The following is a 69,329-nucleotide window of genomic DNA, read 5'->3' on the forward strand; positions in this document are numbered from 1 at the left end:
GTTGGAAAGGACTGTATGTCCTGGCAGTAGGAAGTGTTTACAGGTAGAAAGGACTGTATGTCCTGACAGTAGGAAGTGTTTACCGGTAAAAAGGACTGTATGTCCTGGCAGTAGGAAGTGTTTACTGGTAGAAAGGACTGTATGTCCTGGCAGTAGGAAGTGTTTACTGGTAGAAAGGACTGTATGTCCTGACAGTAGGAAGTGTTTACCGGTAGAAAGGACTGTATGTCCTGGCAGTAGGACGTGTTTACTGGTAGAAAGGACTGTATGCCCTGGCAGTAGGAAGTGTTTACAGGTAGAAAGGACTGTATGTCCTGGCAGTAGGAAGTGTTTACTGGTAGAAAGGACTGTATGTCCTGGCAGTAGGAAGTGTTTACTGGTAGAAAGGACTGTATGTCCTGATAGTAGGAAGTGTTTACCGGTAGAAAGGACTGTATGCCCTGGCAGTAGGAAGTGTTTACTGGTAGAAAGGACTGTATGTCCTGACAGTAGGAAGTGTTTACTGGTAGAAAGGACTGTATGTCCTGACAGTAGGAAGTGTTTACTGGTAGAAAGGACTGTATGTCCTGACAGTAGGAAGTGTTTACTGGTAGAAAGGACTGTATGTCCTGACAGTAGGAAGTGTTTACCGGTAGAAAGGACTGTATGTCCTGGCAGTAGGAAGTGTTTACCGGTAGAAAGGACTGTATGTCCTGGCAGTAGGAAGTGTTTACAGGTAGAAAGGACTGTATGTCCTGGCAGTAGGAAGTGTTTACTGGTAGAAAGGACTGTATGTCCTGGCAGTAGGAAGTGTTTACTGGTAGAAAGGACTGTATGTCCTGACAGTAGGAAGTGTTTACTGGTAGAAAGGACTGGCATGTAGCCTTTGGTGAGAGATGGTTCTTTCTAATGGTCTTTTGACTTTGTTATCTATTGACATGGTGTGTTTACATGATTGTGAATATCCTCAAAATGTTGTCAGTCATGAGCAGTTGGCAGGGAATCTTATCATGTGTATCTGTCAGGATTTGTTTTGTAGGTGGACGATTGGAGCTGGTTGTTGATACTGGTATTAATCTGATGATAGGAGCTATTTGTTGATGCTGGTATTAATCTGATGATTGGAGCTGGTTGTTGATGCTGGTATTAATCTGATGATTGGAGCTAGTTGTTGATGCTGGTATTAATCTGATGATTGGAGCTGGTTGTTGATGCTGGTATTAATCTGATGATAGGAGCTAGTTGTTGATGCTGGTATTAATCTGATGATTGTAGCTGATTGTTGGAGCTGGGATTAATCCAATTGAATCCAATTTTATTGGTCACGTACACATGGTTAGCATATGACCGCCTCCCTGCTGCTCTCTATTTGTCCCCAAGGCAGACAGACAGCTGGATGTTCACAGACAGGCTGTCACCTACCCCCGAGAGGTTTACCCCATAGGATTACAAAGCTTCAGATTTGGGGCACTGTTCTCAGTCTACCACAGTCACATACTCACTGGTGGAGGTTGGTGCACGTTTAAGATGAGGGAGGACAGTGTTCTTTTGTCATGAGCATGGTCTTATGTTACAGCATATTGGATGACTGTCATTCATATTCCATTCACCCAGTTCAATGTAACATCGATAGGTTTAGGCTACTACATGATACTCTAATTTTCCTTTACTCATCATGACGTTGCTACAACCTATCAATGAACGTTTACAACGTAGGTGCACACAGGTTGAGAGAAAAATTTGAGGTCAAAATCAGCGACAGATGGACAGAGTGACACATTCAATACCGCCTTGCACACTCTTGCCTGCATCTAGCTGATCTAGGGTATAATCATTAGTCCAGTCTTACCTGCATCTAGCTGATCTAGGGTATAATCATTAGTCCAACAGTATCACCTCTTACCTGCATCTAGCTGATCTAGGGTATAATCATTAGTCCAACAGTATCACCTCTTACCTGCATCTAGCTGATCTAGGGTGTAATCATTATTCTAGTCTTACCTGCATCTAGCTGACCTAGGGTGTAATCATTAGTCTAGTCTTACCTGTATCTAGCTGATCTAGGGTATAATCATTAGTCCAACAGTATCACCTCTTGCCTGCATCTAGCTGATCTAGGGTGTAATCATTAGGCCAACGGTATCACCTCTTACCTGCATCTAGCTGATCTAGGGTGTGATCATTAGTCCAACAGTATCACCTCTTGCCTGCATCTAGCTGATCTAGGGTATAATCATTAGTCCAACAGTATCACCTCTTACCTGCATCTAGCTGATCTAGGGTATAATCATTAGTCCAACAGTATCACCTCTTACCTGCATCTAGCTGATCTAGGGTATAATCATTGGTCCAACAGTATCACCTCTTGCCTGCATCTAGCTGATCTAGGGTGTAGTCATTAGTCCAACAGTATCACCTCTTACCTGCATCTAGCTGATCTAGGATGTAGTCATTAGTCTAGTCTTACCTGCATCTAGCTGATCTAGGGTATAATCATTAGTCCAACAGTATCACCTCTTACCTGCATCTAGCTGATCTAGGGTGTAGTCATTAGTCCAACAGTATCACCTCTTACCTGCATCTAGCTGATCTAGGGTGTAATCATTATTCTAGTCTTACCTGCATCTAGCTGACCTAGGGTGTAGTCATTAGTCTAGTCTTACCTGTATCTAGCTGATCTAGGGTGTAATCATTAGTCCAACAGTATCATCTCTTGCCTGCATCTAGCTGACCTAGGGTGTAATCATTAGTCCAACAGTATCACCTCTTACCTGCATCTAGCTGATCTAGGGTATAATCATTAGTCCAACAGTATCACCTCTTACCTGCATCTAGCTGACCTAGGGTATAATCATTAGTCCAACAGTATCACCTCTTACCTGCATCTAGCTGATCTAGGGTATAATCATTAGTCCAACAGTATCACCTCTTACCTGCATCTAGCTGATCTAGGATGTAGTCATTAGTCTAGTCTTGCCTGCATCTAGCTGACCTAGGGTGTAGTCATTAGTCTAGTCTTACCTGCATCTAGCTGACCTAGGGTGTAGTCATTAGTCTAGTCTTACCTGCATCTAGCTGACCTAGGGTGTAGTCATTAGTCTAGTCTTACCTGCATCTAGCTGACCTAGGGTGTAGTCATTAGTCTAGTCTTACCTGCATCTAGCTGACCTAGGGTGTAGTCATTAGTCTAGTCTTACCTGCATCTAGCTGACCTAGGTTATAATCATTAGTCCAACGGTTGCAAACGCGAGTTTCTCTCCCTCTGTTTGAGCAGGGTGTGTCAGTAGGCTAAATTAGCTAGCTGCATTTGCTAGCTCAGTAAGTGAAACTGAAAGGGAAATCTCTCTCTCTGTACGGTGCCTTCGGAAAGTATTCAGACCCCTTGACTTTTTCCACCTTTTGTTATGTTCCAGCCTTATTTCTAAAATTGATTAAATCGTTTTTTTCCCCCCCCACTCGTCAATCTACACACAATACCCCATAATGACTACGCAAAAACAAGTTTTTAGACATTTTTGCTAATAAAAATAAAAAAATGAAATATTATATTTGCGTAAGTATTCAGACCCTTTACTCAGTACTTTGTTGAAGTACCATTGGCAGTGATTACAGCCTTGAGTCTTCTTGGGGATGACGCTACAAGCTTGGCACACCTGTATTTGGGGAGTTTCTCTCATTCTTCTCTGCAGATCCTCTCAAGTTCTGTCAGGTTGAATGGGGAGCATCGCTGCACAGCTATTTTCAGGTCTCTCCAGAGATGTTCGATTGGGTTCATGTTCAGGCTCTGGCTGGGCCACTCAAGGACATTCCAAGACTCCTGCGTTGTCTTGGAGGTGTGCTTAGGGTCGTGGTCCTGTTGGAAGGTGAACCTTCACCCCAGTCTGAGGTCCTGAGTGCTCTGGAGCAGGTTTTCATCAAGGATTTCTCTTTACTTTGGTCTGTTCTTCTTTCCCTCCATCCTGACTAGACTCCCAGTCCCTGCCGCTGAAAAACATCCCCACAGCATGATGCTGCCACCACCGTGCTTCACCATCGGGATGGAGCCAGGTTTCCTCCAGAGGTGACGCTTGGTATTCAGGCCAAAGAGTTCAATCTTCGTTTCATCAGACCAGAAAATATTTTTTTCATTAGGTGCCTTTTGGCAAACTCCAAGAGGGCTGTCATGTGCCTTTTACTGAGGAGTGGCGTAGGTCTGTCCACTCTACCATAAAGACCTGATTGGTGGAGTGCTGCAGAGATGGTTGTCCTTCTGGAAAAAAGGTTCTCCCATCTCCAAAGAGGAACTCTGGAGCTCTGTCAGAGTGACCATCGGGTTCTTGGTCACCTCCTTGATCAAGGCTCTTCTCCCCTGATTGGTCAGTTTGGCCAGGCGGCCAGCTCTAGGAAGAGTCTAGGTGGTTCTAAACTTGTTCCATTTAAGAATGATGGAGGCCACTGTGTTCTTGGGAACCTTCAATGCTGTAGAAATGTTTTGGTACCCTTCCCTAGATCTGCGCATCGATACAATCCAGTCTCGGAGCTCTACAGACAATTCCTTCGACCTCATTGTTTGGTATTTGCTCTGTCAACTGTGGGACCTTATATAGAAAGGTGTGTGCCTTTTCAAATCATGTCCAATCAATTGAATTTACCACAGGTGGACTCCAATCAAGTTGTAGAAACATCTCAAGGATGATAAATGGGAAACAGGATGCACCTGAGCTCACTTTCGAATTTCATAGCAAAGGGTTTGAATACTTATGTAAATAAGGTATTTCTGTTTTTTATTTGTAATAAATTTGCAAACATTTCTAAAAACCTGGTTTTTGCTTTGTCATTATGGGGTATTGTGATGTCATTATGGGATATTGTGATGTCATTATGGGGTATTGTGATGTCATTATGGGGTATTGTGATGTCATTATGGGGTATTGTGATGTCATTATAGGGTATTGTGTGTGGATTGCTGAGGATTATTTGTTGTTATATCCATTTTAGAATAAGGCTGTAACATAAAAAAAAATGTGGGAAAAAGTAAAGGGGTCTGACTACTTTCCGTAGGCGTATTTCTCTCTCTCTCTTTCTTTCTTCTCCTTCATTTCCGTTGTCTTTCTACCTATGAGTCAGCTACTCATTTCATGCACTGCAGCGCTAGCTAGCTGTAGCTTCTGCTTTCAGTACTAGATTCACGATCCGATCCTTTGATTGGTGGGAACGACATGTCAGTTCATGCTGCAAGAGCTCTGATAGGTTCGAGGACGTCCTCCGGAACTTTACCATTTTAATTTTTTTAAATGAAATTCATTGATGATAGTCCTCCCCTGAGGAGCCTCCACTGATACGCACACGCACGCTAACCACTCTGAGATAGACTTAACACAATTTATAGTTCATGTTTTTGTAGACACACACCAGAAGATTGACTTTCCCCTTGTTGTACCACCTGTTTCCAGTTAGATACAGTTCTGCCCCCCCCCTGCCCCCGCCCCTTAAGTTACTTGAGTCATGGTACGACAAGTGGGTGGTATGACCTCACTAAAATAGTGAAGTCACCGAGGGAGGATGAGGTCAGGTGACTGCCGGACAGGGTTAGCCGATTGGTGCAGAATGTGACCGGGCAGGTGTTGAATTTATTCAACGTGACGTAATGCATCCCAGTGACGATAGCCTGCTTAACCAGACTGAACTGCAGGTGAAACCAGGGGAGAGTAGAGAGTTTATTGATCCCTACTTGGGAAATTGATTTATCACTCAGCATCATCAATAACTTACAAGGACAGGACACGTATCAATGACAAACACATGCTATTAACCACATGAAGACAAATGAAGGCACCTGCACCTCAGTAGCCATAAAAGAAAGATGCAGATTTAAAGGAGGTAAGGAATGTTGTCCGAGCAACAACATTCATTTAGTATACAGCAGACAGTATACAGTATACAGCAGACAGCAGACAATAACATTCATTCAGTATACAGCAGACAGTATACAGTATACAGCAGACAATAACATTCATTTAGTATACAGCAGACAGTATACAGCAGACAGTATACAACAACATTCATTTAGTATACAGCAGACAGTATACAGCAGACAGTATACAACAACATTCATTTAGTATACAGCAGACAGTATACAGTATACAGCAGACAGCAGACAGTATACAGTATACAGTATACAGCAGACAGTATACAGTATACAGTATACAGCAGACAGTATACAGTATACAGCAGACAGCAGACAGTATACAGTATACAGCAGACAGTATACAGTATACAGCAGACAGTATACAGTATACAGCAGACAGCAGACAGTATACAGCAGACAGTATACAGTATACAGCAGACAGTATACAGTATACAGCAGACAGTATACAGTATACAGCAGACAGTATACAGTATACAGTATACAGCAGACAGTATACAGTATACAGCAGACAGCAGACAGTATACAGTATACAGCAGACAGTATACAGTATACAGTATACAGTATACAGCAGACAGTATACAGTATACAGTATACAGCAGACAGTATACAGTATACAGCAGACAGTATACAGTATACAGTATACAGCAGACAGTATACAGTATACAGCAGACAGCAGACAGTATACAGTATACAGCAGACAGTATACAGTATACAGTATACAGCAGACAGTATACAGTATATAGTATACAGCAGACAGTATACAGTATACAGTATATAGCAGACAATAACATTCATTCAGTATACAGTATACAGCAGACAGTATACAGTATACAGTATACAGCAGACAGTATACAGTATACAGCAGACAGCAGACAGTATACAGTATACAGCAGACAGTATACAGTATACAGTATACAGTATACAGTATACAGCAGACAGTATACAGTATACAGCAGACAGTATACAGTATACAGTATACAGCAGACAGTATACAGTATACAGTATACAGCAGACAGATTACAGTATACAGCAGACAGCAGACAGTATACAGTATACAGCAGACAATAACATTCATTCAGTATACAGTATACAGTATACAACAACATTCATTCAGTATACAGTATACAGCATACAATAACATTCATTCTGGTTAAACCAGGCAATAACATTTAGTATACAGCAGACAATAACATTCATTTAGTATACAGCAGACAGTATACAGTATACAGCAGACAGTATACAGTATACAGCAGACAGTATACAGTATACAGCAGACAGCAGACAATAACATTCATACAGTATACAGTATACAGTATACAGCAGACAATAACATTCATTCAGTATACAGTATACAGTATACAGCAGACAATAACATTCATACAGTATACAGTATACAGTATACAGCAGACAATAACATTCATTCAGTATACAGTATACAGTATACAGCAGACAATAACATTCATTTTGGTTAAACCAGATCACAGTATAAACCAGGCTACAGTTTAACCAGACCACAGTATAAACCAGACCACAGTATAAACCAGTCCACAGTATAAACCAGACTACAGTATAAACCAGGCTACAGTTTAACCAGATCACAGTATAAACCAGTCCACAGTATAAACCAGATCACAGTATAAACCAGACTACAGTATAAACCAGACCACAGTATAAACCAGTCCACAGTATAAACCAGACTACAGTATAAACCAGTCCACAGTATAAACCAGACTACAGTATAAACCAGACTACAGTATAAACCAGGCCACAGTGATGATTCAGTGTTCAAGGAAGTATAGCCACCACTGTGATGTCAGAATGCGTCGAAGTAATGGTTTTCCTCGTTCCCGATCTGATTTATTTGAGTCATTTAGCAGATACTTATCCAGAATGACTTACAGGAGGCAATTAGGGTTAAGTGCTTTGCTCAAGGACACATTGACAGATTTTTCACCTAGTCTGTTCGGGGATTCGAACCAGCGACCGCTCAGTTACTGGCCCAACACTCTTAACTGCTAGACTAGCTGACACCCTATGTTTGTGCTGTCTTGGCTGTCAACTCCATGGTTATTTTCAGATCTGGGATCAGGCCATCCGCTGGTGTTGTAATACTCAAAGTTGAGTAAAGACCACAGACTACAGACCACAGACTACAGACCACAGACTACAGACCACAGACTACAGACTACAGACTACAGACCACAGACTATAGACCACAGACTACAGACTACAGACCGTGGCCTGTGGTCTGTGGACTACAGACTACAGATCACAGACCACAGACCATAGACTACAGACCACAGACTACATATCACAGACCACATATTACAGACCACAGATCACAGACCACAGACTACAGACCACAGACCACAGATCATAGACTACAGACCACATACTACAGACTATAGACCACAGACCACAGACTACAGATCACAGACCGTGGCCTGTGGTCTGTGGACTACAGACTACAGATCACAGACCACAGACCACAGACTACAGATCACAGACCACAGACCACAGACTACATATCACAGACCACAGATTACAGACCACAGACCACAGATCACAGACTACAGACCACAGACCACAGATCATAGACTACAGACCACATACTACAGACCACAGACCACAGACTACAGATCACAGACCACAGATCGCAGACTACAGACCACAGACCACAGACTACAGACTACAGATCACAGGCCACAGACCACAGACTACAGATCACAAACCACAGACCACAGACCACAGACTACAGATCACAGACTACAGACTACAGACTACAGACCACAGCGTCCCTTCAATCTCTCCATCTCTCTTCTGCTACTGCCATTGACCTATTCATTCTGCTACTGTGCTGGTGACAGTGTGAGAGTTTAGCCAATAGACTTTATAACAGATTACTGCTACCCTTCAGCCAATAGACCTTATTACAGATTACTGCTACCCTTCAGCCAATAGACCTTATTACAGATTACTGCTACCCTTCAGCCAATAGACCTTATTACAGATTACTGCTACCCTTCAGCCAATAGACTTAATTACAGATGACTGCTACCCTTCAGCCAATAGACTTAATTAGTGATTACAGTTACCCCTTAGTGATCTGTGGTCAGGCTGAAGGTAGTGTTATGTGGTCATAATGAAGGTAGTGATCAGTTAGTGATCTGTGGCCATAATGAAGGTAGTGATCAGTTAGTGATCTGTGGTCATAATGAAGGTACTGATCTGTGATCATAATGAAGGTAGTGATCTGTTAGTGATCTGTGGTCATAATGAAGGTAGTGATCTGTTAGTGATTTGTGGTCATAATGAAGGTAGTGATCTGTGGTCATAATGAATGTAGTGATCTGTTAGTGATCTGTGGTCATAATGAAGGTAGTGATCTGTGGTCATAATGAAGGTAGTGATCTGTGGTCATAATGAAGGGAGTGATCTGTGGTCATAATGAAGGGAGTGATCTGTGGTCATAATGAAGGTAGTGATCTGTGGTCATAATGAATGTAGTGATCTGTTAGTGATCTGTGGTCATAATGGAGGTAGTGATCTGTGGTCATAATGAAGGTAGTGATCTGTTAGTGATCTGTGGTCATAATGAAGGTAGTGATCTGTGGTCATAATGAAGGTAGTGATCTGTGGTCATAATGAATGTAGTGATCTGTTAGTGATCTGTGGCCATAATGAAGGTAGTAATCTGTGGTCATAATGAAGGTAGTGATCTGTGGTCATAATGAAGGGAGTGATCTGTGGTCATAATGAAGGTAGTGATCTGTGGTCATAATGAATGTAGTGATCTGTGGTCATAATGAATGTAGTGATCTGTTAGTGATCTGTGGTCATAATGGAGGTAGTGATCTGTGGTCATAATGAAGGTAGTGATCTGTTAGTGATCTGTGGTCATAATGAAGGTAGTGATCTGTGGTCATAATGAATGTAGTGATCTGTTAGTGATCTGTGGCCATAATGAAGGTAGTGATCTGTGGTCATAATGAAGGTAGTGATCTGTGGTCATAATGAAGGGAGTGATCTGTGGTCATAATGAAGGTAGTGATCTGTGGTCATAATGAATGTAGTGATCTGTTAGTGATCTGTTAGTGAGCTATGGTCATCATGAAGGTAGTGATCTGTTAGTGATCTGTGGTCATAATGAAGGTAGTGATCCGTTAGTGATCTGTCAGGCCGAAGGTAGTGATCTGTTAGTGATCCGTGGTTATAATGAAGGTAGTGACCTGTTCGTGATCTGTGGTCATAATGAAGGTAGTGATCTGTTAGTGATCTGTGGTCATAATGAATGTAGTGATCATTTAGTGATCTGTGGCCATAATGAAGGTAGCGATCTGTTAGTGAGCTGCGGTCATAATGAAGGTAGTGATCTGTTAGTGATCTGTGGTCATAATGAAGGTAGTGATCTGTTAGTGATCTGTCAGGCTGAATGTAGTGATCCGTTGGTGATCTGTCAGGCTGAAGGTAGTGATCTGTTAGTGATCTGTGGTCATAATGAAGGTAATGATCTGTGGTCATAATGAATGATCTGTCAGGCTGAAGGTAGTGATCTGTTAGTGATCTGTGGTCGGGTTTGAAGGTGCTGCTGTGTTGCTGTGTTTCAGCCAGCTCCAGCTGATGTGACAGTGCTTTGGTTTGGGCACCACAGTCCTGCCTTCCTGCCCTGAAGCCCTCTGATCCACCATGGGGAATGAGAACAGCGTCATCGAGACTGAAGCACCGGTAAGACCAGGGATGGCAGAGACCGACTGATTGGCTGGTTAGCATAGGCTGCTACTACCAGCTATAATCTGTGCTGTTAGATGCTGATATCTTGTAGTCTGGTCCCAGGTCTGTTTCTGCCGTGTAAGTGTTTGTGTGTATGGTATTTTGCTAATGCATTTTGGATAGAAAAACCTGTTGTTTTGGACATTTAATTTCTCCAACCCTGCACTAACCCATCTGAAAATCAACACATCCAGTGATTTCCCTGGAGGAGGGGGGGGGGGGGGGTATTACAGTCTGTCTGTAGACTAGTATCAGGGTCTGTCTGTAGAGAGGATTGATGATGGGTGGTAGACTAGTATCAGGGTCTGTCTGTAGAGAGGATTGGTGATGGGTGGTAGACTAGTATCAGGGTCTGTCTGTAGAGAGGATTGATGATGGGTGGTAGACTAGTATCAGGGTCTGTCTGTAGAGAGGATTGGTGATGGGTGGTAGACTAGTATCAGGGGCTGTCTGTAGAGAGGATTGGTGATGGGTGGTAGACTAGTATCAGGGGCTGTCTGTAGAGAGGATTGGTGATGGGTGGTAGACTAGTATCAGGGTCTGTCTGTAGAGAGGATTGGTGATGGGTGGTAGACTAGTATCAGGGGCTGTCTGTAGAGAGGATTGGTGATGGGTGGTAGACTAGTATCAGGGGCGGTCTGTAGAGAGGATTGGTGATGGGTGGTAGACTAGTATCAGGGTCTGTCTGTAGAATAGTATTGGGGTCTGTCTGTAGAATAGTATCAGGGTCTGTCTGTAGAGAGGATTGGTGATGGGTGGTAGACTAGTATCAGGGTCTGTCTGTAGAGAGGATTGGTGATGGGTGGTAGACTAGTATCAGGGTCTGTCTGTAGAGAGGATTGGTGATGGGTGGTAGACTAGTATCAAGGTCTGTCTGTAGAGAGGATTGATGATGGGTGGTAGACTAGTATCAGGGTCTGTCTGTAGAGAGGATTGGTGATGGGTGGTAGACTAGTATCAGGGTCTGTCTGTAGAGAGGATTGATGATGGGTGGTAGACTAGTATCAGGGTCTGTCTATAGAGAGGATTGGTGATGGGTGGTAGACTAGTATCAGGGTCTGTCTGTAGAGAGGATTGATGATGGGTGGTAGACTAGTATCAGGGTCTGTCTGTAGAGAGGATTGGTGATGGGTGGTAGACTAGTATCAGGGGCTGTCTGTAGAGAGGATTGGTGATGGGTGGTAGACTAGTATCAGGGTCTGTCTGTAGAGAGGATTGGTGATGGGTGGTAGACTAGTATCGGGGTCTGTCTGTAGAATAGTATCAGGGTCTGTAGAGAGGATTGGTGATGGGTGGTAGACTAGTATCAGGGTCTGTCTGTAGAGAGGATTGGTGATGGGTGGTAGACTAGTATCAGGGTCTGTCTGTAGAGAGGATTGGTGATGGGTGGTAGACTAGTATCAGGGGCTGTCTGTAGAGAGGATTGGTGATGGGTGGTAGACTAGTATCAGGGGCTGTCTGTAGAGAGGATTGGTGATGGGGGTAGACTAGTATCAGGGGCTGTCTGTAGAGAGGATTGGTGATGGGTGGTAGACTAGTATCAGGGTCTGTCTGTAGAGAGGATTGGTGATGGGTGGTAGACTAGTATCAGGGGCTGTCTGTAGAGAGGATTGGTGATGGGTGGTAGACTAGTATCAGGGTCTAGTATCAGGGGCTGTCTGTAGAGAGGATTGGTGATGGGGGGTAGACTAGTATCAGGGTCTAGTATCAGGGGCTGTCTGTTGAGAGGATTGGTGATGGGTGGTAGACTAGTATCAGGGGCTGTCTGTAGAGAGGATTGGTGATGGGGGGTAGAATAGTATCAGGGGCTGTCTGTAGAGAGGATTGGTGATGGGTGGTAGACTAGTATCAGGGGCTGTCTGTAGAAAGGATTGGTGATGGGTGGTAGACTAGTATCAGGGTCAATTATCAGGGGCTGTTTGTAGAGAGGATTGGTGATGGGGGTTAGACTAGTATCAGGGTCTAGTATCAGGGGCTGTCTGTAGAGAGGATTGGTGATGGGTGGTAGACTAGTATCAGGGGCTGTCTGTAGAGAGGATTGGTGATGGGGGGTAGAATAGTATCAGGGGCTGTCTGTAGAGAGGATTGGTGATGGGTGGTAGACTAGTATCAGGGGCTGTCTGTAGAGAGGATTGGTGATGGGTGGTAGACTAGTATCAGGGTCTAGTATCAGGGTCTGTCTGTAGAGAGGATTGATGATGGGTGGTAGACTAGTATCAGGGGCTGTCTGTAGAAAGGATTGGTGATGGGTGGTAGACTAGTATCAGGGGCTGTCTGTAGAGAGGATTGGTGATGGGTGGTAGACTAGTATCAGGGGCTGTCTGTAGAAAGGATTGGTGATGGGTGGTAGACTAGTATCAGGGGCTGTCTGTAGAGATGATTGGTGATGGGTGGTAGACTAGTATCAGGGTCTAGTATCAGGGGCTGTCTGTAGAGAGGATTGGTGATGGGGGGTAGACTAGTATCAGGGTCTGTCTGTAGAGAGGATTGGTGATGGGTGGTAGACTAGTATCAGGGGCTGTCTGTAGAGAGGATTGGTGATGGGTGGTAGACTAGTATCAGGGGCTGTCTGTAGAGAGGATTGGTGATGGGTGGTAGACTAGTATCAGGGGCTGTCTGTAGAGAGGATTGGTGATGGGTGGTAGACTAGTATCAGGGGCTGTCTGTAGAGAGGATTGGTGATGGGTGGTAGACTAGTATCAGGGGCTGTCTGTAGAAAGGATTGGTGATGGGTGGTAGACTAGTATCAGGGTCTAGTATCAGGGGCTGTCTGTAGAGAGGATTGGTGATGGGTGGTAGACTAGTATCAGGGGCTGTCTGTAGAAAGGATTGGTGATGGGTGGTAGACTAGTATCAGGGGCTGTCTGTAGAGAGGATTGGTGATGGGTGGTAGACTAGTATCAGGGTCTAGTATCAGGGGCTGTCTGTAGAGAGGATTGGTGATGGGGGGTAGACTAGTATCAGGGTCTGTCTGTAGAGAGGATTGATGATGGGTGGTAGACTAGTATCAGGGGCTGTCTGGCGAAAGGATTGGCGATGGGTGGTAGACTAGTATCAGGGGCTGTCTGTAGAGAGGATTGGTGATGGGTGGTAGACTAGTATCAGGGGCTGTCTGTAGAAAGGATTGGTGATGGGTGGTAGACTAGTATCAGGGGCTGTCTGTAGAGAGGATTGGTGATGGGTGGTAGACTAGTATCAGGGGCTGTCTGTAGAGAGGATTGGTGATGGGTGGTAGACTAGTATCAGGGGCTGTCTGTAGAGAAGATTGGTGATGGGTGGTAGACTAGTATCAGGGGCTGTCTGTAGAGAGGATTGGTGATGGGTGGTAGACTAGTATCAGGGGCTGTCTGTAGAGAAGATTGGTGATGGGTGGTAGACTAGTATCCTACACAATGAAGAAAAAGCCCAGCAGAGGTCAGTGTGGGATGGTGTGTGTGTCAGTGTGTGTGTACGGGGGGATGGTGTGTGTGTCAATGTGTGTGTACGGGGGATGGTGTGTGTGTCAGTGTGTGTGTACGGGGGATGGTGTGTGTGTCAGTGTGTGTGTACGGGGGATGGTGTGTGTGTCAGTGTGTGTGTACGGGGGATGGTGTGTGTGTGTGAGTGAGTGTGACTTACTGACTTTGTGTGTATATGTGTTTATTTATGCGTGTCTCTGTGTGTATTTATGTGTGTGTGTATTTATGTATGCTTGCGTGTGTGTGTGTGTGTGTTTGTATTTCTACGTGTGTGTGTGTGTCTGAGTGTGTATTTGTGCGACTGACTGAGTGTGTCTGTCTCAGAGCCAAAGCCTCATCGTGTGTAACCCGAAACCCTCTTAGGGGGTGACTCTGTGGTTGACTCTTGGCCCATTTCCCATCATTCACCTGCAGAGTGTGTATATGTGTGTGTGTATATGTGTGCGCGTGCGTGTGTGTTATTGTGCGTGCTGCCCTCAAGTCCCTCAACAGCAGGAAGACACACAGCCGAGGAGAGCGAGGTAGGGAGGGAGGGAGGGAGGTAGGGAGGGAGGGAGGGAGGTAGGTAGGGAGGGAGGGAGGGAGGGAGGGAGGTAGGGAGGGAGGGAATGGGGAGGGAGGGAGGGAGAATGGGGAGGGAGGGAGGGAATGGGGAGGGAGGGAGGGAATGGGGAGGGAGGGAGGGAATGGGGAGGGAGGGAATGGGGAGGGAGGGAGGGAATGGGGAGGAGATACAGTTTAAGTAGAAGGAGAGGGGAATTCACAGGACTTCCTTCTTAGCCAATCAGACACTCTCTAACCAGTAGTGTGTTACCCAGTCAGTGTCTATCTTGCTGTTAGGTAGCCTGCTGTTACACTGGACTGTTCTACTGTAGAACCTCTTCTGGTTGTTAGGTAGCCTGCTGTTACACTGGACTGTTCTACCGTAGAACCTCTTCTGGTTGTTAGGTAGCCTGCTGTTACACTGGACTGTTCTACCGTAGAACCTCTTCTGGTTGTTAGATAGCCTGCTGTTACACTGGACTGTTCTACTGTAGAACCTCTTCTGGTTGTTAGGTAGCCTGCTGTTACACTGGACTGTTCTACTGTAGAACCTCTTCTGGTTGTTAGGTAGCCTGCTGTTACACTGGACTGTTCTACTGTAGAACCTCTTCTGGTTGTTAGGTAGCCTGCTGTTACACTGAACTGTTCTACTATAGAACCTCTTCTGGTTGTTAGGTAGCCTGCTGTTACACTGGACTGTTCTACTATAGAACCTCTTCTGGTTGTTAGGTAGCCTGCTGTTACACTGGACTGTTCTACTATAGAACCTCTTCTGGTTGTTAGGTAGCCTGCTGTTACACTGGACTGTTCTACTATAGAACCTCTTCTGGTTGTTAGGTAGCCTGCTGTTACACTGGACTGTTCTACTATAGAACCTCTTCTGGTTGTTAAGTAGCCTGCTGTTATACTGGACTGTTCTACTATAGAACCTCTTCTGGTTGTTAGGTAGCCTGCTGTTACACTGGACTGTTCTACTGTAGAACCTCTTCTGGTTGTTAGGTAAGCCTGCTGTTACACTGGACTGTTCTACTGTAGAACCTCTTCTGGTTGTTAGGTAGCCTGCTGTTACACTGGACTGTTCTACTGTAGAACCTCTTCTGGTTGTTAGGTAGCCTGCTGTTACACTGGACTGTTCTACTGTAGAACCTCTTCTGGTTGTTAGGTAGCCTGCTGTTACACTGGACTGTTCTACTGTAGAACCTTTTCTGGTTGTTAGGTAGCCTGCTGTTACACTGGACTGTTCTACTGTAGAACCTCTTCTGGTCGTTAGGTAGCCTGCTGTTACACTGGACTGTTCTACCGTAGAACCTCTTCTGGTTGTTAGGTAGCCTGCTGTTACACTGGACTGTTCTACTATAGAACCTCTTCTGGTAGTTAGGTAGCCTGCTGTTACACTGGACCGTTCTACTATAGAACCTCTTCTGGTTGTTAGGTAGCCTGCTGTTACACTGGACTGTTCTACTATAGAAACTCTTCTGGTTGTTAGGTAGCCTGCTGTTACACTGGACCGTTCTACTATAGAACCTCTTCTGGTTGTTAGGTAGCCTGCTGTTACACTGGACTGTTCTACCGTAGAACCTCTTCTGGTTGTTAGGTAGCCTGCTGTTACACTGGACTGTTCTACCATAGAACCACTTCTGGTTGTTAGGTAGCCTGCTGTTACACTGGACTGTTCTACTGTAGAACCTCTTCTGGTCGTTAGGTAGTCTGCTGTTACACTGGACTGTTCTACTGTAGAACCTCTTCTGGTTGTTAGGTAGCCTGCTGTTACACTGGACTGTTCTACTGTAGAACCTTTTCTTGCCGTTCTCCTCTCTACAGTCTAGCTGGCTGGCTGCCTGCACAGATTAGCACGCACCGCAACACAACGACCCATGGAGGGTCATTGAAATCTAACAGGAGAGCGTCACAAAGGAGAAGAGGAGGGGGAGGAGAGGGAGGGAGTTAGCTGAGTCAGGGGAGGAGAGGCAGGGAGAACATCAGCAGCGACACACGGCATGTGTTGCAGCATGTCAGTGCCTCTGTTATCATCAGCCAGGATCATAGCACCCGGCCCTAACGTAAAGGGGAGGAGCCGGACCACTTCTACCACTGTGTGACTACAGCTGTACTGCAGACTACTGTGGACCGCGACCTTCACTATCTGTCTGTCTATCGGCTCACTGGGTAAGTCAGGGTAGAGATGGGCTAACATATCCTGGAGGGGTGTTTGTGTGTGAGTGAGTGAGTGATAGAAACAGATTGTGTGTGTGTGTGTGTGTGTGTGTGTGTGTGTGTGTGTGTGTGTGTGTGTGTGAGAGAAAATGTGTTTGCGTGTGTGTGTGAGTGAGTGATAGAAACAGATCATGTGTGTGTGTGTGTGTGTGTGTGTGTGTGTGTGTGTGTGTGTGAGTGTTTGTGCCTACGTGCTCTTGCTTACGCTTGTAGAGGCTTCCTCCAGAGTGAATATTTGAGAGATGTGCTGGTCACCGTACTATCAACAGTAGTCTAATGTATGGGACTTTATCAACAGTAGTCTAATGTATGGGACTTTATCAACAGTAGTCTAATGTATAGGACTTTATCAACAGTAGTCTAATGTATTGGACTTTATCAACAGTAGTCTAATGTATGGGACTTTATCAACAGTAGTCTAATGTATGGGACTTTATCACCAGTAGTCTAATGTATGGGACTTTATCAACAGTAGTCTAATGTATGGGACTTCAACAACAGTAGTCTAATGTATGGGACTTTATCACCAGTAGTCTAATGTATGGGACTTTATCAACAGTAGTCTAATGTATGGGACTTCAACAACAGTAGTCTAATGTATGGGACTTTATCAACAGTAGTCTAATGTATGGGACTTTATCAACAGTAGTCTAATGTATGGGACTTTAACAACAGTAGTCTAATGTATGGGACTTTAACAACAGTAGTCTTAGCAGCCAGTCTGTAATGTACGGGACTTCAGTGAACCTCTGAAGGGGGTTTAGTTAGTCCACTGTTCCACCCCAGTGAACCTCTAAGGGTCAGTAAGCAAGCAGCGAGCCGACAATCCTTTAAAGAGAACAACAATGGCTGCCAGATGGACGTACACTTAAAGGCGTCAATGCATCGTCACCTGCCCACGTTGCCCTCTCCAGACGTCTTGTTTCCATGGAGACGTGAGGAAGGAAAAAGGCTTTAACTTGGCAGGGGGAGGAGGGGGAAACTGATCTTTGAGCTTTCAAAACTTTCAAGTCAGTTGTTAGTGTGTAGAGCAGGAAGTGATCCATTGTGGTACTGGCATATCTGATTGGGGTTTTGAGGACAGGGTGACAGTTTAGGGACTATAAATAATTGTTAAATAAATCATTGTTAAAGAGATAAATAATTGTTTTAGTTTGAAGACTCCTGTCTGTTTTCCGTAGAGGTTTGTGAGGTTGAGGGAGGCTTTAACTTTGCGTTTGGACACTTTTAGGCCCTATATGTTTCGGCTTACTTTTCAGAGACATTTTGTTGTTGTCTGACTTCTTCTTCGTCTATTGTTCGTGTTCTTTATTTCTTTTTCTTTATGTCAAACCATTGAGACTGAGTCAGAAGAGGACACCCTGCCCTGTTAGTTAGCTGTGGGGAGCTATAGCTAGCTCGCTGTTGTCTATGGAATTAGATTGGTTGCTTTTGTGGTGTTTTTTTATTAGCATTAGCCTAGCATGGTTGGTTAGACAGAGATGCATTGGAATAGAATAAGAGTAGAATATAATTCGCCGGAGTTTAGCTAGCTTTACACCTGTTTTTTTGGATAGTGTTTTTTTTTTTTTACCTCACAAAACCACCTGAACAATAGTATTTTTCTCTTGCAGCCACCATCCCTAAGTGTCTGTGGGGTTGCAGGTAGAACACACCTGACCTCTGTGCTACCCTTGTTCATCATGAACCACCATCTAAAGGGAAGAATGCCTCTTCTAAACTACCGGCGCTCTAGTTAGGTCCTAACAGTGTGAGAAGACATTGGAGATGGAAGGTAACACTGCACTCTGACAGCACCTTCAGAAAGTATTCCACACCCCTGGACTTGTTCCACATTTTTTTGTTGTCGTGTTACAAACCTGAATTTAAAATGAATTAAATGTAGATTGTAGAATTGTAGAAATGTAGAATGTAGATTTTGGTCACACAATACCCCGTAATTGTCCACGCTGGTATGAATGATTCGGGAGACAGACGAAGGAATGCGTAATAGTTTTTATTTATTTTTTATTGTACCCAAATGATGTCGTGTCGTGTAAAGACACGGGGACGAAGACCAAACAAACACAGAACAAAAACACAGGGTTGAAACCCAAAACAAAAGAGCCGAGGAGAACCTCGAATAAATAACACACGCCGCACAATGATTAACACCACGGAACGAGACCCGTAATCATCTGCGCAATCCACAAGGGCACGAAAGCCCAAAAACACACAGCACAGGTACTCACACGCACCAACGGACATTGTAACAATAACAGACAAGACCAATGGAAACCAAAGGGCACATTTATACAAGTATTCATCCGTGGGAATTAGGGGACAGGTGTGCGTAATGGATGTTCCGGAGGGATCCGTGACAGTTACAAAGTGGAATTTTGTTTAATAGAACAGTTTATAAATGAAAAGCTGAAATGTCTTGAGTCAATAAATATTCAACCTATTTGTTAAGTTAAATAAAAATGTGCATAACTAATCGAATAATAAGTTACATGAACTCTGTGTTCCATATTAGGGGTTAATATGATTTTTGAATGGCTACCCCATCTTTGTACCCCACACATACAATTATCTGTAAGGCCCCTTAGTCAAGTAGGGAATTTAAAGTACAGATTCAACCACAAAGACCAGGGAGGTGTTTTCAATGCCTCGCAAATAAGGACACCGATTGGTACATGTGTAAAACACCGCTACCCGGGGCGGCAGGGTAGCCTAGTGGTTAGAGCGTTGGACTAGTAACCGGAAGGTTGCAAGTTCAAACCCCCGAGCTGACAAGGTACAAATCTGTCGTTCTGCCCCTGAACAGGCAGTTAACCCACTGTTCCTAGGCCGTCATTGAAAATAAGAATTTGTTCTTAACTGACTTGCCGAGTTAAATAAAGGTTAAATAAATATAAAAAATATAAAAAAATAATAATAATTCAAAAGCAGACGCTGAATATCCCTTTGAGTATGGTGAAGTTATTAATTACACTTTGGATGGTGCATCAACACACCCAGTCACTACAAAGGTACAGGCATCCTTCCTAACTCAGTTGTCGGAGAGGAAGGAAACCACTTCGGGATTTCACCATGAGGCTAACAGTGATTTTGAAATAGTTTAATGGCTGTGAGAAGAGGAAACTGAGGATGGATCAACAACATTGTAGTTACTCCACAATACTAACCTTAATGACGGAGTGAAAAGAAGGAAGCTTGTGCAGAGTGAAAATATTCCAAATCATGCATCCTGTTTACAACAAGGCACTAAAGTAATACTGAAAAACATCTGTCAAAGAAACACAACACATCACTGAGTACCGCTCTTCATATTTTCAAGCGTGGTGGTGGCTGCATCATGTTATGGGTATGCTTGGACTGTTGGATATAGTCACGCAAAGGACTGGTCTATATAGTTATATAAAGGACTGGTCTATGTAGTTATGTAAAGGACTGGTCTATGTAGTTATATAAAGGACTGGTCTATATAGTTATGTAAAGGACTGGTCTATATAGTTATATAAAGGACTGGTCTATGTAGTTATATAAAGGACTGGTCCATATAGTCACACCAAATCAGGCGAAGGGCTGGTGAGACAAGGCAGGGATCAGCAAAAGGTAGAGATAAGTGTTGTTGATTTTTTGTTGTTGTTGTTGGTATTGAACACATTTAGGCCGAGCCATCTCGTACTCATACTTTTCTATACGGCAATTGAATTCCATAGGTAGTACACATGACTGTATACCGTGTGGACTGTGACACAACGTTGACCTGTGAGGATAAGCGAAGAACAAGTTGACCTATGACCACATGTCACATGATCTGCTTGTTAGCTAGGATAGCTAGCACTAATGGGTTTTCTTCTGTGTGTACGGCTAACGTTACTGTGGCCTGACCTTTAGCCACGTGCTGTGGTGGTGTGTGTGTTTTGGTATGGCTCTCTCCTCTATCTCCGTCGTTCTGTCATTGTGCAAGAAACACAGCATGAGATGATATAGAGTCACATTCATACGGTATATAAACATACTACATACAGTATATAAACATACTACATACAGTATATAAACATACTACATACAGTATATAAACATACTACATACAGTATATAAACATACTACATACAGTATATAGTTGAAGTTGGAAGTTTACATACACTTTAGGAAAATACATTTAAACTCAGTTTTTCGCAATTCCTGACATTTAATCATTTAGTAAAAATTCCCTGTCTTAGGTCAGTTAGGATCACCACTTTTATTTTAAGAATGTGAAATGTCAGAATAATAGTAGAGAGAATCATTTATTTCAGCTTTTATTTCTTTCATCACATTCCCAGTGGGTCAGAAGTTTACATACACTCAATTACTATTTGAAAACATTACCTTTAAATTGTTTAACTTGGGTCAAACGTTTCGGGTAGCCTTCCACAAACTTCCCACAATAAGTTGGGTGAATTTTGGCCCATTCCTCCTGACAGAGCTGGTGTAACTGAATCAGGTTTGTAGGCCTCCTTGCTCGCACACGCTTTTTCAGTTCTGCCTACAAAATTTATATGGGATTGAGGTCAGGGCTTTATGATGACCACTCCAATACCTTGACTTTGATGTCCTTAAGCCATTTTGCCACAACTTTGGCGGTATTCTTGGGGTCATTGTCCATTTGGAAGTATTCTTGGGATCATTGTCCATTTGGAAGAGCCGTTTGCAACCAAGCTTTATTAACCTTCTAACTGATGTCTTGAGATGTTGCCTCAATATATCCACATAATTTTCCTTCCTCATGATGCCATCTATTTTGTGAAGTGCACCAGCCCCTCCTGCAGCAAAGCACCCCACAACATGATGCTGACACCCCCGTGCTTCAGGGTTGGAATGGTCATTATGGACAAACAGTTCTATTTTTGTTTCATCAGACCAGAGGACATTTCTCCATAAAGTGCGATCTCTGTCCCCATGTGCAGTTGCAAACCGCAGTCTGGCTTTTTTATGGCGGTTTTAGAGCAGTGGCTTCTTCCTTGCTGAGCGGCCTTTCAGGTTATGTCGTTACAGGACTCGTTTTACTGTAGATATAGATACTTTTGTACCTGTTTCCTCCAGCATCTTCACAAGGTCCTTTGCTGTTGTTCTGGGATTGATTTGCACTTTTCGCACCAAAGTACGTTCATCTCTAGGAGACAGAACACGTCTCATTCTTGAGCGGTATGATGGCTGTGTGGTCCCATGGTGTTTATACTTGAGTACTGTTGTTTGTACAGATGAACGTGGTACCTTCAGGCGTTTCAAAATTGCTCCCAAGGATGAACCAGACTTGTGGAGGTCTACACATTTTTTTCTGAGGTCTTGACTTATTTCTTTAGATTTCCCCATGATGTCAAGCAAAGAGGCACTGAGTGTGAAGGTAGGCCTTGAAATACAATATATCCACAGGTACACCTGCAATTGACTCAAATTATGTCAATTAGCCTATCAGAAGCTTCTAAAGCCATGACATAATTTTCTGGAATTTTCCAAGCTGTTTAAAGGCACAGTCAACTTAGTGTATGTAAACTTCTGACCCACTGCAATTGTGATAAAGCTAAATATTTGTGAAATAATCTGTCTGTAAACAATTGTTGGAAAAATTACCCATATAAGAGCTTTGCACACCTGGATTGTGCTATATTTGACCATTTTTCTTTTCAAATTCTTCATGCTCTGTCAAGGTGTTAGAGATCATGGCTAGACAGCCATTTTCATTCACCGTCTTCTTGGTAAGCATCTCGAGTGTAGATTTGGCCTACTCAGCTGGGGGATTTGAACTTGCAACCTTTTGATTGCTAGTCCAACACTCTCACCACTAGGCTACCCTGCCGCACCAACTCTGGTGGTTCCTTGGAGGGATCCATCGTTGCGGAGCTGGTCTGAGTCTGCTGGCTCAGCCATGGCCAGTTCGTCCTATCACGACTCAGGATGTGACGTAGATGCAGACACCGGAGGTGGATAGTTCGTGTTCTCAGAATATTTATTATAACAAAAAGAGCAGGCAAAGGGCAGGTCGAGGGCAGGCAGAGGTTCGTAATCCAAGGCAGAGTCAATCAGGGACAGAACGGCAGGCGGGCTCAGGGTCAGGTAGAACGGTCAGGAACCGGGAAGACTAGAAAACAAGAACTTGAGAAGAGGAGAAACAGGAAACACGCTGGTAAGACCTGAGAAAACAAGAAGAACTGGCAACAGCAGACAGAAAACGCAGGTATAAATACACAGGGGATAATGGGGAGAAATAGGAGACACCTGAGTGGGGGGGTGGAGACAAGCACAAGACAGGTGAAACAAGTAGAGTACAGGTAACCTAACTACAATAAAGACAGGTGAAACAAGTGGAGTACAGGTAACCTAACTACAATAAAGACAGGTGAAACAAGTAGAGTACAGGTAACCTAACTACAATAAAGACAGGTGAAACAAGTAGAGTACAGGTAACCTAACTACAATAAAGACAGGTGAAACAAGTCATTAGAGTAACCTAAGTAACCTAACTACAATAAAGACAGGTGAAACAAGTCATTAGAGTAACCTAGGTAACCTAACTACAATAAAGACAGGTGAAACAGGTCATTTGAGTAACCTAGGTAACCTAACTACAGTAAAGGATGATACTGTTTCATCAGGAAACCACAAAGATGAAGTAAACTAATGTATTTGCTGAATTCACGTAATGTTTGCTATTTCATGCAACCACAGAATATAAAGAAGCTTAACATAACATTTTGTATTCGCATTTCGCGAAAGAAAGTTAAGAGATATCATCGCCGCAAAGTAAAGAGACTGGGTGTGTAAGTATGATAATATACACACACACACACACACACACACACACACACACACACACACACACACACACACACACACACACACACACACACACACACACACACACACCGGCACATGTAACACCACTTGACATGAGTACTGCTTGGTATCCGACCACAAGGCGCTACAGAAGGTAGTTCGTACAGCCCAGTACATCACCGGGGCCAAGCTTCCTGCCATCCAGGACCTCTATACCAGGCGGTGTCAGAGGAAGGCCCAGTACGTCACCAGGGCCAAGCTTCCTGCCATCCAGGACCTCTATACCAGGCGGTGTCAGAGGAAGGCCCAGTACATCACCGGGGCCAAGCTTCCTGCCATCCAGGACCTCTATACCAGGCGGTGTCAGAGGAAGGCCCAGTACGTCACCGGGGCCAAGCTTCCTGCCATCCAGGACCTCTACACCAGGCGGTGTCAGAGGAAGGCCCAGTACGTCACCAGGGCCAAGCTTCCTACCATCCAGGACCTCTACACCAGGCGGTGTCAGAGGAAGGCCCAGTACGTCACCGGGGCCAAGCTTCCTGCCATCCAGGACCTCTATACCAGGCGGTGTCAGAGGAAGGCCCAGTACGTCACCAGGGCCAAGCTTCCTGCCATCCAGGACCTCTATACCAGGCGGTGTCAGAGGAAGGCCCTAAAAATTGTCAAAGACTCCAGCCACCCTAGTCATAGACTGTTTTCTCTGCTACAGCACGGCAAGCGGTACCGGAGCGCCAAGTCTAGGTCAGATTCTACCTCCAAGTCGTATGACTGCTGAACAATGAATCAAATGGCCACCCAGACGATTTACATTGACCCCTCCATTTTGTTGTTGTTGCTGCTACTCTCTGTTTATTATCTATGCATTAGTCACTTTAGCCCTACCTACATGTACTCTCTGTTTATTATCTATGCATAGTCACTTTAGCCCTACCTACATGTACATTTATTAATTATGATTTATTTAACCTTTATTTAACTAGGTACGTCAGTTAAGATGACGGACTACACCACGCTGGGCCAATTGTGCGTCTCCCTATGGGACTCCCGATCACGGTCGGATGTGATACAGCCTGGATTCGAACCAGGGACTGTAGTGACGCCTCTTGCGCTGAGATGCAGTGCCTTAGACCGATGCGTCACTCGGGAGCCCATTGGAGTACATAGTACGTCAATTACATCAAATAACCTGTACCCCCCCCGCACGTTGACTTGGTACCGGTATCCCCCGCACGTTAACTTGGTACCGGTACCAAGTTAACGTGCAGGGGGTACCGGTACCAAGTTAACGTGCGGGGGATACCGGTACCAAGTCAACCCCCCCGCACGTTGACTTGGTACCGGTACCCCCCTCACGTTAACTTGGTACCGGTACCCCCTGCACGTTGACTTGGTACCGGTACCCCCCGCGGCAGGTAGCTTAGTGGTTAGAGCGTTGGGCCAGTAACCGAAAGGTTGCTGGATGGAATCCCCTGAGCTGACAAGGGGTACAGTGGGGAAAAAAAGTATTTAAAATACTTATTTTCCACCATAATTTGCAAATAAATTCATTAAAAATCCTACAATGTGATTTTCTGTATTTTTTTTCTTCTCATTTTGTCTGTCATAGTTGAAGTGTACCTATGATGAAAATTACAGGCCTCTCTCATCTTTTTAAGTGGGAGAACTTGCACAATTGGTGGCTGACTAAATATACTTTTTTTTGCCCCACTGTATGTGGATTCCCTTGTTGCCATGGCAGTCAAACCGGATCAGCTGGTCTCGGTAATAATGATCCACAACTCAAAGCTGGACATTTGGCTTTAGCATTTACCTCATTGTTCATTAGCTCAGTGGTGTGTACAGTAAGACTTACATAGAATCCTATTATAATGACATGGCTCGGTCCCCTAATGACAGCCTATTCCCCATGGGCCCTGGTCAAAGGCAGTGCACTGTGTTGGGAATAGGCTGCTGTTTCGGGAAGCAGACATTGTTCTTCAGCTCAAAAGTGTTTCACAAAGAATCCTAATGACTTTAGCAGGGTGGGAGAGTGTAAAGATGTCAATATATAAGTCTGTGGTTAAGGTTGATCCTCGGGGGCCTCCGTAGTTCATGCTTCATGCTTACTTGGTTGTCAGTCATTACAGAGAGGATATCCTACAGATGATGCTGCTTTAGCCTCAGAGAATGAGGTAAAGTAGTGCACTATGTAGGGAATAGGGTGCTATTTGGGACTGGGTGTGAGAGGCACACTCCTGTCATTATCCTGTCGGTGTTGCTATTTTAGTTTCAGAGAACAAAAACATAAACAGCCTTATGGCAAATATACAATATATACAATATATGTACAATATCTATACAATACATACAACATTTATACAACATTTACACAATATTTACAATATCTATGCAATATCTGTACAGTATATACAATATCTATATAATATATACAACATGTATACAATATTTACAACATGTATTTTAAAAAGTATACAATATGTACAATATTTACAATATTTTTACTATATAATATATACAACATTTATACAATATTTAGAATAGTTATACAATATATACAATATCTACACAATATATATACAATATCTATACAATATATGCAATATCTATACAATATATGCAATATCTATACAATATATGCAATATTTATACTATACAATATATATAACATTTATACAATATTTAGAATAGTTATACAATATATACAAAATCTATACAATATGTATACTATACAATATATACACTATTTATACAATATACACAATAGTTATACTATATTTAAAATATCTATACAATAGTTATACTATACAATATATACAAAATCTATACAATATGTATACTATACAATATATACACTATTTATACAATATACACAATAGTTATACTATATTTACAATATCTATACAATAGTTATACTATACAATATATACAAAATCTATACAATATGTATACTATACAATATATACACTATTTATACAATACACACAATAGTTATACTATATTTACAATATCTATACAATAGTTATACTATATTTACAATATCTATACAATAGTTATACTATATTTACAATATCTATACAATAGTTATACTATATTTACAATATCTATACAATAGTTATACTATATTTACAATATCTATACAATAGTTATACTATACAATATATACAAAATCTATACAACATAAATACAAACTGTCAGAGGGATCAAGTGGACTTTATGTTGTGCGTGGATTGAGGCCATACACGAGACATACACTCTAATGTTGCCATGTTAGTTGTGTGATCGTCAGTTGTGTGTCCTCCATAAAACAACATGCGCAGCAGAACATTTAATTGTACGTCAATTTGTTATGTACATTAGGTTGTATATTGCTTGAAATCATAATATACAATGTTCCCATATGAATAACAATAAAACACACTACGTACAGGAGACATTGAGCTCTACGGTGTGTTCTTTGATCCCATTGGGTAATGTAATGTAATCAAAAGTTGGCTCATTGGCAAATGATAAGGTTTGACAGAGTGGATTGGCCAACCTCACATTAGTCAACGCAAACTCGGCATTCTTTATTGTGTTTTAATAAAGGGTGTGTTTCTGCACAAACAGGCGGTGCTCGGTTGGCTTTATACCTGGTTCTGTGAATGTCCGGGGGTGGAGGCAGAACACAAAGGACATGGATGTTAGTTGAAGCACCGATCACTAGACTCAGCATTGGGCCTTGTCGTGTTTTAGGAACTCCAGTTTTTTTTTGAAAGCATGTTGACGACAGCTTCATTAATATAACTTGTGTTGTTGTTGTTGTTGTTTCCTCCAGGCTGAAGTCCACGCCGATAGAATCGACCAGAACGGAGAAAACAACACAGCAGATAACATAGTGGTCTGTACCAAGCCTCCAGCCTCAACCACAGAACAAGGGGTCGACCCCTTACAGGACGTCCCAGGGAGGAACACTGAGGAAGAGGAGGAGAAGAGGAGGAGAGATGAAGACGAGGATCTAGAGTTCCCTCACGACTTCCTGCCCAGCACAGACCTCAGCCTTGAACTCCACTGGGGGACTTCACTTGGGTAGGTGGCTTTGGTTTCGACCTGTTTGCTTGTACGTTCGTGCGCACGTAAGGTAAGTTAGGGTACGGTTAGGTAAGATAAGGGATAGGTAAGATAGGGTAAGGAAGGGTAAGGTAAGGGATATGCTAGGTAAGGTAGGATAGGGTAAGGTAAGGGATAGGCTAGGGTAAGGTAAGGTAAGGGATAAGTAAGGTAAGGTAAGGGATAGGCTAGGTAAGGTAGGGTAAGGAAGGGTAATGTAAGGGATATGCTAGGTAAGGTAGGATAGGGTAAGGTAAGGGATAGGCTAGGTAAGGTAAGGGATAGGCTAGGGTAAGGTAGGATAGGGTAAGGTAAGGGATAGGCTAGGTAAGGGATAGGTAAGGTTAGGTAAGGTTGGGTAAGGTTAGGTAAGGGATAGGTAAGGTTAGGTAAGGGATAGGTTAGGTAAGGTAGGATAGGGTTAGGAAAGGGATAGGTAAGGTAAGGTAAGGGATAGGCTAGGTAAGGTAGGATAGGGTAAGGTAAGGGATAGGTAAGGTAAGGGATATGCTAGGTAAGGCAAGGGATAGGTAAGGTAAGGTAAGGGATAGGCTAGGTAAGGTAGGATAGGGTAAGGTAAGGGATAGGCTAGGTAAGGTAAGGGATAGGTAAGGTAAGGGATATGCTAGGTAAGGCAAGGGATAGGTTAGGTAAGGTAGGATAGGGTAAGGGTAGGGATAGGTAAGGTAAGGTAAGGTAAGGGATAGGCTAGGTAAGGTAAGGGATAGGTAAGGTTAGGTAAGGGATAGGTAAGGTAAGATACGGGATAGGCTAGGTAAGGTAAGGGATAGGTAAGGTAAGGTAAGGGATAGGCTAGGTAAGGTAAGGGATAGGTAAGGTTAGGTAAGGGATCGGTAAGGTAAGATAAGGGATAGGCTATGTAAGGTAAGGGATAGGTAAGGTTAGGTAAGGGATAGGTAAGGTAAGATAAGGGATAGGCTAGGTAAGGTAAGGGATAGGTAAGGTAAGGTAAGGGATAGGCTAGGTAAGGTAAGGGATAGGTAAGGTTAGGTAAGGGATAGGTAAGGTAAGATAAGGGATAGGCTAGGTAAGGTAAGGGATAGGTAAGGTTAGGTAAGGGATAGGTAAGGTTAGGTAAGGGATAGGCTAGGTAAGGTAAGGGATAGGTAAGGTTAGGTAAGGGATAGGCTAGGTAAGGTAAGGGATAGGTAAGGTTAGGTAAGACAAGGTGGGTAAGGTAAGGGTAAGAAAGGTAAGGTAAGGTTTAGCTAAGGTAAGGTCATGTAATGTAAGGTAAGGGATACTGCAGGTAAGGTAAGATAAGGGATGGGTAAGATAAGGGAAGGGATGGGTAAGATAAGGGATGGGTAAGATAAGGGAAGGGATGGGTAAGATAAGATAAGGGATGGGTAAGATAAGATAAGGGATGGGTAAGATAAGGGATGGGTAAGATAAGGGAAGGGTAAGATAAGGGAAGGGTAAGATAAGGGCTGGGTAAGATAAGGGAAGGGATGGGTAAGATAAGGGAAGGGATGGGTAAGAAAAGGGATGGGTAAGATAAGGGAAGGGATGGGTAAGATAAGGGAAGGGATGGGTAAGATAAGGAAAGGGTAAGATAAGGGAAGGGATGGGTAAGATAAGGGAAGGGATGGGTAAGATAAGATAAGGGATGGGTAAGATAAGATAAGGGATGGGTAAGATAAGGGATGGGTAAGATAAGGGAAGGGTAAGATAAGGGAAGGGTAAGATAAGGGCTGGGTACGATAAGGGAAGGGATGGGTAAGATAAGGGAAGGGATGGGTAAGATAAGGGAAGGGTAAGATAAGGGAAGGGATGGGTAAGAAAAGGGATGGGTAAGATAAGGGATGGGATGGGTAAGATAAGGGATGGGTAAGATAAGGGCTGGGTAAGATAAGGGAAGGGTAAGATAAGGGAAGGGATGGGTAAGATAAGGGAAGGGAATGGTAAGATAAGGGAAGGGATGGGTAAGATAAGGGATGGGTAAGATAAGGGATGGGTAAGATAAGGGATGGGTAAGATAAGGGATGGGTAAGATTAGGGACCGGTAAGATAAGGGATGGGATGGGTAAGATAAGGGATGGGTAAGATATGGGATGGGTAAGATTAGGGATGGGTAAGATAAGGGATGGTTAAGATTAGGGAAGGGATGGGTAAGATTAGGGAAGGGATGGGTAAGATAAGATAAGATAAGGGTTGGGTAAGATAAGGGATGGGTAAGATAAGGGATGGGTAAAATAAGATAAGGGATGGGTAAGATAAGGGAAGGGATGGGTAAGATAAGGGAAGGGATGGGTAAAATAAGATAAGGGTTGGGTAAGATTAGGTAGGGTAAGGTAGGGTAAGAAAAGAGATAGGAAAGGTTAGGTAAGGAATATATAAGGAATAGGTTAGGTATGATAAGGTAAAGTTAGGTAAAGCTGTTGTACTCAGCTCGTTGGCAGTACCAGTATACAGTTTCAGACATTGCTGTTTGGTTGTTGACTGTTCCTGTTACTATGAAATGAGATTTATATTCACGATGCAAATCACTACAGTATTTACATATTCTTCAGAGGCAGGAAATATAGATCACAGCTTTACCATGAAGTTGTTTACATTGTAAAGCGTTCCTGCATATAGTCTATGTCAATGGAGTGTTGTTCTTCAGCATTGATTTTACAGTAGCTTTATCCACCTGTATTGTAGTCTGTGACTGCTATGCTTGCGTGCTGCCCTTAGTCCTTACGACTGAATTTTTAAATGTTTTATTTACACTTCCTTCGTCTAAATTGTCCTGGTGTGCTTTCCGTCCCCGGTGTAAATTTTAGAACAGAGATTAAGAGTGATCAGGAGAGCCTGAGTGACTCAGTGAGCCCCCTGCTGGCTGGTCTGCAACATCACATGGACGGCAGCACACAACTGGTGGCTGTGCAGAAGAGGTATAACCCGTGTGTAGCCTATTAGTACTGTCCACAGCATGAGGGAGAGTGGGAGACAGAGGGCCTTCAGTGCTTCTTCTCGGTTTGCTGTGTTTGTTGTGAGACAGGGGTTGTGTTCACTAGGCACGGAACTCAAGAAAGACGTCCCGAAACAGAGTGAAACGGAGATTATTATGATGTATTATGATGTATACAGGGCTATATACATTTCCATAGACCAATTTTCTATATTTTATTTAACCTAGTCCTGCATGTTGGAGCTCGAATATATATAAACACTCTGAATCTGAAAGAACTATCTATCTGAACTTGTTCAATAAGAAAAACACTTGTTTTTTTCCACAACGTTTTGAACTGTTTTGCTACAGTGTGCCCTAATGAACACAACCCTGTGGTGGCCTTTCAGACACTGCATGTTTGCAGTGACTGTGAGGTGCTTCAGGGAATTATTTGAAGACGGACTTATTCGTATGTTAGCTCTGCTTTGAAGTTGGTTTGGAGTCTCTTTGTCCGCTGTTGTCTGAGCGGAGTGTGATTGCAGTAATGTGTCACTTCAGGAACATACTATAAGCTCTCTAATAATAATGCATTAAATTGTTCATACGTGTTTAAAACAAGTTATAAACAAGCATTTACATACCTGCAGGTTTAAGTCAAGTGTTAGTGAGGTAATGAGGGAAGCCGAGGTGAATTGTAACAAACTAAATTGGATTTTAGCACTGTAGTACAGACTTTGGTAACACAGACAGAACAGAACAGAACACGACAGAACAGAACACGACAGAACAGAACACGACAGACAGACAGACAGACAGACAGACAGACAGACAGACAGACAGACAGACAGACAGACAGACAGACAGACAGACAGACAGACAGACAGACAGACAGACAGACAGACAGACAGACAGACAGACAGACAGACGAACAGTACAGTACAGTACAGTACAGTCTAGAGAGATGTTGTGTGCATCCTGTTTGGGAAGGAAAGAAATTGAAAGATTTAGAGAAATGAAAGTGGAGGACCTCAGTGACATTTGTAACACAGAAGATCTGTCAAAACCATGACAAGCACTTGGGGTCTCCAGATGCTGCAATAAGTTAAGTTTCAGCTCCATGCGGAGTCTGCCCTACAGAGCTGTAAGGTCTATACTCTACAAGGCAAGCTGCAGCATGCAGTTGTAACATACTCCCTCCACAAACACATGCCTTTGTTGGAATCTGCAAGATTGGCAGCTTGGTAGGACACTTTTGCTGTGATTTCTTTCCTCTCCTCCCCTCATAAAAAAAAAGGGAGTGCCTACCAGGCTGTTGAAGGCATGTAAGGATTGGCCAGAGCAGGCAGGCAGGGCTAGCAGGGAGGTGAGTGGATGGCTTTGTCAAGGAAATGAGATTGAGAGCGCCCGGAGCTGGTCACATGGTTTTACCGTCAGCCAATCACAACGCAGCACCGTAATGATTTGACTTTCTTTGTTGACATTTGCACTTAGACTGATCAGAATGATGTCTTTGAGTTAAATTAATCTCATGACTGCTAAGAATGTTTAATAAAGGTAAAGACTTATTCTATTAAAGGTCGATATTTGTGTTCTTTGCTTCGGTAAAGCCTGTATGTTTTCAAAATGGAGGCTCAGTACAAGGATGAGTCAGTAGGAACATAAACCGGCTAGGATGACAGTACATAGTAAATTCCCCAGTGTTAAATGAACACTGAAAGTGTGGACCCGTATAGACACCGAACTGTGTTGAATTAACACAAACTCAGGCTACCAACTGGTTAGTGTAATGCTTTATTTGCATATTTCCCAGGGTGCCTTGAATTGGTTGGTGACAGAGTTGTTCCATCCATCCTATGGACTTCACCAAGTGAGATCCTAAGTTAATATGTTCTTATTACCAGTTTAATTATTAAACACAATACAATATGTATTTCATAACGCTTTCTTTTAAGGGCTTACAAAAAATATATATACTGAGTTATTTAGATGATCCAACTGCTGGGTCGCAGGTTTTGGGTCACTTCATTGTGTTTGTTTTTTAAAGGTCATGAACAGTCCAAATCCAGTTTTTCAATGAAATAGGGTGTTATTAGGACTGTTCTTAAGGAGATAGGGTGTTATTAGGACTGTTCTTAAGGAGATAGGGTGTTATTAGGACTGTTCTTAAGGAGATAGGGTGTTATTAGGACTGTTCTTAAGGAGATAGGGTGTTATTAGGACTGTTCTTAAGGAGATAGGGTGTTATTAGGACTGTTCTTAAGGAGATAGGGTGTTATTAGGACTGTTCTTAAGGAGATAGGGTGTTATTAGGACTGTTCTCAAGGAGATAGGGTGATATTAGGACTGTTCTTAAGGAGATAGGGTGTTATTAGGACTGTTCTTAAGGAGATAGGGTGTTATTAGGACTGTTCTCAATGAGATAGGGTGTTATTAGGACTGGTCTTAAGGAGATAGGGTGTTATCAAGACTGTTCTTAAGGAGATAGGGTGTTATCAGGACTGTTCTTAAGGAGATAGGGTGTTATTAGGACTGTTCTTAAGGAGATAGGGTGTTATTATGACTGTTCTTAAGGAGATAGGGTGTTATCAAGACTGTTCTTAAGGAGATAGGGTGTTATCAGGACTGTTCTTAAGGAGATAGGGTGTTATTAGGACTGTTCTTAAGGAGATAGGGTGTTATTAGGACTGTTCTTAAGGAGATAGGGTGTTATCAGGACTGTTCTTAAGGAGATAGGGTGTTATCAGGACTGTTCTTAAGGAGATAGGGTGTTATTAGGACTGTTATTAATGAGATAGGGTGTTATTAGGACTGCTCTCAATGAGATAGGGTGTTATTAGGACTGTTCTTAAGGAGATAGGGTGTTATTAGGACTGTTCTTAAGGAGATAGGGTGTTATCAGGAATGTTCCTAAGGAGATAGGGTGTTATTAGGACTGTTCTCAAGGAGATAGGGTGTTATTAGGACTGTTCTTAAGGAGATAGAGTGTTATCAGGACTGTTCTTAAGGAGATAGGGTGTTATTAGGACTGTTCTTAAGGAGATAGGGTGTTATTAGGACTGTTCTTAAGGAGATAGGGGGTTATTAGGACTGTTCTTAAGGAGATAGGGTGTTATTAGGGCTGTTAAGGAGATAGGGTGTTATTAGGACTGTTCTTAAGGAGATAGGGTGTTATTAGGACTGTTCTTAAGGAGATAGGGTGTTATTAGGACTGTTGTGGTGACCTTATTACTGCCACACCGGCGGCCATGAGTCATGACCGCAGTAAAATTAGACGTGAGTCACGGTAATCTCCTTTTATCCCACTTTGGACATGCTTTGGTAGTATCCGACTTGCTACCGACCATCAGGTCCTAATGGCCTGGTACTCAAGGCTCTATTGTCCCTCCATCAGGTTACCTTATGCTACCAGATGTCTTTGGTTATTGGTTACCTTATGCTACAAGAAGTCTTTGGTAATTGGTTATCTTATGCTACAATACGTTTTTGGTAATTTGTTATCTTATTCTACAAGAAGTCTTTGGTAATTGGTTATCTTATGCTACAAGATGTCTTTGGTAATTGGTTATCTTATGCTACAAGATGTCTTTGGTAATTGGTTATCTTATGCTACAAGAAGTCTTTGGTAATTGGTTATCTCATGCTACAAGAAGTCTTTGGTAATTGGTTATCTTATGCTACAAGAAGTCTTTGGTAATTGGTTATCTTATGCTACAAGAAGTCTTTGGTAATTGGTTATCTTATGCTACAAGAAGTCTTTGGTAATTGGTTATCTTATGCTACAAGAAGTCTTTGGTAATTGGTTATCTTATGCTACAAGAAGTCTTTGGTAATTGGTTATCTTATGCTACAAGAAGTCTTTGGTAATTGGTTATCTTATGCTACAAGAAGTATTTGGTAATTGGTTATCTTATGCTACAAGAAGTCTTTGGTAATTGGTTATCTTATGCTACAAGAAGTCTTTGGTAATTGGTTATCTTATGCTACAAGATGTCTTTGGTAATTGGTTATCTTATGCTACAAGAAGTCTTTGGTAATTGGTTACCTTATGCTACAAGAAGTCTTTGGTAATTGGTTACCTTATGCTACAAGAAGTCTTTGGTAATTGGTTACCTTATGCTACAAGAAGTCTTTGGTAATTGGTTACCTTATGCTACAAGAAGTCTTTGGTAATTGGTTACCTTATGCTACAAGAAGTCTTTGGTAATTGGTTACCTTATGCTACAAGAAGTCTTTGGTAATTGGTTACCTTATGCTACAAGAAGTCTTTGGTAATTGGTTACCTTATGCTACAAGAAGTCTTTGGTAATTGGTTACCTTATGCTACAACAAGTCTTTGGTAATTGGTTACCTTATGCTACAAGAAGTCTTTGGTAATTGGTTACCTTATGCTACAACAAGTCTTTGGTTATTGGTTACCTTATGCTACAAGAAGTCTTTGGTTACCTTATGCTACGAGATGTCTTTGGTGATTGGTTACCTTATGCTACAAGAAGCCTTTGGTGATTGGTTACCTTATGCTACGCTTCAAAATGTATATCCAATCAAATCAATAAAACATATTTATAACGCCCTTTTAATTAACAACAGCTGATGTCACAAAGTGCTGTACAGAAACCCAGCCTAAAACCCCAAAGAGCCCTCTTCTTGCTGTGCCAGGTGGAGATTTTAAGAATTATAAGGCCAGCTCTAGGAAGGTTCCAAACTTCTTCAATTTAAGAATGATGAAGCCACTGTGTTCTTGGGGACCTTCAATGCTGGTGTAACGGCGTTCTTCGTTCGTTGAAAGAGAGTCGGACCGAAATGCAGAGTGGTGGTTACTCATGTTTTTAATGAAAAAAGTGACGGTACATGAAATAACGAATAAATACAAAAACAACAAACGGAACGTGAAACCTAATACAGCCTATCTGGTGAAACTACACAGAGACAGGAACAATCACCCACGAAAGACAAAGCGAAACTCAGGCTACCAAATACGGTTCCCAATCAGAGGCAATGAGAAGCACCTGACCCTGATCGAGAACCGCCTCAGGCAGCCAAGCCTACACTCGACACACCCCTAATCAACCACAATCCCAATGCTTACAAAACCCAATACGAATACAACACGTAAACCCCTGTCACACCCTGGCCTGACCAAATATATAACGAAAACACAAAACACTAAGACCAAGGCGTGACAGCTGGAGATAAGTTTTGGTACTCTTCCTCAGATCTGTACCTCAAAACAATCTGGTCTCTGAGCTCCACGGACAATTCCTTCAACCTCGTGGCTTGGTTTTTGCTCTGACATGCACTGTCAACCGTGGAACCTTACATAGACAGGTGTGTGTCTTTCCAAATCATGTCCAATCAATTGAATTTACCATAAGTGGACTCCAATCAAGTTGTAGAAACATCTACAAGGATGATCAATGGAAACAGGATGCACTTGAGTTCAATTTCAAGTCTCATAGCAAAGGGTCTGAATACTTATATAAATACGGTATTTCTCTTTTTATGTTTAATACATTTGCTACAATTTATAAAAACCTGTTTTCGCTTTGTCTTTATGGGGTATTGTGTGTAGATTGCTGCAGATTTTTAAAACTATAATCCATTTCAGAATAAGGCTATAATTTAACAAAATGTGGAACAAGTCAAGGGGTCTGAATACTTTCCGAATGCACTGTTTATACACTGTATTCTAGTCAATGACATCCTATTTAACTATTGCTTTAACTATCCTATCCTACTCTATTCTACAGATACTAAATATTCTATCCACATACTGTTCATAATGTCTATAATGTCTATACATCCCATTACACACACACACACACACACACACACACACACACACACACACACACACACACACACACACACACACACACATATACTCCGGACTTCGACATTTCTTGTCCTAATATTTATTTATTTCCATTCTTTTAGATTTCCGTGTATTGTTGTGAATTGTTCGATGTTACTGCTCTGTTGGAGTTTGGAACACAAGCATTCTGTCCATTAACATCAACAAATATGTGTATGCGTCCAATAATAATTAATATTTCATTTTTTGTTGTTGTTGAAAAAAGTGTTCTTATATTTATTTCTCAAAGCGTTACAATAATGGCAACGGGACTTCTAAGCATATCTTGTCAGCTAAATGAACAAGCCTACAGTCTATGGCTTGGACCATAGCCATATAGCATAGGCCCACAGTAGGCAGTCATATTCCGCTTTTCTGAAATACATTTTCTTAAAATATCAGTATAATTTCTTAAGACTAAAATTAATAATAGATGTATTGATTTATTACATCCCCCCCAAAAAATGTAGATCAGCAGCTTGAAGATGCTAACCATGTTCATGTTAATTACCAGTCAATTATCGTGAGACTGGCCGAACATTTGCCAGCTGACAAAATTTCACGACCACCACAGCCCTAAGGTGACATCACCCTAACTCTCTCAATTTAAAAAGAGCAAGGTTGGTTTGTTGATTCTGGATGATTGAGATATGACCCAGCAGAAGCCTGGAGGTTTGGTTTGGCCACCCCGTGGGAGTAAACATCTGTTCTGTTGAATTGTTATCACATGTTATGGTTGAATCCTGACACTTTCAAAGCTTTAATGAAGCTTTCAGAAGCGCATGAGTTCCTTAAAAGCATATGCAAAATCCAATGTGATACCCCCAATGGGATACCCCAATGGGATACCCCCAATGGGATACCCCCAATGGGATACCCCCAATGGGATACCCCCAATGGGATACCCCAATGGGATACCCCCAATGGGATACCCCCAATGGGATACCCCAATGGCATACCCCCAATGGCATACCCCCAATGTGATACCCCCAATGTGATACCCCAATGTGATACCCCCAATGTGATACCCCAATGTGATACCCCAATGTGATACCCCCAATGTGATACCCCCAATGTGATACCCCAATGGGATACCCCCAATGTGATACCCCCAATGTGATACCCCCAAGGGGATACCCCCAATGTGATACCCCCAAGGTGATACCCCCAAGGGGATACCCCCAATGTGATACCCCCAAGGTGATACCTCCAATGTGATACCCCAATGGGATACACCCAATGGGATACCACCAATGTGATACCCCAATGTGATACCACCAATGTGATACCCCAATGGGATACCCCCAATGGGATACCACCAATGTGATACCCCAATGGGATACCCCCAATGGGATACCACAAATGTGATACCCCCAAGGTGATACCCCCAATGTGATACCCCAATGGGATACCCCCAATGGGATAGTAACCACTTTGTCGCAATATGTCAATAATTATATTAATTATTTTTGTATTAGAATATTTAAACACGCTTGTATGAGTGGTGCTTGTGTAACCGAAATGGCTAGCTAGTTAGCGGGGTGCGAGCTAATAGCATTTCAAACGTCACTCGCTCTGAGAATTGGAGTAGCAAGGGCTTTTGTGGAGCGGTGGGTAACGATGCTTCCAGGGTGGCTGTTGTCGATCTGTGCAGAGGATCCTTGCTTCTGTCTGGAATTTGACTTGGTTAATTTGTGCTGCTATAACAGTTATAGCTCAACAGTTATAGCAGCACAAATGAACCAAGTCACCTGACCAGGGGTGAGGAGAGGGACTGTTATAGCAGCACAAAATAAGTCAAATTCCGGGTAGGCACTTCCGACGGAGGCAAAACTGTTCCACTTGCACCCTGCTCTGGTGCTCCAGGGCCTTCCCTGCTGCTCTGCTGCTCTGGTGCTCCAGGTCCTTCCCTGCTGCTCTGGTGCTCTGGTGCTCCAGGTCCTTCCCTGCTGCTCTGCTGCTCTGCTGCTCTGGTGCTCCAGGTCCTTCCCTGCTGCTCTGGTGCTCCAGGTCCTTCCCTGCTGCTCTGCTGCTCTGGTGCTCCAGGTCCTTCCCTGCTGCTCTGGTGCTCCAGGTCCTTCCCTGCTGCTCTGCTGCTCTGCTGCTCTGGTGCTCCAGGTCCTTCCCTGCTGCTCTGGTGCTCCAGGTCCTTCCCTGCTGCTCTGCTACTCTGGTGCTCCAGGTCCTTCCCTGCTGCTCTGGTGCTCCAGGTCCTTCCCTGCTGCTCTGGTGCTCCAGGTCCTTCCCTGCTGCTCTGGTGCCCTGGTGTTCCAGGTCCTTCCCTGCTGCTCTGCTAAAAAACACTCTGTGCTCACAGGAAGAGAAAAAACAACTACTGCTCCAAATTTGCGCCATTCATTAAAACCACAATCGCACCAACGTCCATCTGTTCCTGTGACTACCTGGACTTGGTTTTGAAGTATTGAAACCAAACCATTTGATTTGAAGTATTTTACTTAAACATGTGACTAACAGGTGACTGTAAGAAGCACTCATCATTTTCAAATAGGCTACATGTCATATTAAACAGCTCTAAATAGGTCAGGAGCCAGACAGGGACATTAACTACGAAGGAAATGAAATGAATTATTTATGCTACATTATTTCTATTATTTCAAGGCTATAGCCTACAAAGAAAGACATTGTGAAACATTGGCGAGAGCGACACAGTAGCCTGACAGGGTCATTATTAGCTCTCAGCATTTCAACAACATTTAGTTCCATTAAGTCATTATAGTCTATAAATTACGCATATAGGCTGTGACTTACTTAGAATTAAATACAAATTAAACGAGAGGGAAAAAAAAGCCTTATTAGGCTCAGTCTAAAGTGCCTTTAAAAAAAATTCTGGGAAAATGAGTTTGGCCAGAGTCTGTGGCTTGAGGCTCATACGATGGTTCCTGTAGAGCAGACTAGCAGCGGAGTATATCCTCGTTGTGTTTTCTGGGCCACTGGGGATGCTAAACACCTTTCTGGCTACTCTTGAGTTATTTTTCTATAGGTAGGCCTTAAGGTTTTTAGGTCAAATCATTGGGGCGGCAGGGTGGTTAGAGCGTTTGGACTAGTAACCGAGAGGTTGCAAGATCCTATCCCCCGAGCTGACAAGGTCCTTCTGCCCATGAACAAGGCAATTAACCCACTGTTCCACGGTAGGCCATCATTGAAACGAAGAATTTGTTCTTAACTGACTTAACTGGTTAAATAAAGGTTAAATAAAGGTTAAATAAAGGTTAAATAAAGGTTAAATAAAGGTTAAATAAAGGTTAAATAAAGGTTAATTAAAGGTTAAATAAAGGTTAAATAAAGGTTAAATAAAGGTTAAATAAATGTTAATTAAAGGTTAAATAAAGGTTAAATAAAGGTTAAATAAAGGTTAAATAAAGGTTAAATAAAAACCAATGGTGTTATCAAAACGGAAAGCTCCTTGGAAAGGATCAATAATAATAATCCAGGTTTATTATATTATTATATTTATTTACTCTATAGATAATACAACAAAACATGTATGAAACTTTCAAGAGATTTGATTTTTAGTTTATAAATATTTTTGCTACAATGACACAAATCAAATCAAATGTATTTCTATAGCCCTTCGTACATCAGCTGATATCTCAAAGTGCTGTACAGAAACCCAGCCTAAAACCCCAAACAGCAAGCAATGCAGGTGTGTGAAGCACGGTGGCTAGGAAAAACTAGCTAGAAAGGCTAAAACCTAGGAAGAAACCTAGAGAGGAACCAGGCTCTGAGGGGTGGACAGTCCTCTTCTGGCTGTGCCGGGTGGAGATTATAATGTTCATAAATGACCAGCATGGTCGTATAATAATAAGGCAGAACAGTTGAAACTGGAGCAGCAGCACGGCCAGGTGGACTGGGGACAGCAAGGAGTCATCATGTCAGGTAGTTAGCTTAGCTTTCTACCCACCTGGTTCCTGTCTGTTATCATGTGCACGTAGTAAGTACACCATCATTGCTTTCAGGACAGGTGTCTTTTCATATTCCACAATGATTCTTTAGTTGTGGACATTACATCACCACACTCCCTCTCTTGCTCTTGGTTCCTCCTCATCTTTTGTAAGTCACCTTGGCTTTTTCACCTGTGTGTTTTTATCAGTTTCTTTAATGAAAATATTTAGTAAAACTCCATGACAGTAGCTGAAGCAAGGGGCTATAGCAGCATACGAGTAGGCTACAGATGCACGCTGGGCCGGGTATACCCTGAGCTCGTCAGGTGAGCGCTACTGGAGAAAAATAGGAGCGGGAGAGAAGGCCTACGCTCCAACCTTCGGGAATCTCACTCCATGCTCCAGTCAAATTGGGCAAGCTTCTCTCCAGCTCGGCTCCACTCACATACTCTGAGCCTAGCAGTTAATCGCATTGGGCCAGTAACCGGAAAGTTGCTGGTTCGAATTCCCCAGGTAACAATTATGCAGATGTGCCCTTGAGCAAGGCACTTAACCCTAATTGCTCCTGTAAGTCGCTCTGGATAAGAGCGTCTGCTAAATTATGTGAATGTAAATTGCGTTAGTACCTATTGTCTACTGCCCAGGATCCCTGCACTCATCATGGGTGGCAGGTAGCTGGTTGGGCCAGTAACCGAAAGGTTGCTGGACCAAATCCCTGAGCTGACAAGGTAAAAACCTGTCGTTCTTCCCCCTGAGCAAGGCAGTTAACCCACTGTTCCCCGGGCGCCGAAGACCTGGATGTCAATTATGGCAGCCTCCCGCACCTCTCTGATTCAGAGGGGTTGGGTTAAATGCGGAAGACACAGTTGAATGCATTCCCTTTCATGAAACATGATGACTCAGTCAGTACAAAAACAAAAGAGCAATGTTGCTCTGTGGCTGGCTATGATATCAGGGCTGATACAAAGTGACTGTCTTAATGCATTGTGTCCAGTGTCCCTACAGTGACTCAGGAAAACAAATAGGCAGTGCTGCTGTGGTGGCTATAATATCAGGAGAAATGAGGGGAACCAAGACTGTACTGTAAAAACAAAAGCATTGATTTAACAGACAATTGTAAGGTAACAAGCTGCATTAGGCTTGAGTTTACACAACATTTGGGCATATAGTTGAACCAACATACAGTGGGGCAAAAAAGTATTTAGTCAGCCACCAATTGTGCAAGTTTTCCCACTTAAAAAGATGAGAGAGGCCTGTAATTTTCATCATAGGTACACTTCAACTATGACAGACAAAATGAGGGAAAACATTGTAGGATTGTTAATGAATTTATTTGCAAATTATGGTGGAAAATAAACATTTGGTCACCTACAAACAAGCAAGATTTCTGGCTCTCACAGACCTGTAACTTCTTCTTTAAGAGGCTCCTCTGTCCTCCACTTGTTACCTGTATTAATGGCACCTGTTTGAACTTGTTATCAGTATAAAAGACACCTGTCCACAACCTCAAACAGTCACACTCCAAACTCCACTATGGCCAAGACCAAAGAGATGTCAAAGGACACCAGAAACAAAATTGTAGACCTGCACCAGGCTGGGAAGACTGAATCTGCAATAGGTAAGCAGCTTGGTTTGAAGAAATCAACTGTGGGAGCAATTATTAGGAAATGGAAGACATACAAGACCACTGATAATCTCCCTCGATCTGGGGCTCCACGCAAAATCTTTCCCCGTGGGGTCAAAATGATCACAAGAACGGTGAGCAAAAATCCCAGAACCACACGGGGGGACCTAGTGAATGACCTGCAGAGAACTGGGACCAAAGTAACAAAGCCTACCATCAGTAACACACTACGCTGCAGGGACTCAAATCCTGCAGTGCCAGACATGTCCCCCTGCTTAAGGCAATACATGTCCAGGCCCGTCTGAAGTTTGCTAGAGAGCATTTGGATGATCCAGAAGAAGATTGGGAGAATGTCATATGGTCAGATGAAACCAAAATATAACTTTTTGGTAAAAACTCAACTCATCGTGTTTGGAGGACAAAGAATGATGAGTTGCATCCAAAGAACACCATACCTACTGTGAAGCATGGGGGTGGAAACATCATGCTTTGGGGCTGTTTTTCTGCAATGGGACCAGGACAAATGATCCGTGTAAAGGAAAGAATGAATGGGGCCATGTATCGTGAGATTTTGAGTGAAAACCTCCTTCCATCAGCAAGGCCATTGAAGATGAAACGTGGCTGGGTCTTTCAGCATGACAATGATCCCAAACACACCGCCCGGGCAATGAAGGAGTGGCTTCGTAAGAAGCATTTCAAGGTCCTGGAGTGGCCTAGCCAATCTCCAGATCTCAACCCCATAGAAAATCTTTGGAGGGAGTTGAAAGTCCGTGTTGCCCAGCAACAGCCCCAAAACATCACTGCTCTAGAGGAGATCTGCATGGAGGAATGGGCCAAAATACCAGCAATAGTCTGTGAAAACCTTGTGAAGACTTACAGAAAACGTTTGACCTCTGTAATTGCCAACAAAGGGTATATAACAAAGTATTGAGATAAACTTTTGTTAATGACCAAATACTTATCTTCCACCATAATTTGCAAATAAATTCATAAAAAATCCTACAATGTGATTTTCGGTATTTTTTTTCTAATTTTGTCTGTCATAGTTGAAGTGTACCTATGATGGAAATTATAGGCCTCTCTCATATTTTTAAGTGGGAGAATTTGCACAATTGGTGGCTGACTAAATACTTTTTTGCCCACTGTACATTCTCAAGTTGAATTGTATGTTCACTCAATTTAGAATTTTAGATTGAGTGAAATTACAATTCAACTTAGAATTTATTCTACCTTATTTGCATATTTTCCAGTGTGAAATGAAACTCTTTACGTCAATACATAATGACGTTTCTTTTTGAGGGCCTAGTTACACCCCAGAGCAGTGGTCTGAAACTCCTGGTTTACAGGCCACATCAAACCTGCAAGTAAAATTATGCTGGCTTGCAAAGTAGTGTGTAATTCCTATCGGAATCCAGCCAGGGTGGGGATAGTCAGCCAGGGTGGGGAGGATAGTCAGCCAGGGAGGGGAGGATTGTCAGCCAGGTTGGGGATAGTCAGCCAGGGTGGGGATAGTCAGCCAGGTAGAGGAGGATAGTCAGCCAGGGTGGGGATAGTCAGCCAGGGTGGGGAGGATAGTCAGCCAGGGTGAGGAGGACAGTCAGCCAGGGTGGGGAGGATAGTCAGCCAGGGTGAGGAGGACAGTCAGCCAGGGTGGGGAGGATAGTCAGCCAGGGTGGGGAGGATAGTCAGCCAGGGTGGGGAGGATAGTCAGCCAGGGTGGGGAGGATAGTCAGCCAGGGTGGGGAGGATAGTCAGCCAGGGTGGGGATAGTCAGCCGGGGTGGGGAGGATAGTCAGCCAGGGTGGGGAGGATAGTCAGCCAGGGTGGGGAGGATAGTCAGCCAGGGTGGGGAGGATAGTCAGCCAGGTAGAGGAGGATAGTCAGCCAGGTAGAGGAGGATAGTCAGCCAGGGTGGGGAGGACAGTCAACCAGGGTGGGGAGGATAGTCAGCCAGGTTGAGGAGGATAGTCAGGCAGGGTGAGGAGGATAGTCAGGCAGGGTGGGGAGGATAGTCAGCCAGGTTGAGGATAGTCAGCCAGGTTGAGGATAGTCAGCAAGGGTGGGGAGGATAGTCAGCCAGGTTGAGGATAGTCAGCCAGGGTGGGGATAGTCAGCCAGGGTGGGGATAGTCAGCCAGGGTGGGGAGGATAGTCAGCCAGGTTGAGGATAGTCAGCCAGGGTGGGGATAGTCAGCCAGGTTGAGGATAGTCAGCCAGGGTGGGGATAGTCAGCCAGGGTGGGGATAGTCAGCCAGGGTGGGGATAGTCAGCCAGGGTGGGGATAGCATTGAGTGTTTTTGAGCAATCATACTGCAAATAATACACAGTTTGTTTATTCAACATATAATTGCAAGACAGCCAGCTATAATAGGAACGTGAGTTAGCTCAACATTTGGGCATATAGCTTGACCCCCCAAAAAACACTAATTTGTCATTTTACTCAACACACTTTTATACATTCAGCTCACTGTGAGCAAAGTTTGTTGAGTGAACAAATATTCACACATTAGCTTAACTTCTTGTCCTGAAGTCCAGCCAATCACAGAATAACACTGATTAAACAATTAGTTAAGTTGACTTTGTTACAGTGTGTATTATTGCATGGTGTCAGGTAGCTTCTACCCAGTGTCTACTGCTGAGTCCATCACTGAATAGTCCATCACTGCCTAGTCCATCACTGCCCAGTGTCTACTGCCAAGTCTATCACTGCCTAGTCCATCACTGCCTAGTCCATCACTGCCCAGTGTATACTGCCTAGTCCATCACTGCCTAGTCCATCACTGCCCAGTGTCTACTGCCGAGTCCATCACTGCCTAGTCCATCACTGCCTAGTCCATCACTGCCTAGTCCATCACTGCCTAGTCCATCACTTCCTAGTCCATCACTGCCTAGTCCATCACTTCCTAGTCCATCACTGCCCAGTGTCTACTGCCTAGTCCATCACTGCCTAGTCCATCACTTCCTAGTCCATCACTGCCCAGTGTCTACTGCCTAGTCCATCACTGCCTAGTCCATCACTGCCTCAGTGTCTACTGCCTAGTCCATCACTGTCCAGTGTCTACTGCCTAGCCCATCACTGCCCAGTGTCTACTGCCTAGCCCATCACTGCCCAGTGTCTACTGCCTAGTCCATCACTGCCCAGTCCATCACTTCCCAGTCATCACTGCCTATTCCATCACTGCCTAGTCCATCACTGCCCAGTCCATCACTGCCTAGTCCATCACTGCCTAGTCCATCACTGCCCAGTCCATCACTGCCCAGTCCATCACTTCCTAGTCCATCACTGCCTAGTCCATCACTGCCTAGTCCATCACTGCCCAGTGTCTACTGTCTAGTCCATCACTGTCCAGTGTCTACTGCCTAGCCCATCACAGCCCAGTGTCTACTGCCTAGTCCATCACTGCCCAGTCCATCACTGCCCAGTCCATCACTGCCCAGTCCATCACTGCCTATTCCATCACTGCCTAGTCCATCACTGCCTAGTCCATCACTGCCCAGTCCATCACTGCCTAGTCCATCACTTCCTAGTCCATCACTGCCCAGTGTCTACTGCCTCGTCCATCACTGCCTAGTCCATCACTGCCTAGTCCATCACTGCCCAGTCCATCACTGCCTAGTCCATCACTGCCTAGTCCATCACTGCCCAGTGTCTACTGCCCAGTCCATCACTGCCCAGTCCATCACTGCCTAGTCCATCACTTCCTAGTCCATCACTGCCCAGTGTCTACTGCCTAGTCCATCACTTCCTAGTCCATCACTGCCCAGTGTCTACTGCCTAGTCCATCACTGCCCAGTCCATCACTGCCCAGTCCATCACTGCCCAGTCCATCACTGCCTATTCCATCACTGCCTAGTCCATCACTGCCTAGTCCATCACTGCCCAGTCCATCACTGCCTAGTCCATCACTTCCTAGTCCATCACTGCCTAGTCCATCACTGCCCAGTCCATCACTGCCTAGTCCATCCCTGCCTAGTCCATCACTGCCCAGTGTCTACTGCCTCGTCCATCACTGCCTAGTCCATCACTGCCTAGTCCATCACTGCCGAGTCCATCACTGCCTAGTCCATCACTGCCTAGTCCATCACTGCCCAGTGTCTACTGCCTAGTCCATCACTGCCCAGTCCATCACTGCCCAGTCCATCACTGCCCAGTCCATCACTGCCCAGTCCATCACTGCCTAGTCCATCACTTCCTAGTCCATCACTGCCCAGTGTCTACTGCCTAGTCCATCACTTCCTAGTCCATCACTGCCCAGTCCATCACTGCCCAGTGTCTACTGCCTAGTCCATCACTTCCTAGTACATCACTTCCTAGTCCATCACTGCCCAGTGTCTACTGCCTAGTCCACTTATTATTCCTAGTGCACTATATAGGGAATAGGGTGCCAGTCCTGGTCAAAAGTAGTGCACTATATAGGGAATAGGCAGACATGTACTTGGCAGTGTCCAGTGACCCTGGCTACAATGACTCAGCAGCAATGATTCAGCCATTCAGCAAACCAATGAAGAGGTTTATTATGGCTTCCTGTCCTCTCCTGCTCACCCACTGGCTTTAACGAGGGTAGATGATGGAGGACAGGACGTGTCTCTGAATGCTAAGTGACCACCGTAGAAAACAATAATGACATCGCCTTTCTTTATGAGTGAACACTCTGTTTCCTGCTCTCTGATTTACGAGAAAATAACCTTTTGGGCTGCATCCTAAATGGCACCCTATTCCCTAAATAGTGCACTACTTTTAACCAGAACTGGCACCCTATTCCCTATAGAGTGCACTACTTTAACCAGAACTGGCACCCTATTCCCTATATGGAGCACTACTTTTACCAGAACTGGCACCCTATTCCCTATATGGAGCACTACTTTAACCAGAACTGGCACCCTATTCCCTATATGGAGCACTACTTTAACCAGAACTGGCACCCTATTCCCTTTAGAGTGCACTACTTTAACCAGAACTGGCACCCTATTCCCTATAGAGTGCACTACTTTAACCAGAACTGGCACCCTATTCCCTATAGAGTGCACTACTTTTAACCAGAACTGGCACCCTATTCCCTATAGAGTGAACTACTTTAACCAGAACTGGTACCCCATTTCCTAAATAGTGCATAGAGGACCCAGAGCAGTGCACTATGTAAGGAATAGGATGCCATTTGGGATGCAGTTATTATCTTTAAGATACCAGTGGTGTACTCTAAACCATTATCTATAAGATACCAGTTGTGTAGTCTAAACCATTATCTTTTAGATACCAATTGTGTCTCTAAACCATTATCGTTAAGATACTTGTTGTGTACTCTAAACCATTATCTATAAGATACCAGTTGTGTACTCTAAACCATTATCGTTAAGATACTTGTTGTGTACTCTAAACCATTTTCTATAAGATACCAGTTGTGTACTCTAAACCATTATCTTTTAGATACCAATTGTGTCTCTAAACCATTCTCTATAAGATACCAGTTGTGTAGTCTAAACCATTATCTTTAAGATACCAGTTGTGTAGTCTAACCCATTATCTATAAGATACCAGTTGTGTACTCTAAACCATTATCTTTAAGATTCCAGTTGTGTACTGTAAACCATTATCTTTAAGATACCAGTTGTGTACTGTAAACCATTATCTTTAAGATACCAGTTGTGTACTCTAAACCATTATCTTTTAGATACCAATTGTGTCTCTAAACCATTATCGTTAAGATACCAGTTGTGTAGTCTAAACCATTTTCTATAAGATACCTGTTGTGTACTCTAAAGCATTATCTATAAGATACCAGTTGTGTAGTCTAACCCATTATCTATAAGATATCAGTTGTGTAGTCTAAACCATTATCTTTAAGATACCAGTTGTGTACTGTAACCCGTTATCTTTAAGATACCAGTTGTGTACTTTAAACCATTATCTTTAAGATACCAGTTGTGTACTCTAAACCATTATCTATAAGATACCAGGTGTGTACTCTAAACCATTGTTTTGACTGAGTTATGCATCTGGTTGTGTTAAGTGAATGCTCTTATTTTATGCAGTCTGGCTATTCATTTTATAACATTTCTGAATGCAGTGCTCTGTACAATGTACAGATTATAGTGCAGTGTTGTGTATAGGTGCAGTGTGCAGTGCATGTGTGCTGTGTACAGATTGCAGTGCAGTACCTGTGTGCTGTGTGCAGATTGCAGTGCAGTACCTGTGTGCTGTGTGCAGATTGCAGTGCAGTACCTGTGTGCTGTGTGCAGATTGCAGTGCAGTACCTGTGTGCTGTGTGCAGATTGCAGTGCAGTACCTGTGTGCTGTGTGCAGATTGCAGTGCAGTACCTGTGTGCTGTGTGCAGATTACAGTGCAGTACCTGTGTGCTGTGAGCAGATTGCAGTGCAGTACCTGTGTGCTGTGTGCAGATTGCAGTAACTGTGTATGGAGTTGAGACTTGCCCCTGCTCGGCGTGTGCTATGCGTTTTCTGTAGCATCATGGAATGGACAGCTGTTTTGATGACCAGTTCCCAGTAACTAACTCTATCTCCCTGCCCACCTTCCTATCCGGCTGGGGTCACCCACCCAACCCCACTCCACCCTCCTGCCCGGGTGGTCCCCATATACCCCACCCCACCCTGGACCTCAGGCATCCCGGCCATGCTGACCTAGTTCCCACAGACATCCGTACCCCTCCTTCCCCCAAACCTACTGCCAAGCCCATGGAGGGTGCCTTATCCCCACCCCTTCTGCCCCCGTCTCCAGCTCTGTCCCTGGAGAGGGTCCCAGCCCTGCCGATTGCCCCGCCCGTTGAAGGTGCCCCATTCCTGTGCCCACCCCTCCCAGCACTATCTTCCCTACCGTTGTCCCAAGCCCAGTCTACTAGTATGCCCATGCAGAGTGCTCCACCTCTCACACCCCTGTCCCCTGCCATGCTGCTTGAGCAGGAGCTGCTCCAGGCCTTCCAGGAATACGAGGAAGAAATGGCCTCTCTGAGCATACCAGACCTCCGTGTCTCTGAGGCCAGTGGTCAATGCCCACCTGTGGGCCTTCTGCCCAAATATTCAGTCCACTATGAGGAAGAGGAAGGAAGAAGGGATACGGGAGGAGGAGTGACTGTTACTGTTCCCAAGGACGCAGAGTCATCTTCTCCATCGCCACGGATACGACCACCACCTCCCCTACTTGTGATCCAACCAGGATACCGCGGCAACGACAACAACGACAACGGTGAAAATGGCAACGAGGAAGCACAGTGTGGAAACAGTGACACATCAACAAGTCAGAGGGTCACAGCCTATACCGAAGGGTTCAGTTTCAGAAGTTACCTTCTGGGAAATAATAAGAAACCAGTTGAAGAGAGCGCAGCCAAAGAGGCTGAACAAGAGGAAAGCACATTACAACTGTTTGAGAGAATGGCTAGAGAGGCAGAGGCAGAGATTCACTCCAAAAAAAAGGCAGATGCACTGAAGGAAACAGACACTCAGATGCAATTGGACTCGACAACAGATGCAGATGTATTTAAAGAGACCCTGATAAGTCCAGAGTCTGTGGAGCAGAGAGAGCAGGCAGAGAGAGCAGAGCTACTGATAGGTCTAGCAGTAGGGTCTAAAACAGACCAGCTGACAGCACAAAACACCTCAGAAGAGACTAAGGCAGACTCACAGGCACAGTCCAAGCAGGCTGAGTCAAAGCAGGCACAGTCCAAGCAGGCTGAGTCAAAGCAGGCACAGTCCAAGCAGGCTGAGTCCAAGCAGGCTGAGTCCAAGCAGGCTGAGACCAAGCAGTCTGAGTCCAAGCAGGCTGAGTCCAAGCAGGCACAGTCCAAGCAGACTGAGTCCAAGCAGGCTGAGTCCAAGCAGGCTGAGTCCAAGCAGGCTGAGTCCAAGCAGGCACAGTCCAAGCAGGCACAGTCCAAGCAGGCTGAGACCAAGCAGGCTGAGTCCAAGCAGGCTGAGTCCAAGCAGGCACAGTCCAAGCAGGCACAGTCCAAGCAGGCTGACTCACAGGCTGAGTCCAAGCAGGCTGAGTCCAAGCAGGCACAGTCCAAGCAGGCTGAGTCCAAGCAGGCTGAGTCCAAGCAGATAGAGTCAACACTACATTATGATATCAAGTTAGGCATGGAGAAAAAGACAAACTCACAGAAAAAGAGGAGGAAAAAGAAAACAGGCAAAGTCTCAGAGTCACAGCTAGAGTCAAAGAGAGAGACACAGACAGAGTCAAAGCTAGAGTCAAAGAGAGAGACACAGACAGAGACAAATACAGAGTCAAAGCCAGAGACACAAACAGAGACAAAGCCAAAGACAGAGACAAAGCCAAAGACAGAGACAAAGCCAAAGACAGAGACAAAGCCAAAGCCAAAGACACAGACAGAGACAGAGACAAAGCCAGAGACAAAGCCGGAGACAATGCCGGAGACACAGACGGAGACAGAGATGGAGACACAGACAGAGTCAAAGCCAGAGACACAGACAGAGTCAAAGCCAGAGACACAGACAAGGACAGAGTCAAAGCCAGAGACAGCAACAAAGACAGAGTCAAAGCCAGAGACACATACTCAGACAGAGTCAAAGCCAGAGTCACAGACAGAGACAAAGACAGAGTCAAAGCCAGAGACACAGACACAGACAAAGCCAAACACACAGACAGAGACAAAGACAGAGTCAAAGCCAGAGACACATACACAGACAGAGTCAGAGACACAGACAAAGCCAGAGACAGAGACCGAGTCAAAGCCAGAGACACAACCAAAGATACAGACAGAGTCAAAGCCAGAGACACAGACACAGACAGAGACAGAGACAAAGACAGAGTCAAAGCCAGAGATACAGACAGAGTCAAAGCCAGAGACACAGACAGAGACAAAGACAGAGTCAAAGCCAGAGACACAACCAAAGATACAGACAGAGTCAAAGCCAGAGACACAGAAAGAGACAAAGACAGAGTCAAAGCCAGAGATACAGACACAGATAGAGTCAACGCCAGAGTCACAGACAGAGACAGAGACAAAGACAGAGTCAAAGCCAGAGATACAGACAGAGTCAAAGCCAGAGACACAGACAGAGACAAAGACAGAGTCAAAGCCAGAGACACAACCAAAGATACAGACAGAGTCAAAGCCAGAGTCACAGAAAGAGACAAAGACAGAGTCAAAGCCAGAGACAGCGACAAAGACAAAGACAATGCCAGTGACACAGACACAGACAGAGACAAAGCCAGAGACACATACACAGACAGAGTCAAAACCAGAGTCACAGACAGAGTCAAAGCTAGAGACACAGACAGGGTCAAAGCCAGAGACAGAGACAGAGTCAAAGCCAGAGACAAAGCCAGAGACAAAGCCGGAGACAATGCCGGAGACACAGACGGAGTCAAAGCCAGAGACACAAACAGAGTCAAAGCCAGAGACACAGACACAGACAGAGTCAAAGCCAGAGACACAGACAAAGCCAGAGACACAGACAGAGACAGAGTCAAAGCCAGAGACACAGACAGAGACAGAGTCAAAGCCAGAGACAGAGACAGAGTCAAAGCCAGAGACAAAGCCGGAGACAAAGCCGGAGACAATGCCGGAGACACAGACGGAGTCAAAGCCAGAGACACAAACAGAGTCAAAGCCAGAGACACAGACACAGACAGAGTCAAAGCCAGAGACACAGACAAAGCCAGAGACACAGACAGAGACAGAGTCAAAGCCAGAGACACAGACAGAGATAAAGACAGAGTCAAAGCCAGAGACACAACCAAAGATACAGACAGAGTCAAAGCCAGAGACACAGACAGAGACAAAGCCAGAGACACAGACAGAGACACAGACGGAGTCAAAGCCAGAGTCACAGACAGAGACACAGACAGAGACACAGACGGAGTCAAAGCCAGAGACAAAGCCAGAGACAAAGCCAGAAACACAGACAGAGACCAAGACAGAGTCAAAGCCAGAGTCAAACCCAGAGACACAGACACAGACAGAGTCAAAGCTAGAGGCACAGACAGAGCTTCAGACAGAGTCAAAGCCAGAGTCACAGACAGAGACAAAGACAGAGACACAGACACAGACAGAGACAGAGTCACTGACAGAGACACAGACAGAGACAGATTCAAAGCCAGAGACACATACACAGACAGAGTCAAAGCCAGAGTCACAGACAGAGACAAAGACAGAGACACAGACAGAGACAGAGTCACTGACAGAGACACAGACAGAGTCAAAGCCAGAGACACAGACAAAGACAAAGCCAGAGACACAACCAGAGACACAGACAGAGTCAAAGCCAGAGTCACAGACACAGACACAGTCAAAGCCAGAGATAGAGACACAGACAGAGACACAGACAAAGACACAGACAGAGTCACAGACAGAGTCACAGTCAGAGCTTCAGACAGAGTCAAAGCCAGAGACACAGACAGAGACACAACCAGAGACACAGAAAGGGACACAGTCAAAACCAGAGTCACAGACACAGACACATTCAAAGCCAGAGATAGAGACACAGTCAGACATCCATTCAGGGACAAACGGAGAACCACAGGGCAAGAGTTCAGGTTACCGAGAACAGCTGAGCCCCAAGGGACAGACCAGCTCCAGCCCCTCATCCAAAGGCTGCGGGGATCACCTTACTACAGGCCTGGCCCTTACCCAGGCCCAACCCAGCTACAGCCCCCCAGCCACCGTCCAGGCTGGTTCACCTGCCCCCAGTCTGGCCCCAACCCAGACCCAACCCAGCTCCAGCCCCTCAGCCACAGTCCAGGCTGGTTCACCTGCCCCCAGTCTAGCCCCAACCCTACCCAAGGAGCCTCAGCAATCTGCAGACCACCCCCAGACAGGTCGTTCCTTCTCTCTGACTAACGGTGTTCAAACCCCAGACCGGAACCACAATGCAACAGGAAGTGTTAATGATAATGACAGGAATACATCTGTCCAGACCACAGTTATTGATCTGCGTCGTAATGTCAGCTCAACCTCTGCCCGTGTTTCTGATCAGAGATCAGATAGAACAAGACAGGAAGAACATGTATTCTCTGTAAATTGTGGAGAAAACACACACACACTGAACCAGACTAACACACACACACTGAACCAGACTAACACACACACACTGGACCAGAGAGAAACAGACGCTCAGATTCAGAACCGAGCCTGTATAGGAGAGGAAGCGAGGGAGGAGGAGGGGGAGAGGAAGAAGAGCGCCCTTGAAGAGCCTTCAGTAGTGGCCACTGCTGCCGCTGGCAACCCGTTGCCCATGACAACACCCACGATGCCAGAAATGATCGAATGTGAGGGAGAGGGGAAAAACAGGCAGCTCGATTGGCTGGAGAGAGACACGGCAGTAACAGCAGAAACAGAGTCGGTGGCACTAGGAGACAGAGGAAGAGGTTTAGAGGGGATAGAGGAGAGTCTGTTGAAGTGCTCTGCAGGAGAAACAGCTCCTCTCCACCCGGCGTGCAGACACACCCACGTCTCTTCAATCGACACGGGGATAAAAGGCTCACCTGCACTCCCTGTTGAGGATACAAAAACAGAGACGAGGGTTGTATCAGCGTCTGACCAGCACTGCAGCAATAACGCTGTGCCTCGCAGCTCACAGGAGAGTGAAGAGACGGGAGGGAGGACGCCCGTCAGCGGCACCCCAGGGACCAGCACACTCTCTCCAGCCACGGAGAGAGAGAAGAAGGGGGAGAAAGAGAAAGAGTCTGGACACCGGACAGAAGTCCACAACGTATCTGATACCTCTCCTTTTCCCCTCTGGGAAATCACGGGACGTCACTGCCAGGAAGACAACAACACTGCTACTGCCACCGGATTGGAGAGAGGGGGAAAGGAGGGAGAGGAGGGAAAAAGAGGAGGAGGAGGAGGAAAGGAAGGCGGAGAACAGAGAGGAGGGAGAGGAGGAGAAGCTGCTGCCAGAGAGCAGGTTTCATTGAGCCATCTGACAGCGACGGGCCCCACAGCTAGCAGGGTGTCATCAGCTGAGAGTGAGACGTGTCAGCCCCCTGACTCTACCACCACTCCTGTTCCTGTCGACTCATTACCATCGTCGCAGTGCTGCTTGGGGGCTGAGCTCATCGCAGCCTCCTCGACCACCTTCACATCTGCCAGCAGCAGCATCATCATCTCTGCTGATCAGGTCTGTCTCTCTCTCTTTCCACCAGTACAGCAACAGGGCAACAGAGATTCAGCTTTCTCATCTCTTCACTCTCAGCTCAGCACCTCTGGTAAACAAGAACAAGGCAGTCTCTCTGTCTCTCAGCCCTTCCGGCAGACAGAAAACAGAGATTTAGCTCTCCTTTCATCTCTCCTCCCTCCCTTTCACTCTGCTGAGCACGAGGAGACCCGGGACAGCAACAACACAAAGAGGGGCACAGAGACCAAGGAGTCAGGAGACGACGAACTTTGTCTCGAACACGGTCTGAAGTCAGAAGAGAACAGAGGTACAGAGTCGTCTCATTTCAAACACAGCCTGAGTCCAGAACTAGAGGAGAAAGGAGGAAGGGTGCCCACAGGACTAGGTCTTAAAGACCACTCTGAGACACAGTCACAGGGCTCCAGAAGAAACACAAAGGGAGGCACAGAGACTGAGGACAGGGTTTGTCTCAAACAGAGCCGGGAGAGAAAGGAGGATCCAGTCCCAGGAGAAATAAGAGAAGCCTTCCTCTCAGACACCGGGAGAGAGACAGGGAAGGATCCTCCATCTGCCTTCTCTTTTATCTCTCCTCAGCCTCCGCTGGTTTTTCAGACACAGCAGAGCTCGGCTACAGTTGTGAGCTACGATCAACCGGTCCGTATCGACCACACCAGCACCGAGAGTGAAGCTACACTCCTCAGGTCAGGACAGCCTCAGTCTCAAGGCTTTGGCAGTGGTGTAGTGGAAGCCCCCACCATGGCTGGAGTTGAGGTGTTCCAGCTGGCTCGGATTGGCAATGTAAGGGACAACAGGAAACTATTTTTCAAAGATACGGTGAAAGCTGATGATAGCTCTTCTATAGGCCTCAACGATGTCTTTGTCTCCCAACCAGCTACTGGACTGGACTGTGCCTCCCTGCCTCCACTGAAGATACACGAGAACCTTCACCACCCAGTGACTGAATCCAGTTTCACCTCCCATGACTTCCTCAGCTCCAAGAAGCCAGAGATCCCACCACCACCAGCCGTAAGCCCACCACAAGCAGCTCTAGCTGGAGATGCTCTTCCAACACTGAACACACTTGACTTCCAGGAGGAGCCTCAGCGGAAGTCCCAACCAGGAAGAGATGTCAAAGACTCTGGGAAGGTGTCAGAGTCTGGGAAGGGGTCAGAGTCTGGGAAGGGTTCAGAGTCTGGGAAGGTGTCAGAGTCTGGGAAGGGGTCAGACTCTGGGAAGGGGTCAGAGTCTGGGAAGGGGTCAGAGGAAGGAGAGAAGGAGGGAGAGAATAAGTATGGACAAGATAGACGAAAAGTAGAATCGTGCCTGTTAGCTAGGACAGGGCTTCCAGAGATCGCACGTGGAGATTCTGGAGCATTAGTAGTCGAAGACAATAGTAAAAGACGTCAGGACTCCGCTCCTATATCTACTCTTAATGCAGCTGACCCAGACCCAGACCCAGTCCCAGTGCCAGACTCAGAACAGGTGGATTTCAAACTTCCTCCTTCTTCTTCTCCATCCCTCACACCATCCCCTGCTCAGAAGCATCTCACCACCACATCCAGTGAATCTGTTTTCCAGTTTTTTTTTGAAGATGCCTTCACCTCTGCTGGGCCTGTGTGCAGTACCCAGTGTCTGTGTGCAGTTCCCAGTGTAGGTTCCCTCTCTATCCAGCCAGACGGTGGATCGAGATCAAACCTCTCTGGAGATGTGAACTTGAACAACACCACGGCTGTAGTAGTCACTACGATGCTGCAGACAAAACCGGATGAGGACCAGCCCGCCATTCAGGCTGATCAGCCCACAAGCCAATTAGACCAATCAGACCAATCAATTCACCATGACCTTCCTGTCACAGATCATATGGAGACCAGTGAGAGGCCGCCACAGACTCCACAATGTTCTAGAGGCCCTTCCTCTGTGCCTTACGCTATGGCTGGGGACAGACTTGAGGATGGAGCCGGGGCCGAAGTTGTGCTGGAGACTGGGCTTCGTATTCCAGAGATGAATGTCCCTAACCAATCCCCTTCAGATCCTATGAAGGGTAGAGAGGGGCCTCAGAGTACAGACTTCCCTTCTTTGGATTTGGCTAAGGCTGAAGATGAGGCAACGACCGTGACTGGAGCTGAGGCTGAATTTGAGGCAACGACCGTGGCTGGAGCTGAGGTAACGACCGTGGCTGGAGCTGAGGTAACGATCGTGGCTGGAGCTGAGGTAACGACCGTGGCTGGAGCTGAGGCTGAATTTGAGGCAACGACCGTGGCTGGAGCTGGGGTTGAAGATGAGGCAACGACCGTGGCTGGAGCTGGGGTTGAAGATGAGGCAACGACCGTGGCTGGAGCTGAGGTTGAAGTTAAGACAGTGACTGAGGCCAGTATTCCAAAGGTAACAGTCTTAGACCTGTGCTCTCCTATACTGAGGGATCAATCTGATAGCATTGGGCCAATAGTGATACTGAAGCACCCAGGTCCCATGCTGAGTCACTATGACATCATCGAACTTCCTGATCATGTGACAGGGGAAATGACACCACTCCCTGATCATGTGATACAGGAAGTGACACAGGCAGCATCGGCAATACTGGATTCAGAGTATAGAGATTATCTGAGACACAGGGAGGAAGAGGAAGTGCATGAGACTGGCAGCAGTGTTGACAAAGGATCACTGGCTGAAAAGGTTAAAGAGGAGGTTAGTGAGAAGCTTCCGGAAAAAATCCCCATCTCCAAATCACCCTCTCAGCCTCAGACCACAACAGTATCAACAGCTGGATCTGATAACACCATTCCTGAGCCCAAGGTAGAAGAGCCTCTTAGGGTTAATCTATTCAGTGGCGCCGCATCCATTAATGATGAGGTCATCGGTGTGGGTTTGTCCATTAAAGATGACATCATAAATGTCAGCCCACCACTCAGTGCTGAGCAGCCAATAAGCAGCCAGCCTCTCAATGTAAACACAGAGGACAAACATGGGGACAAAATGAAACAAAAGAGAACAGAGGAAAGGAAGGAAGAAAGGAGACAAAATGATGAGAAGGAAACAGAGGAGAAGGAAACAGAGGGGAAGGAAACAGAGAGGAAGGAAACAGAGTGGAAGGAAACAGAGGGGAAGGAAACAGAGGGGAAGGAAACAGAGGGGAAGGAAACAGAGTGGAAGGAAACAGAGGGGAAGGAAACAGAGAGGAAGGAAACAGAGGGGAAGGAAACAGAGGGGAAGGAAACAGAGGGGAAGGAAACAGAGAGGAAGGAAACAGAGAAGAAGGAAACAGAGGAGAAGGAAACAGAGGGGAAGGAAACAGAGAGGAAGGAAACAGAGGGAAAGGAAACAGAGGGGAAGGAAACAGAGGGGAAGGGAACAGAGGGGAAGGAAACAGAGGGGAAGGAAACAGAGGGGAAGGAAACAGAGGGGAAGGAAACAGAGAAGAAGGAAACAGAGAAGAAGGAAACAGAGGGGAAGGAAACAGAGAGGAAGGAAACAGAGAGGAAGGAAACAGAGAGGAAGGAAACAGAGGGGAAGGAAACAGAGAGGAAGGAAACAGAGAAGAAGGAAACAGAGGGGAAGGAAACAGAGAGGAAGGAAACAGAGAGGAAGGAAACAGAGAGGAAGGAAACAGAGGAGAAGGAAACAGAGGAGAAGGAAACAGAGGGGAAGGAAACAGAGGAGAAGGAAACAGAGGGGAAGGAAACAGAGGGGAAGGAACAGAGAGGAAGGAAACAGAGGGGAAGGAAACAGAGAAGAAGGAAGCAGAGAGGAAGGAAACAGAGGGGAAGGAAACAGAGAGGAAGGAAACAGAGGAAGAACATAAAAAGGAGGATGAGAATCTCTCTCAAGAGGAAAAACAAACAGTGGATAAACAACAGGAAATAGAGGAGGACAAGCAGAAAGGAAAATGGAATCAGACAAGTACACAACAGAAGAGTAATGGGACTGATAAGAAAGCAGGAGAGCCAATCAGAGAGACCGGATATCAGCATTTGGAACAGGAGCAGACACAAACACTGACAGAATCACAAATAGTAGCTCTCCATGAGGAGAGAGATGAGAGGAGTGAAATAACAGACATCGGAGCCAATAGGCCTTCTCATAACCGTTTCTTCTTAGATTGGCGTGGTGGTGATGTGCAGGGAGACAACATGGGGAGTGCACAAACAGTTAACGCTGTGGAGCAAACAGGAAGAAAGAGTGTCAGAACAGGTAAAGGAGAGGACAAGACCTCATCTGACCCCAGCCTGGCTCCTTTTGGCTCTTCTAAGGATGAGCTTTGTTCCAGTGGAGACTGTAGCTATTTATCCTCTCCCTCTGCGTTAGAACAAAGTCTCTACCCCACGCTGCCGGTGCCAGCAACAGTGAAGACACAGGAGCCCTGCGAAGAGACTAGAGACCCCTTTGTACCCAATTCGACTGAAAATGCAGCCCTTAACCAATCAGATTCAGTGATTCGTCTGAACTGTTTTGCTCGGCAACAGGAACAAGGACAGCAGCAGGAAAGGCCAGGATCCAGTACTGCCTCAGAGGACTTATCATGTGGTCGTTTAGTTAGACGTGATGGAGGAGGAGAATCAGACAACAACAAACGCACCGAGTCCCTCACAGCTTCAACACTGTTGCCGGGGGTAACACAGGGAGCGGAGAAGACCCTGGGCGGTCAGGAAGAGAACGGCAAGTCAGGTGACTGCAACTATGATGTCATCGATGGAGAGAGAGGTCCAGACACAGGGGAGGGAGTGGGGAAAATGACTTCTCCTGTAAGGGACTATGGAGTCAGAATCCCTTTTCATAGCTTCGACCTTAGTCGTGAAGGAGTCAATATGCCTTCTCATAGTCACAATCGATTATTTTTAGACTGGGGGAGTGGGGATAAGGAGAGAGACAGCAACACAGGGACTGTGGTTGGTAGTGAAGAGACGACAGGTGAAATCCAAAACACTGGGCCCGGAGAAGTCGATGTCCTGTCGGATTCAAACCGCTCAGAGCTCAAGTCAAAAGGTCTGTCGGCGACGGATGAGGAGAATGTTGAGGCTAAGAGTCAGAGAACTGGTGTTATAACACCGACTCGTCAAGAGCAACGCAGCGAAACAGAGAACACTGCAGCCCCCATCGGAACGGATTCACACCAAGATGAAACCACACCGCTGGAATCTCCTGCCTCATCATCGTCGTCTTCTTCACAGGGAAGAGTCAGCACCGAGGGGCATGGGGTTCACAAGGAGGAGGTCATACCACATAATCCAGACATGGGGGCCAAACCTAACCCCGCCTCAGACCACCAGACCAAAGTGACTGTCCCTGTCAAACTGACCCCAGACCAGGTCACGGACACTCCTGTCGTAGTGGCTGACACTCACCCTGTTCAGGTCAAAGCCTCTGTACAGGATGCAGAATACAAGGCAGTTGAACCATGTTCAGCTTATGACGCGGTAAAAACCAGAAACGTTCGTGATACTCGAGAAAGTCCTGGTCTCACTGTCGATTCTGATCCTCGTGTGGTCCAGAAGGCCTCCAGCACAACAATATCAACAACAACCACACAAAGCCCCACAGTAGTACAACTGGCTGACTCAGAGAGAGAGGCCGCGGAGGAGGATATTGAGGCCTTGAACAGGAAGAAAGAGAAGAGGATGAAAGCGTTAGGAAAAAGGATGGAAGAGAGGAAACAAAAGCAGAAGAAAAAGGAGGAGGAAAATCAGAGGCTCTTAGCAGATGCAGTTCCACAGGATGCCACAGAACAGACTGGTCCAGCCACAGAACAGACTGGTCCAGCCACAGAACAGACTGGTCCAGCCACAGAACAGACTGGTCCTGCCACAGAACAGACTGGTCCTGCCACAGAACAGACTGGTCCTGCCACAGAACAGACTGGTCCAGCCACAGAACAGACTGGTCCAGCCACAGAACAGACTGGTTCTGCCACAGAACAGACTGGTCCAGCCACAGAACAGACTGGTCCTGCCACAGAACAGACTGGTCCAGCCACAGAACAGACTGGTCCTGCCACAGAACAGACTGGTCCTGCCACAGAACAGACTGGTCCTGCCACAGAACAGACTGGTCCAGCCACAGAACAGACTGGTCCTACCACAGAACAGACTGGTCCTGCCACAGAACAGACTGAAATATCAGTTACTGGTCCTACCACAGAACAGACAGAGATGTCAGTCTGGCAGAACCAGGCAGAACCAGAACAGGCAGAACCAGAGGTAGACTGGTTGGCTGCTCTCAGATCTCATGCAGCCTCCCTCTCACAGTCCCACCAACAGAACACAGCGGAGTCCTCTGAGAAAACTACAGAACGCAGGTATTGCACTCCTCACTGTACACAGACTGTGTGTGTATGTGTGTGTGTGTGTGTGTGTGTGTGTGTGTGTGTGTGTGTGTGTGTGTGTGTGTGTGTGTGTGTGTGTGTGTGTGTGTGCGTGTGTGTGTGAGTGTTTGTGTTTATTGCATTGTTTTCTGTTGTTACAACACGCCGTCATGGAGACATCGCGCCGTCAGGGAGATAACGTTGTTAGAGGGAGATACCACACTGCAAGGAGATACCACGCTGTCAGGGAGATACCACACTGCAAGGAGATACCACGCTGTCAGGGAGATACCACACTGCAAGGAGATACCACGCTGTCAGGAGATACCACGCTGTCAGGAGATACCACGCTGTCAGGAGATACCACGCTGTCAGGGAGATACCACACTGCAAGTAGATACCACGCTGTCAGGGAGATACCACACTGTCAGGGAGATACCACACTGCAAGAGATACCACGTCGTCAGGGAGATGCCATGCTGTCAGGGAGAAACCGCGTCGTCAGGGAGATATAGTTCCAGCTCATTAAATTCATGTTATCACGACGCATAACTCTCTTTTAAGCCCTCTATAGAATAAATGGTTTATTCAGAAATGTGGTTTCTGGGTTCTGGAATGGGTTCAGAAAGGACAAGACCAAGCCTGTTCATGTGTTATGACCAAACTAGCGATACATCACACAATCTCTGTGATGTTGTTGGCCGCCATTTTTGTTTGTTTGTTACCGTATTTTGAAATACAAAAACAACCTTGTGTCTTTTACAAAATACTACTAGAACACAGGGGATGGTAAAACATCTCACATAATGTTCATGATCATTCAGTTGCATTACATACTACAGAAACACCACCCACACTATGTATCTGAAACTTTGATGAGAAGAGCTCTTGAGTTGCTCAGAGGTCTGTACTGTATCTCAGTGGTACTGTTCTGCCTTATTATTATTCGACCATGCTGGTCATTTATGAACATTGAACATCTTGGCCATGTTCTGTTATAATCTCCACCCGGCACAGCCAGAAGAGGACTGGCCACCCCACATAGCCTGGTTCCTCTCTAGGTTTCTTCCTAGGTATTGGCCTTTCTAGGGAGTTTTTCCTAGCCACCGTGCTTCTACACCTGCATTGCTTGCTGTTTGGGGTTTTAGGCTGGGTTTCTGTACAGCACTTTGAGATATCAGCTGATGTACGAAGGGCTTTATAAATACATTTGATTTGATTTGATTTGATTTGGTAGAGGTGTCACTACAGACCCTGGTTCAGTGGTCTGAGGTACATACATCTCAGTGGTAGAGGCGTCACTACAGACCCTGGTTCAGAGGTCTGAGGCACTGCATCTCAGTGCTAGAGATGTCACTACAGACCCTGGTTCAGTGGTCTGAGGCACTGCATCTCAGTGGTAGAGGCATCACAACAGACCCTGGTTCAGTAGTCTTAGACACTGCATCGCAGTGCTAGAGGCGTCACTACAGACCCTGGTTCAGCGGTCTAAGGCACTGCATCTCAGTGCTAGAGATGTCACTACAGACCCTGGTTCAGAGGTCTAAGGCATTGCATCTCAGTGGTAGAGGCGTCACTACAGACCCTGGTTCAGCGGTCTAAGGCACTGCATCTCAGTGCTAGAGGTGTCACTACAGACCCTGGTTCAGTGGTCTGAGGCACTGCATCTCAGTGCTAGAGGCGTCACTACAGACCCTGGTTCAGTGGTCTGAGGCACTGCAGCTCAGTGCTAGAGGCGTCACTACAGACCCTAGTTCAGCGGTATAAGGTACTGCATCTCAGTGCTAGAGGTGTCACTACAGACCCTAGTTCAGAGGTCTGAGGCACTGCATCTCAGTGGTAGAGGCGTCACTACAGACCCTGGTTCAGTAGTCTTAGACACTGCATTGCAGTGCTAGAGGCGTCACTACAGACCCTGGTTCAGCGGTCTAAGGCACTGCATCTCAGTGCTAGAGGTGTCACTACAGACCCTGGTTCAGAGGTCTAAGACACTGCATCTCAGTGCTAGAGATGTCACTACAGACCCTGGTTCGATTCCAGGCTAATACCATGTAGAACATCACTGTGTGACATTGGATATAGGAAAGGTCATCCTAAGTAATCATGTGTTCTTCAATCCCACAATGCATCAACATGCCTGTCTGAACTATTTCTCTCCTCTATTTCTCTCCACATCCGTGACCTTCCACAGAGGAAGAACACAGTCTATACTTCATAGCGAAGAGTGTAGAGTATCAACAAAACATCAAATTGTCACCATGTTTCTTCATCGGTACGCGTGTAGAGAATCCCGAACGTAATCTATTTCTAGCTGCCTATGACACAGAGAACAGTAATAACATACATTAGTTGTGACAGAGAACAGTAATATGTACATTAGTTGTGACAGAGAACAAAGTAGTGCACTAGATAGGGAATATGGACCCATAGGACTCTGGTCAAAAGTAGTGCACTAGATAGGGAATGTGGACCCATATGACTCTGGTCTAAAGTAGTGCACTAGATAGGGAATGTGGACCCATATGACTCTGGTCTAAAGTAGTGCACTAGATAGGGAATGTGGACCCATATGACTCTGGTCAGAAGCGGTGCACTCCTCGAATAGCCATGACATTTTGGACGCAAATCCTCTGTGGTAGACTTTTATAACAGAGGTCAGTGGAGAGAACTGTAGTACTATTATATCTGACGAGATGACATCGGCAGTGACATCACTCCTGTCATTTGAGAAGAGAATGAAGCTATTCTCCCCCCTCCCCCCTCCCCCCTCCCCCCTCCCCCTTGGTGGAACACAGCTGTTGCTTTGAAACAGAGGGAAAGGGGGAAAAACAACAACGAATACAGTAAATGCACACACACACACACGATAGCGGACAGGACATTTGTTACCTGTCACTGTGTATACGTCTTTGCTAACGACTTCAATGTACCTCTCTCTCATTCCCAACCCTCTGCCTCTCTACAGAAGCTTTCAGCCTTTGGAGCCTCTGGTGTCTCCTGTGGCAGAGTTCCAATCCCCCTCTGAAGAGACCCCTACCCCACTGGGTCCAGCAGAGACCCCTAGCCCACTGGGTCCAGCAGAGACCCCTACCCTACTGTGTCAGGCAGAGACTCCTACCCTACCGTGTCAGGCAGAGACCCCTACACCACTGGGTCCGGCAGAGACCCCTACCCTACTGGGTCCAACAGAGACCCCTACCCTACTGGGTCCAGCAGAGACCCCAACCCTACTGGGTCCGTTAGAGATCCCTACCCTACTGGGTCCGGCAGAGACCCCTACCCTACTGGGTCTGGCAGAGACCCCTACCCTACTGGATCCGGCAGAGACCCCTACCCTACTGGGTCCGGCAGAGACCCCTACCCTACTGGGTCAGGCAGAGACCCCTACCCTACTGGATCAGGCAGAGACCCCTACCCTACTGGATCAGGCAGAGACCCCTACCCCTCTGGATCAGGCAGAGACTCCTACCCCACTGTGTCAGGCAGAGACTCCTACACTACTGGGTTTGGCAGAGACCCCTAGCCCACTGGGTCAGGCAGAGACCCTTACCCCACTGGGTCAGGCAGAGACCCCTACCCCACAGGGTCAGGCAGAGACTCCTACACTACTGGGTTTGGCAGAGACCCCTAGCCCACTGGGTCCGGCAGAGACCCCTACACTACTGGGTCAGGCAGAGACCCCTACCCCACTGTGTCAGGCAGAGACTCCTACACTACTGGGTTCGGCAGAGACCCCTACCCCACTGGGTCAGGCAGAAACACCTACCCCACTGGGTCAGGCAGAGACCCCTACCCCACTGTGTCAGGCAGAGACCCCTACCCCACTGGGTCAGGCAGAGACCCCTACCCCACTGGGTCAAGCAGAGGAAGCTACCCCAGTAAGACAGAAAAAGGAGCAGACAGAGGAGCAACCAGCCCATGAAAAAGAGACCCCAGGACACACAATTAGCGGGTAAGTTCCCAGTCCTATGACTGACATTATTCAATTATTATTTATACAATGTTACCCTCTTAGATGTTAAGTCCCCTAAACATTGAGTGGTTCTGGACCGGTTCCGACTGATATTTGAGTGCTCTGTGAACGGGATCCCGTGCCTTATAATGTCAGAAAGGCCCATCTGTCTGCTCTCTGCTACCAGTCTGTCAGCAGAGATGACTTGAAGTGTCAGGTTTCACACCCCACATTTGCATAGAGAGTGATGTGTCACATTTCCTGGCCTATCAAAAAATCAAATCAAATTTTATTAGTCACATGCGCCGAATACAACAGGTGTAGATCTTACAGTGAAATGCTTACTTAAAAGCCCTTATCTGACAATGCAGTTCAAATTTGAATAAAAAAAATATTTTTTACAAATAAGAAATAAAAGTAAAAAGTAATTAAAGAGCAGCAGTGAAATAACAATAGCAAGACTGTATACAGGGTATTACGGTACAGAGTCAATGTGGAGGCTATATACAGGGTATTACGGTACAGAGTCAATGTGGAGGCTATATACAGGGGGTACCAGTACAGAGTCAATGTGGAGGCTATATACAGGGGGTACCAGTACAGAGTCAATGTGGAGGCTATATACAGGGGGTACCGGTACAGAGACAATGTGGAGGCTATATACAGGGGGTACCAGTACAGAGACAATGTGGAGGCTATATACAGGGGGTACCGGTACAGAGACAATGTGGAGGCTATATACAGGGGGTACCAGTACAGAGACAATGTGGAGGCTATATACAGGGGGTACCGGTACAGAGACAATGTGGAGGCTATATACAGGGGGTACCGGTACAGAGACAATGTGGAGGCTATATACAGGGGGTACCAGTACAGAGACAATGTGGAGGCTATATACAGGGGGTACCAGTACAGAGTCAATGTGGAGGCTATATACAGGGGGTACCAGTACAGAGACAATGTGGAGGCTATATACAGGGGGTACCAGTACAGAGTCAATGTGGAGGCTATATACAGGGGGTACCAGTACAGAGTCAATGTGGAGGCTATATACAGGGGGTACCAGTACAGAGTCAATGTGGAGGCTATATACAGGGGGTACCAGTACAGAGTCAATGTGGAGGCTATATACAGGGGGTACCAGTACAGAGACAATGTGGAGGCTATATACAGGGGGTACCAGTACAGAGTCAATGTGGAGGCTATATACAGGGGGTACCGGTACAGAGACAATGTGGAGGCTATATACAGGGGGTACCAGTACAGAGTCAATGTGGAGGCTATATACAGGGGGTACCAGTACAGAGACAATGTGGAGGCTATATACAGGGGGTACCAGTACAGAGTCAATGTGGAGGCTATATACAGGGGGTACCAGTACAGAGTCAATGTGGAGGCTATATACAGGGGGTACCAGTACAGAGTCAATGTGGAGGCTATATACAGGGGGTACCAGTACAGAGTCAATGTGGAGGCTATATACAGGGGGTACCAGTACAGAGTCAATGTGGAGGCTATATACAGGGGGTACCAGTACAGAGTCAATGTGGAGGCTATATACAGGGGGTACCAGTACAGAGTCAATGTGGAGGCTATATACAGGGGGTACCAGTACAGAGTCAATGTGGAGGCTATATACAGGGGGTACCAGTACAGAGTCAATGTGGAGGCTATATACAGGGGGTACCAGTACAGAGACAATGTGGAGGCTATATACAGGGGGTACCGGTACAGAGTCAATGTGGAGGCTATATACAGGGTGTTACGGTACAGAGTCAATGTGGAGACTATATACAGGGTATTACGGTACAGAGTCAATGTGGAGGCTATATACAGGGGGTACCGGTACAGAGTCAATGTGGAGGCTATATACAAGGGGGACCGGTACAGAGTCAATGTGGAGGCTATATACAGGGGGTACCAGTACAGAGTCAATGTGGAGGCTATATACAGGGGGTACCAGTACAGAGTCAATGTGGAGGCTATATACAGGGGGTACCAGTACAGAGTCAATGTGGAGGCTATATACAGGGGGTACCAGTACAGAGTCAATGTGGAGGCTATATACAGGGGGTACCAGTACAGAGTCAATGTGGAGGCTATATACAGGGGGTACCAGTACAGAGTCAATGTGGAGGCTATATACAGGGGGTACCAGTACAGAGTCAATGTGGAGGCTATATACAGGGGGTACCGGTACATAGTCAATGTGGAGGCTATATACAGGGTGTTACGGTACAGAGTCAATGTGGAGACTATATACAGGGTATTACGGTACAGAGTCAATGTGGAGGCTATATACAGGGGGTACCGGTACAGAGTCAATGTGGAGGCTATATACAAGGGGGACCGGTACAGAGTCAATGTGGAGGCTATATACAGGGGGTACCAGTACAGAGTCAATGTGGAGGCTATATACAGGGGGTACCAGTACAGAGTCAATGTGGAGGCTATATACAGGGGGTACCAGTACAGAGTCAATGTGGAGGCTATATACAGGGGGTACCAGTACAGAGTCAATGTGGAGGCTATATACAGGGGGTACCAGTACAGAGTCAATGTGGAGGCTATATACAGGGGGGTACCAGTACAGAGACAATGTGGAGGCTATATACAGGGGGTACCAGTACAGAGTCAATGTGGAGGCTATATACAGGGGGTACCAGTACAGAGTCAATGTGGAGGCTATATACAGGGGGTACCAGTACAGAGTCAATGTGGAGGCTATATACAGGGGGTACCGGTACAGAGTCAATGTGGAGGCTATATACAGAGGGTACCGGTACAGAGTCAATGTGGAGGCTATATACAGGGGGTACCGGTACAGAGTCAATGTGGAGGCTATATACAGGGGGGTACCAGTACAGAGACAATGTGGAGGCTATATACAGGGGGATACCAGTACAGAGACAATGTGGAGGCTATATACAGGGGGTACCAGTACAGAGTCAATGTGGAGGCTATATACAGGGGGTACCGTTACAGAGTCAATGTGGAGGCTATATACAGAGGGTACCGGTACAGAGTCAATGTGGAGGCTATATACAGGGGGTACCAGTACAGAGACAATGTGGAGGCTATATACAGGGGGTACCAGTACAGAGTCAATGTGGAGGCTATATACAGGGGGTACCAGTACAGAGACAATGTAGAGGCTATATACAGGGGGTACCAGTACAGAGTCAATGTGGAGGCTATATACAGGGGGTACCAGTACAGAGTCAATGTGGAGGCTATATACAGGGGGTACCAGTACAGAGTCAATGTGGAGGCTATATACAGGGGGTACCGGTACAGAGTCAATGTGGAGGCTATATACAGAGGGTACCGGTACAGAGTCAATGTGGAGGCTATATACAGGGGGTACCGGTACAGAGTCAATGTGGAGGCTATATACAGGGGGGTACCAGTACAGAGACAATGTGGAGGCTATATACAGGGGGATACCAGTACAGAGACAATGTGGAGGCTATATACAGGGGGTACCAGTACAGAGTCAATGTGGAGGCTATATACAGGGGGTACCGTTACAGAGTCAATGTGGAGGCTATATACAGAGGGTACCGGTACAGAGTCAATGTGGAGGCTATATACAGGGGGTACCGGTACAGAGTCAATGTGGAGGCTATATACAGGGGGTACCGGTACAGAGTCAATGTGGAGGCTATATACAGAGGGTACCAGTACAGAGACAATGTGGAGGCTATATACAGGGGGTACCAGTACAGAGACAATGTGGAGGCTATATACAGGGGGTACCAGTACAGAGACAATGTGGAGGCTATATACAGGGGGTACCAGTACAGAGACAATGTGGAGGCTATATACAGGGGGTACCAGTACAGAGACAATGTGGAGGCTATATACAGGGGGTACCAGTACAGAGACAATGTGGAGGCTATATACAGGGGGTACCAGTACAGAGTCAATGTGGAGGCTATATACAGGGGGGTACCAGTACAGAGACAATGTGGAGGCTATATACAGGGGGATACCAGTACAGAGACAATGTGGAGGCTATATACAGGGGGTACCAGTACAGAGTCAATGTGGAGGCTATATACAGGGGGTACCGTTACAGAGTCAATGTGGAGGCTATATACAGAGGGTACCGGTACAGAGTCAATGTGGAGGCTATATACAGGGGGTACCGGTACAGAGTCAATGTGGAGGCTATATACAGGGGGTACCGGTACAGAGTCAATGTGGAGGCTATATACAGAGGGTACCAGTACAGAGACAATGTGGAGGCTATATACAGGGGGTACCAGTACAGAGACAATGTGGAGGCTATATACAGGGGGTACCAGTACAGAGACAATGTGGAGGCTATATACAGGGGGTACCAGTACAGAGACAATGTGGAGGCTATATACAGGGGGTACCAGTACAGAGACAATGTGGAGGCTATATACAGGGGGTACCAGTACAGAGACAATGTGGAGGCTATATACAGGGGGTACCAGTACAGAGACAATGTGGAGGCTATATACAGGGGGTACCAGTACAGAGACAATGTTCGGGGGCACCGGTTAATTGAGGTAATATGTACATGTAGGTAGAGTTATTTGTTAAGCGGAGCAGCACAGGGGACTCCGACCAGGAAACAGGGATGAATGAACCAAGATATTTATTGTAACACAGGGAGAGATGACGTGCAGATCCAGGGAAGCTCGGATGAGTTGTAGGAAACCAGATGTAGAGAGCTGAGGTTGGAGTGAGCTGGGTAGAGACAGGGTAAACAGGTCTGGAGAGGAATCCAAGGGAGTGATGAGTTGAATCCAGAACAGGGTAGCAGGGTGGTGAGATGTGGAACAGGAGACAGGAACCAGAGTCAGAGCGGTGGAACAGGAGACAGGAACCAGAGTCAGAGCGGTGGAACAGGAGACAGGAACCAGAGTCAGAGCGGTGGAATAGGAGACAGGAACCAGAGTCAGAGCGGTGGAACAGGAGA

The 69,329-nt window shown here is 45.5% G+C and overlaps 1 protein-coding gene across 1 annotated transcript; it reads left to right on the plus strand.

Moving 5' to 3' along the window:
- Positions 1-10,497: 10,497 nt before the first annotated feature.
- LOC109880593 (dentin sialophosphoprotein-like) lies at positions 10,498-52,852 on the plus strand. The gene is made up of 5 exons (XM_031799983.1): positions 10,498-10,612; positions 27,491-27,741; positions 30,552-30,662; positions 48,656-50,272; positions 52,630-52,852. The coding sequence occupies exons 1-5, from the start codon at positions 10,574-10,576 to the stop codon at positions 52,850-52,852; spliced, it is 2,241 nt and encodes a 746-aa protein (XP_031655843.1). The 5' UTR covers positions 10,498-10,573.
- Positions 52,853-69,329: the final 16,477 nt, after the last annotated feature.

This window comes from Oncorhynchus kisutch, linkage group LG20 (assembly GCF_002021735.2).
Source record: "Oncorhynchus kisutch isolate 150728-3 linkage group LG20, Okis_V2, whole genome shotgun sequence".
In the NCBI taxonomy this organism is placed as follows: domain Eukaryota; kingdom Metazoa; phylum Chordata; class Actinopteri; order Salmoniformes; family Salmonidae; genus Oncorhynchus; species Oncorhynchus kisutch.

Bases quoted from the DNA above. Each gene is read 5' to 3' on its own strand.
- LOC109880593 (XM_031799983.1), top strand. From the start codon at position 10,574: ATGGGGAATGAGAACAGCGTCATCGAGACTGAAGCACCG. The intron at 30,663-48,655 runs GTATAACCCGTG...CCTGGACCTCAG, and splicing joins CTGGTGGCTGTGCAGAAGAG to GCATCCCGGCCATGCTGACC. The intron at 50,273-52,629 runs GTCAAAGCCAGA...ACCTTACTACAG, and splicing joins CAGACAGAGACAAATACAGA to GCCTGGCCCTTACCCAGGCC.